The following is a 72,089-nucleotide window of genomic DNA, read 5'->3' as shown; positions in this document are numbered from 1 at the left end:
ATATTGAAGCTTTCCTTTTGTAACTTCAATATATTTTGAAATAGTCATTTTCACATTTCTTTTGGGTGGGTTGATATTGTTGTGAGCTTGATGAGTATAATAGAACACAGATACTAATAAAATATAATATTTAAATAAATAAATATTAAAATGAATTAAACAATATATAAATAAAATAAATTAACAAAATATAAAATAAAAAACTTTCTAAATTCTCCACTTTTTGTTTATTTTCATAGATTTTGCCTAATACGTGTCTTTCAAAATCCATAAAATGCCACTGTTTACGAAGGTGGATTACATGGATATTAAGAATGACAAGACACATGACTATACATGGAGTGTGGGAGTGACATTTGATTTTTTTACACCAAGAATGAATATCTATTTTATACAATTTATAATACTCCTTTTAGATATTCAATATATATATATACATGCTTAGTTAAAATCTTACTAGGAAAAAATCCATTGGAAAGAAAAATCCTTCAAAAATCCTAGTGAAGGAAAAATCTTAAAAAGAATACTGCATTCCAATATTATGCACCAATTTCTCAAAGATTGTGGTTGGTAATGATTTTGTAAATAAGTTTGCTAGGTTGTCCTTCGAATAAATTTGATGTACATCATTTTCTTCAAGATCATGAGTGTAGAAAAGATGTGATGAAATATGTTTTGTTCTAGTGAAATATCATTTTCTTCTAATAAAACTATTATTTATTTATAAAAACATATTGACATTGAATTATTTTGATATCCCTCTTTTAACAAATATCCACCAGGCGATTGTATTACATTCGTCTTGATTGTTTCAATCCATATAGCGAACTATTCCCAAGAACTTGATTTATATGTTTCAAGTATCTTAAATCTTTATGGGATTCTCATATAAATATTATTATCAAGAGATCTATATAAATATGTTGGAACTACATCCATAAGATGCATGTCCAAATTTTCATATACAGTTAGACCAATTAAATATTTTAATGTAATTGCATCCACTACTGGAGAATATGTTTCCTCATAATCAATACCAAGTCTTTTGAAAAACCTTGTGCAACTAGTCTTGCTTTATATATTGTGACCACATTATTTTCATTTAATTTTCTCACAAATACCCATTTGTATCCCACGGGTTTGAGACCTTCTGGTGTTTGGACTATTGGTTTAAAAACTTGACATTTTGACAGTGAGTTTGATTCTGACTCGATTGCTTCTTTCCACTGGAACCAATCTTTTCTATGTCGACATTCTTCAATAGATTTTGGTTCAGGATCCCCACTTTCAAATATAATATCATAAGCAATATTATACGCAAAAATGTTGTCAATAACTACATTAGTTTGATTCCATCTTTTTCTTGTCATGACATTGCAAGGAAATCGGAGGTCCAAGCGAAAGCGAGGATTGTCTCAATTTCAATTTTATCACAGAATACAAACTTTACAGAATAAAAATTATGCAATTCATCAAAAATATTTTACAGCATACAAGAAGAAAAGAATTAGGGTTAGAAAGTGTTTACCCTTGAAGAACCATTCTTCACGTAATCCTTCTTCTTCATGATCTTTCCTCGAAAAACACAGGACAACACCACAAGTGAGACCTATGTATTCTCTGTGGGGGATGAAAATTATCGGGAGGTATGAGCTTTGAGTTTTGGGAGAGGAAGAATAAAAAATCAAGAGGGGAATTTTCAAGGAGATCGAAAACAACACCACCAACCCTCATAGACCCTCTTTGTGAAGAAGATAAAAAACAAATCGATCAAACTAACTTCCCTACTTACCATGTAATAACTGAGAGAGAATTAAGGGGGAGAGAAATTATTTCCCTCCCTTTAAATTCAAAATTAAATTGAAATAAAATAAATTTAATTTAAATAATAATAATTACATATTAACTAACTTATTATATGATTCATCTCAAAATAAACTTTATATTATAACGTATCAAATACATTGTATTAATTATATCACATATAATTAATTTAATTTAATTATATCACATATAATTAATTTAATTTAATTATATCACATATAATTAATTTCCTCAATTAATTTGAACAATTCAAATTAATCCAAAATCAATTCTAAAAAAATCATTGTTGAGCTACAAAGGGGACTCTATGGACTTGTAGATTGAAGCTTCAATGGTATTTGTATAATTAATTAAACTTCTTTAATTAAATTATTCAACATCCATTAACCGTCGGTCACTCCACTAAAGATCGACGTAGTGGGAAGGTTATGAACCCATCGGATCGCTACATGGGTTTGATTGAAACCCAAAACATCATTTCGAATGATGGGGTCGAGCATCCATTGTCTTTTAAGAAAGCAATGAAATATGTTGAAAAAAATGAATGGGTTAAAGCCATGAACTAGAAACTGGAGTCTATGTACTTCAATAACGTCTGGAAGCTTGTTGATCCACCTGATGGGATAAAAGCTATTGGGTGTAAGTGGATCTATAAACGAAAGAGAGGTGTAGATGGAAAGGTGCAAACCTTTAAGGCTAGACTCGTGGTAAAGGGTTATACCCAAGTCGAGGGAGTTGATTATGAGCAAACTTTCTCACCTGTTGTCATGCTCAAGTCTATCCGGATTCTCCTGTCAATAGCCATATTTTATGATTATGAAATATGGAAAATGGACATCAAGACTGCCTTTCTTAATGGTAATCTTGAGGATATGACTCAACTAGAGGGGTTCATAGTCCCAGATCAAGAGTAAGAAGTTTGCAAGCTTAATAGGTCCATTTATGGGCTGAAACAAACATCTAGATCATGGAACATCAGATTTGACACTGCGGTCAAGTCGTTTGGCTTTGATCAAACGTTGACGAGTCTTGTGTTTACAATAAGATCATCAACAACTCAGTAGCTTTTCTGGTATTGTATGTGGATGGTATCCTGCTCATTGGGAATGATGTAGGGTATCTGACTGACATTAAGAAATGACTAGCTGCCCCGTTCTAAATAAAAGATTTGGTTGAGGCACAATATGTTCTAGGGATCCAGATCATTTGGGGTCATAAGAAAAAACGATTAGCCCTATCTCAGGCATTGTACATCGATCAAATGTTGATGAGATACAAGATGCAAGATTCCAAGAGGGGTTTGTTACCCTTCAGGCATGGAATCATTCTGTCTAAGGATCAATGTCCTAAGACACCTCAAGAAGTTGAGGAGATGAGATGGATTCCCTATGATTCTGCTGTAAGAAGCTTGATGTATGCAATGTTGTGTACTAGACCCGACATTTGCTATGTAGTAGGGATTGTCAGTCGGTATCAATCCAATCTAGGATTTGATCACTAGACGGCAGTCAAGACGATCCTCAAGTATCTTCGGAGAACGAGGGACTACATGCTTGTGTATGGAGATAAGGATCTAATCCTTACAGGATACACAGACTCTGACTTTCAGACAGATAGAGATTCTTGCAAATCAACATCAGGGTCAGTGTTTACTCTGAATGGAGGGGCCGTAGTCTTGCGAAGCATCAAGCAAGGATGCATCGTAGACTCCACTATGGAAGTCGAATACGTAGCAGTTTGTGAAGCAACTAAAGAGGTTGTTTGGCTGAGGAAGTTCCTTTCAGAATTGGAAGTTGCTCCAAATATGGATTTGTCTATCACTCTATATTGTGATAACAAGTGGCAAATTCGAATGAGCCTCGGAGTCATCGTCAGGGTAAGCACATAGAGCGAAAATACCACTTGATCAAGGAGATTGTGCATCGTGGTGATGTGATAGTCACAAAGATCTCATCGGAGTACAACATTATTGATCCCTTTACAAAGGCTCTCGTGGCTAAAGTTTTCGAAGGTCACCTGGAGAGTTTAGGTCTGCGGGACATGCGACACTTTGTCTAGGGGCAAGTGGGAGATGATACTGGGGTATGCCCTAGTTTATTATATATTGTACATATTTTTTAGTTAATGTACATTAGTCTTCTGAGACATTAGGACAAGTGGGATATTGTTGGAATTGGTGTCCTAATTCTCCCAGAGTCTTGTTATTTGTAATGATACACATTGTTTTATGAGTAAAATAATTGTTATTTCATTCTGACATTTACTCATATCCAATAAACAAAGCTATATGATTATCTTATGTAAACTTAAGCATGTATATGTGATATACAAGTGGATCATGCCTTAAATGATAACTTAAATAGGTCAATAGTACAAGGATTAAGGTGAGATACATGATCCTGGTGACACAACATAAGATATGGTCTATAGTATAAGATTGTTGGGATATGACCCGCTTTGTAGAGGTTTGCAAGTGTTGTAAAATACTACAAATGGTAGATCCTGACCATTCATGTGGAGATGTGTGAGTAGGGGTGTCCTATACAAAGAGTTTGTATAAGATCGGACCACGAGAAGATTAGACTCTGTATATAACACTATTGATACTTGACACTTACATCTCACCTAAATGACCATAGAAGACACTAAAGGAACTCTTATTCAAGAATACCTACGAGCGGAAGCAGATATTTCCAATTCATTGTGATATAATTACCGCATATACATTCAAAACATACTAATATGCATTCATAATGCTAAAGAGATCAAGAGATCATACCAGGTGAAGATTTATTCTTCACAGCGAGTCTAAAACCCAACAGTCTACCTCGAACAATCAACACTCGGACAGAAGGAAACGGAGAAGATAACACCACTCAAAGCCCTCAGTATTCTTGGAGTGAGAATCCAAAGTGTGGGCTTTGTTCGGATTTGGTAGAGGGAAGAAGGAAGAGAGACCGTACACAACGATCAAGCAAGTGGGAGATGAGGTCGTCTATCGCATAGACAAGATGCTTGATCGTTAGGTGAAGTATAACGATCGTGTAGGAAAAAGTAAGCGATTGTCTAAACGATGTGTAGGAAAATGTAAGCGATCGTATAAACGATCGTGTAGGAAAAGGGTGAGCGATCGTCCAAACGATCGCATTGGAAATACAAGTGATCATCTATACGATTGTTTAGTAAATGTCGGGAGCTAAACGATCGCTTAAGAAAAGGTAATCGATCGTTTAGTTAATAGCGTGCGACGGTGTAATTGGTAAGCGATCGCTTAGCAATATTGCATATGTAAGCGATCGTGCAGTCATTATCGTATAGGCACTGACTTTCTAAACGATGACACTATCTTTTTAACAATGTCTGCGCATCTGACTCCTACACACCGTCAGCTATTTATAATGCACTCATCCATTATTTAGAATAGAAGAGACGTCGTCCCATTTCCTTTATAATCGTTCAATGAATGTGATCTTATCATATTCATAACATATAAATTAATATCATATATTAATTATAATATTTTTCTCTACTAGATATAAATCATATTTATATCCAATTTCCTCTAAATTAATGTATCTCATACATAAATTTAATTATATCATATTTAATTAACTCGTTCAATTATATCATATATAATCGAACTCCCTCTTGTCAATTTGAACATTTCAAACTGACCCAAAAATGACTCTCAACTTGTATCCAAGTTATCAAAGGGACCTTATGGACCTATGGCTCGAAGCTCCAACGGTACGTGAATAGCTGACTAAACTCTTTAGTTATGATATCCACCATCCATTAACTGTCAGAAATTCCACTAAAGATCGACAGTTGAACTCTTCTTGCCATAGATATATTTTTATGTCCATTGGATATAACCAATCATCAGTACGATGATCCTTCATAGATGCTCGTAATTACAACAAGCGCCCCTATAATTACATTTTCCTCCTTAAGTACCACTGATCCCTCTAATGAACAATACAACATAGTCCTACTATGTGTGAACACCTCTCAGGCCATGAGAAGGTGCTTGTCGCCACATCGTTCAAGCCCCAAGATCAGTCCTTAAGAGAGCAATATATCTACTTACCCCTACTTTGGGGAAGAAGTGAACTCCATCTTGTGAAGCCGAGTTCCCAGCTCTTAAATCAGATGAATCCCCAAAATGGTAGGTTTGAGTCGGTGTTCTGGCCACTCACACCCATGAAAATCAAAGGACCACCCTCAATAGCAAGAGTTCCCAACTTATTCAGGATTGAGGTCATGTTACCTATGGTCATCCTAGTGAAGTGAAGTCTCAGTCATGAACGGAGTTATATGACAAGACATTAACACTTCGAGGTCAAGTCTTATACAAACTCTTTGTATAGGACGCCCCTGTTCGCATGTCCACTACACGAATGATTGGGATCAGACCATTTGTGATAAGTCACAACATTTGTAACAATTCCACAAAGCAGGTCGCGTCCGTAGTGTTATCAGGATAAGGTTTCCCTCCTATATCCATATGCTACAGACTATTTTTGTCGTCACTTAAGACATGATCACTTGTATGTCACTACATACATGCTTAAGTATGTCACTACATACATGCTTAAGTTACATAAAGAGAACCAGAGATATTAAGTTTATTGGTTTGTGGTAAAATAAAAAACATCTAAATGTACAAAGTCAAGTAGTGAAGTAAATATCATTTATATTATACATCACAAATGTTCGTACAAAGTTGTTTACAAACTATAAGACACGAGACTTTAGGGCACAAACTCAATCACCCACTTGTCCTAAAGCAAAGTGGGGAGTACAAGTAAACAGGCACAAAACAATAAACTAGGGCATAAAAACCCAGTGCAACAAAATCTCCTACTTAGCCTAGTCCAGCTGCGGGTGGTCCCGTAGACCCATGCTCTGAAGGTGATCCTCAAACACTGTAGCCGTGAGAGCCTTCGTAAATGGATCAACAACGTTTTACTCTGAGGCGATCTTCGTGACGATCACGTCTCCTCGATGCACTATCATGCGGATCGACCTTAACATGGCAACAGGTGAGAAAGTCTCTTCATAGTTGACTCCCTCCACCTAGGTATAACCCCTGTCTCTTATACACATCTAGATGTGTATAAGAGACAGGTATAACCCTTTGCCATAAGTCGAGCCTTGAAGGTTTGCACCTTCCCATCAGAACCCCGTTTGCGCTTGTAGATCCATTTACAACCTATAGGTCTTACCCCATCAGGCTGATCTACAAGATCCCATACCAAGTTGAAGTACATCGACTCCATCTCGAGATTCATGGCTTTGACCCATTCATCCCGGTCAACATCCTCCATTTCCTTTTTATAGGATAACGGATCCTCAACATCGCCATCTGCCACCATAGCTAGGATTTTCGTGAAATCCAGATAGCGATCAGTGGGTTTGTAACCCTCGAGGTTCCCTCAACTCTTGAGGTGGAACCGACCTACCAGATGAACTATCATCAACAATTCTGGTTGATGAAGCAGGTCCTTCAACAACTCTTGTTGAAGTTTCAGTAGTTTCTTTGGAAATCTCACTTAACACGACTTTACTACGTGGATTGTGCTCCCTGATATGATCCTTTTCCAAGGAAGTAGCGTTCGTGGAAATAAACACCTTGTTTTTCGGAAAGATCATAAAAGTAATCTCTTCGTGTACCTTTGGGGTAGCCTATAAAGAGGCACAACCTCGATCGTGATTTCAACTTCTTGGGATTTGCCTCAAGCACACATGCTGGGCAACCCTATATGCGGAAGTAACGCAAACTAGCTTTACGCCAGTTCCATAACTCCAGAGGTGTTCTTGCAACATTCTTAGAAGGAACACAGTTGAGAATGTATACCGTAGTCTCCATTGTGAAACCCCAAAATAAGTCGGTAAGGAAGCATAACTCATCATCGAACGAACTATATCCAACAAGGTTTTATTTCTTCTCTTTGCTACACCATTTTGCTGAGGTGTACCCGATGCCGAGAGTTGGGAAATGATTCCATGTTCTAATAAATAGTCCTGGAACTCAGAATCCAAAAACTCCCCACCTCGATCTGATCGAAGTGTTTTTATTCGTCTATCCAAAGCATTCTCAATTTCGGTCTTAAATAATTTGAACTTTTTAAAAGATTCAGACATTCGTTGCATCAGATAGACATACCCATATCTCGAGTAATCATCAATAAAACTGATAAAGTACTCATAGCCTCATCGAGCTCGCACATTCATAGGACTACAAATCCAGAATGTACTAATTCAAGATGCTCTTTGGCTCGATAACCTTTTCCAATAAAAGGTCGTTTACATTTTACCTTCAAGGCAAGATTCGCACACTGGTAAAGAATTTTCCTATAACTTGCTTAGAAGGTCATTCTTTACCAATCTCTCAATCCTACTGAGATTGATATGCCCTAATCGAAGGTGCCAAAATCGGACATTTTCTTTTGGAGAAACTCGTTGGCGTTTAGATTGAGTTACGACAGATTTAAACATCTCTATGTTATGGAGGGAACTTAAGGCTAAAGGTCTTAGCACATACAAGTTATTTTCCAGTTTAGTTGTACAAATTTCAACACCATCCTTACGAATAAACACTTTATTCAATTTAAAAGAAATAGTGTAATTGTATTATAACAGACACTTTACAGAAATAAGGTTCCTTTTTAGTTTAGGAACTACAAAGATATCTTTTAATATAAGAAACCTATTTTGTAAAGTAAATTGGATGTCTCCCACTGCCACAGTTGAGATGACATGCCTGGTGCCTACTCGAATCGTCATCTCACCAACCTCCAACTGTTGCCAGGATCTAATCTCCTGAAAAGAAGAACATACATGATTAGTGGCTCCCGAATCTACTATCCAAGCATAATCATCATTCTCAACTAAAAAAGTTTCTAATACAAGCAAATTATATTTACCTCTGTCTGCCTTGGCCTTAGCCTTGGCAGCCTTCTTTTCCTTCAGATAACGAGGACAATTCCTCTTCTAGTGTTCGTCCTGGTTACAGTTGAAATATTTTCCTTTTTCAACCGATGGTGGACACTTCTTCTGGGCGACAGGTGGCGGGTTAGTAGGCACATTCCCTTTCCCTTTACCACCCTTTTTCTTCTTCCCCTTTCTAGAGTTAGAAGTTGAAGGTGCAGACTTTGTTCCTGAGGTTGAACCTCGATAGAACCTTTTAGAGGACGAGAACATTTGCCTCACCTCCCTTTTTCTTCTTACTTTTCAACAATGATTGGTAAGTCTGCAACTCATTGAGGAGAGTGGTGAGGGAGAAGTCCACTTTGTTAAGAATCGTATTGCTAACAAAGTAGAGGAAGCTCTCTGGAAATGAATGCAGGATAATGCTAACCTGACTGCCCTCATCGATTTTAGACCCATTCTTCTCTGCCACATTAAAGTGGGCCATCATATTCAGCACGTGTTCATAAACAGAGGTGCCTTCATCCATTTTGGAGCTGAAGATGTGTTTCAGAGCCTCATGCTTAAGCTGTCCAGATGGCTGGCCGAATATTCCCCGTAGGGACTCCATGATCTTACGAGCTGAGACCATGGACTCATGTTTCTTGGCTTAACACGTCGCTAAGACTGGTCAGAATATAGGCTCGGGTCTTCTTGTGTGCCCGCGTCCAATGCTCGTACTCCGCCCAAACATTTCAAGTAGCGTCCTGAGGTCGAATAGGAGAACATTTCTCCGTAAGGACAAACTTTAGATCCTCGATGATGAGTATCGTCGTGAGCATATGTTTCCAACTTGAATAGTTTTGGCCATTCGTTTTTCGGCGCTAAGTAAATTGATAGTGGCTGATGCCATTAAAAACTATTGCTGAAAAAAATGAATAACCTTTTATAAGACTTTGCAAAAACCACGTTTTTTAATTAACCAATTAAATTTAGCAAAATAGATTCCAAGTAGCCTAAGTGAAAAGACTTCTATTTTGCAATGATGTCGCAGCGAGGCAGGACAAACGTCACCGATGGGGTGATTGGATGTCCCTTCACTAGGATGAGACATTCTCAATCATTAGGCAGAACCAACTCTTGGAACTAAACCAAATAGCCACCATTTGTTCGGTCCAGAATAGTTAACCCTTAATAATTCTACGTAAGTGTAACCCCTCGTTTTCCAGTCCCAGAGTCCCACCTTAATGCGCTCACCGTTGGGAAAAAATAGATTAGGACAAGAGACTAAGTAATCTTATCCTTTTACAGGAGATCAAATAAAGAAACGTGCAAAGAAGCCATCCTATAGGGGGGACACACCCAGGGTGCCACGAGGCGATGCGCAAAAACTTTATTCAATCCAACGAGAGAGATCGATGGATATGTTGTTGCACTTCCCGCTCCCACTTACTATGAACACTTTCTCCATCCACCTTGATATTGTCCTACCCAAACACCATCCGTTAGGGGGACACGCCAAAGGTGCCTTGAGGCCGAGGGTAGATCTCACGGTGTGGACTATGAGGGAGAAACATTAGAGGTGAAAATGAAGCATCAAATGCCCCAAGAACCTCCCACTGAATGTTCTACCTAACCTAGACAATCCGGCTACTAAGGATGATCTAAGTCATTTATTAAGTTTGCTCAAAAAACAACTTTTGTCTTTGAAATTAAAAAAAAAAAAAACAAAAGACAAAAGACAAAACAAACAAACAAACAAACAAAATCAAGTAGTCACATTAAGCTCTTTAATGGACTAGCCTTAATTTGCATGCATGCATCAAATCTATCTAAATTATCCAGGTAGGTTCCCAGGTAGGGGTGTTCAGTTGCCGTCATCTTAAATACCCCAACTTAGATAGAATCCGCCTTCGACAAAAGGTCTACATAGACAGACTTGCTACGTATTAATATTTTACTAATTATTGTAGTTCTAATTTCATTTTATAACCATTTATAGAATAAAAAACTAAAACACTCATCCCACATAACGAAGTATTTATAAGGCTTATAAATATAACGTTAAAAACATAAAACGTACATAAATATAACCCTTATATTATAATGCATGAGCATGCACTTATGTAAATTAAAATATGCTTCATTAAATCATAACACTTATAATAAAGAGAATAAGCATGACCTAAGGTGGGATTTATCTATATGTGCATACCATATAACATATTAAAGACATACATCGCATGTAATAAATAAAGGATTAATGGACCGAGATGAGCCTTTACAAAAATCGGAATGAAATAACCCTATCTATTACATTTTTTATCGAGCAAACTGGTTCACAGGCGAACTGGGTCTTGAACCGCCAGGAGGACTCCATCGTGTAGTAAACGCCATAGGTAGACGATCGTCCAACGCGCACTAGATGATAGAAGCAAAATTAAATGATCGCGTAGATGACAACGAGGCTGTGAAGCCTGATCGTCTATGCGATCGCTTAACGCAGTGATAGGTAAACGATTTAACTTGCGTTACTAAGCGATCGTTTAGTCAATTACTAAGCAATGAAGCTTGCTGGCAAAAATGATCGTCTATGTGATCACTTAATGTGGCGACAGGTAAATGATTTATCTTGCGTTACTAATTGATCGTTTAGTCAGTTACTAAGCGATGAAGCTTGCTGACTAAAATGATCGCCTATGCGATCATTTAACGCGACGACAGGTAAAAGATTTACCTTGCGTTACTAAGCGATCGTTTAGTTAGTTACTAAGCGATGAAGCTTGCTGACCTAAACGATCGTCTAGNTAGTCAGTTACTAAGCCATGAAGCTTGTTGACCAAAACGATCGTCTATGTGATCACTTAACGCGTCGACAGGTAAAAGATTTACCTTGCGTTACTAAGCGATCGTTTAGTTAGTTACTAAGCGATGAAGCTTGCTGACCTAAACGATCGTCTAGTGCTCATACCCCATCATCTAACCGATGCAATCAACAACGATCGCGTACCCTATCATCTGCATGATGCAATCAATAGCGATCGTGTACCCCATCGTCTAACTGATGCCAACAACAGTGATCGCGTTCCCCATCGTCTGCACGATGCGATCAATCCTTGATCGTGTCACACCCCGCCTCAGATTACCCTCTTAACCTGGATGGAGTGGTGACTGCAGCAGTTACCAACCTTCTTGCTGGCACTTACTGCCCTTGTTAAATTTGCTCAAACCTTGAATACGTACATTCCATTAATATACTGAACTAATTAACTCAGAACTTAACACATTTACATTACAGGATTTCATAGCACTGTTTTACATGAATATTACAACTTAGTGAGCCCCATCTAGAATACTAGTCCCTATCTGACAGACACATGTGTACTAACTAATACAGGTCTTCAATTATGCTTCCTTCAACCTGACTCTTTGAGTGGTAGAGCAGCAGCAGGGAAGTCTTTTGGGAACTGACCGCTACCTGAAAGGAAAACATTTGAAAACATGAGCTAGAAGCTCAGTGAGTGACTAGCATTTAAAGCATAACGTTCATACATAAATTTGATATTAAAACTGAAAGCTTTAACTGAAAACATAAACTTGGCAACTATTATTCATGTCATCATCAACATCATATAGCACTATTTTATGCTTTGCTGGACTATGCCTTAGTCTATTAGTCTAGAGTGGCCCTCTTGCTCACTCTTTATCATTCTTTACTGCACTACTACTTAACTAGGAACGAACCCTTTTGTTCTCTTCCTAAAAACATAATTTGCAACCTTAGTTGAGAGAGAACCTTTACTCAATTCCTCAACATCAATCCATAGTTAGTGTAGAGTGATCTCTACACTACCAATAACAACTTTTCTTACATTCATGTGATTCTAGTTTAAGTACCGTCATACCTTAGGTATTACTGCTCAAATACCTTCTCTGTGTACTTCAGTATCGAGCTGCTTGGATACCTTCTCCATGTTCTTAAGTATCGAGCTATTCAAATTCTAGGACAAAGCTTCAGTACCTTCTCATCTAGTGCTTCAGTACTAAGCTATTAAAACCTAGGACTAAGCTTCAGTACCTTCTCATTTAGTCCTTCAGTACTAAGCTTTTCAAATCTAAGACTGAGCTTCAGTACCTTCTCATCTAGTCCTTCAGTACTGAGCTACTCACACTAAACTTGCTTATTCTCATCTCTTAATGACTTAGTTGCCCAAAAGCTTTCTATACTAACGCATCCTCTTGTTCATTGAAAAGCGTAGCATAAATATAACATTAATGTGAGATGCATTGCCTGGTAACTATTTGAGAATAGTTGTCATAAATAGCTTTCAGTAAACATACATTACTGGACATTCATAAGCATTAACAATTTATTTAAAACATTTAAAGCATTTAGAGTCACTCACTGCTCGTCGGGGCTCTTAACGGTTTATATGCCTCTTCTAGCTCCTCTTGGCCACTTCTAGCGAGATTTGTGACATTCCAGCGAGATTTGTAACTTCCTAGTGAGATTTGTGACTTTCCAGCGAGATTTGTGACGTTCTTAACTCACTCTCGCTCTCGCTCATTTTCTTATCTCTTGCTTGCTCTCGCTCACATGGTGAGCTGCTTGCTTATTCTTCCCAAGCAACTGCCTGTTTATGTACCGATTCCCTGTTTCAACTTCAAAAACTCATAACTTGAAATCCAAAACTCTTTTTAAGAAACTTTATTCTACAAACTTGTTTAGAATTGAGTTAACTTTCTTTCCTTAAAATATCGGACCCAAATTCCTTTTATTTTGGCTTAGAGCTTCCAATCTTCACTTCGAGCCTTGATTAATCCGAGAATCTGCCCCTTCTGCAAATTCTTCACTTTTTGTTCTTCTCCCCATGAGACATTTCTCCAGAAAAACAACCTCAAAATCTAGGTTCTCTCAACTTTCAAATGGCACCGATCTCACTTAATTTGCTCAAGTCGTTTGCGAAAACCTAGCTTCTGAAGTTCCTCTTTCTTTTATACTTCCTGCCCCCTCCCCTGTTCAATGGTCAAACCGCCACCTCATCCAACACTTAGTGCTTCCGGCCCAATTCCAATTAATAGTGAGTTCTTCAATAATTTTTTTTTTCCTTCCTTCCTTCATAACCCCACGTTAGGCCTTCGCTCATAATATAATTTAGCGTACATCAAGTTTCAACGCCTTGCGTACATCGCATGCTCCATCGTCTAACGCCTAACGCCCAATGTCTATCGTCTAGCACCCAATGTCCATCGTCTAGTGCCCAACGTCTATCGTCTAGTACCCAACATTCATCGTCTAGTTGCCCAACGTCTATCTGCTAGGCACCAAACGTCCATTGTCTAGTGCCCAACGTCTATCAATCAGCACTTGTCATGCAGCTCAATTCGTCTAGCACATCTTCAGCTTTCGCGCAATTACTACACGATCGCCCCAGCACCCGTTCTACACTGATCTTCCTACCTCATCGTGTAGTGTCGTTTCACTTACTGAACGCATCATACCCAATTGTATAGTGCCGCTCATCTGCTTACACGATCGTCCAGACGCCTTTGCTCGCAACACACTTGAGGCTGCCGCAAGCCTTATCAACCCATCATGGCTTTAAACCCATGCGTTCATCCTTAATACCAACACATAAGTTTATCCTTGCCTTTAATACTTAACCTCTACAAGCCTTGGTTGCTACACACGCAACCCCATGCGTCCACACTTCTCCATCAACGCATGCCTACACTTGCTTCTATACTTAGCAATTTTCACTTGTTATATTATCTAAAACTCACCCTTGACTAAGTATTTCTAACACTTAGAATTTCTTCCTCCATCTGCCTACTTTCTTTACCTTCTTTTCATAATTTTACTTTAACATGTTTGTTACTCACTTATGTAGGAAAAATGGAGTACGAGTGTTGACAGATCGTCTCTTACTCGAAAACCACAAACACTTGCTCCAACTTCTTCACGAACGACTCAAAACTCAACCAACTTTGAATTACAGACTCGATAACGATTATCAAAGCCCAAAAACGCAGGGGCCTTTACAAACAACCGCAAATGTAAAAGAATTAAAACAAATCGAGGCTAACATCCACGAAAACATCCATAAATCCGCACATCCATGCAATTTAACGATTAAACAGTATAAAAATGCTCCCACAAAGAATGTATTTTGCAATTCTTTTTGCAGCAATTGAATTGAATATCAAAAAACGAAGTGCTCTGATACCAATTGAAGGAACTCTTATTAAGAGTACGTACGAGCGTAAGCAGATCTTTCCAATTCATTGTGATAAAAATTACCGCATATACCTTCAAAACATACTAATATGCATTCTAATGCTAAGAGGTCAAGAGATCATACTAAATGAAGATTTCTTCTTCACAGCGAGTCTAAATCCAACCGTCTTCTCGAACAATCAACACTCGGATAGAAGGAAACGAGAAAGGCAACACCACTCAAAGCCCTCAGTATTCTTGGAGTGAGAATCCAAAGTGTGGGCTTTGTTCGGATTTGGTAGAGGGAAGAAGGAAGAGAGACCGTACACAACGATCAAGCAAGTGGAAGATGAGGTCGTCTATCGCATAGACAAGATGCTTGATCGTTTAGGTGAAGTATACGATCGTGTAGGAAAAAGTAAGCGATCGTCTAAACGATGTGTAGGAAAATGTAAACGATCGTGTAGGAAAAGGGTGAGCGATCGTCCAAACGATCGTGTTGGAAATACTAAGTGATCATCTATACGATCGTTTAGTAAATGTCAGGAGCTAAACGATCGCTTAAGAAAAGGTAAACGATCGTTTAGTTAATAACGTACGACAGTGTAATCGGTAATCGATCGCTTAGCAAGATAAGATTTCCCTCCTATATCAATATACTACAGACTATTTTTGTTGTCACTTAAGACATGATCCAGTTGTATGTCACTACATACATGCTTAAGTTACATAAAGACAACCAGGGATATTAAGTTTATTAGTTTGTGGTAAAATTAAAAAAATCTAAATGTGCAAAGTCAAGTAGTGAAGTAAATATCATTTATATTATACATCACAAGTGTTCGAACAAAGTTGTTTACAAACTACAGGACACGAGACTTTAGGGCACAAACCCCAATAGATACGACCTCAATCCTGAGTGTTTTGGGAACTCTTGCCTTTGAGGGCGGTCCTTTGATTAGTATAGGTGAGAGTGGCCTGATTGCCAACTCAACATGCCTACTTTTTTGGGGACTTATCTGATTTAGGAACTGGGAACTCAATACACAAGATGGAATTCACTTCTTTCTCGCAGCAGGGATAAGTAGAAAGATTACTCCTTTAAGGGTTGATTTCGAGGCTGGAACATAGTGGCCACAACTTCTCTTTGGAAGAGAGGACTTAATCATATTAGTACTATGACTTATGTTCATTAGAGGGATCAGTGGTACTTAAGAAGTTAGATGTAACTACAAGGGCATAATGGTTATATGCCGAGCTGTACTTACGAGCGATCTATGAAGGGTTGTCGCACTGCTGATTGGTTAAGATGAACACATAATATATCTATGGTAAGGAGAGTTCAACTGTCAGTCTTTAGTGGAGTGTCTGGCAGTTAACAGATGGTGGATCCCGTGATTAAAGAGGTTGATTATTCATGTACCGTTGGAGCTTCGAGCTACAGTTCCATAAGGTCCCCTTGATAGCTCAATGGATTCAGTTGAGGATCAGTTCTTGGTGTTGATTTGAAATGTTCAAATTGACAATAGGTAATTTGATTATATATGATATGATCGGTATGGTGTATGAGATACATCGAGTGGATGACAAATGTAAATGAGATTTATATTAAGAGTCATGGAATAGAAAAGAGTTATGGTTTATATGTTTCATGAGATAAAATATTAAAACTATAGGTTATAAATATAATATGTTAAGTTAGTTATCATTTAGATTTATAATAATATTAATTATTAGATAATTAAATCTTATTCTCTAATAACCAATTGAGTATGAGGTTATTGATGGTTTCATGGTAACCGTGAGATAAAAGGAAAAATATTTTCCTAATTTTAGGAAGTTTTAGTAAAATTGATTTAAGTATTTCCAATCTCGAAAAAAGAAATTCTGATGAAAGTTGTCAAGTAAATAGGATTTACTAAGCAACAGCTTGGATAAGGTAAACGATCGTGGAGTGTTAGTAGGAAACAGACACTCAGTTAAGCGACGAGCTATACGATCGCATAGCTTTTGCTAGATGATCGCTTAGCTTTTGCTAAACAATTGGGCATCGACCTATACGATAGGTTTTTTCATCTTCCACTTGCTCAATCGTTTACACGATTGTTGTTTCCTCCATCTTCTTCCTCAAACCAAGTTCACACAGAGCCCACCCTCTAGATTTTCATACCGAGAATACCAAGATAGCCTTCTTGGTGATGTCATACTCAACTCGACACTGTCGAGGTTCTATGGAGACCGTTCGTGTTGTTCGGGGTGTTCGTGAGCTATGAAATTGCTGAGTTCGAGTGCACGGTGTTCGTGCTGTGTAGCGGTCGTGTTGAAGGAGCATTCGTGTGTTGCATTGTAGCTGTGGGCAAGCATTCGTGATCAAAGAGCTTGGCGACGAGTCTACAAAAGTGTGCAACTTTTGTCCTTGATCTTATGTATTACATGCTGTAATTTCTGTATTTAATGCATAACCATGTGTTTCTGTTTGAGATTGTAATTGTAAAGTTCATATACAATTGTAATTTGGAATGATCTTTCTGCTGCTCATGGAAATCCTCGTGTTCGATTTCCTTCACTTCTGACTCTTCAATGGATTTCCATTTGAATTATCAATAATTCTTCTCATCATTATAAACTTTGGATGACCTAATCTGTCATGCCAAATTTTAAATATTTATAGACTTATATACTTCAGTTTCATTGTTGCTTATGTTTCAATTACTCGTATATGAGTATAATATAATCTAGAAGATAAAGCAGACAACTCTTCTAATATACATTTTTTATATGAGACAGTAGATATGATATAAAGATACTCCATACTATTCTTTCTATCAGTTTCAATATGATAACCATTACAATATATATATCTAAAACTAAGTAGATTTCTCTTTGATTGACTAGAGAACAATGCATTGTCAATTGTAAATTTTGTTCCTCTAGGAAAAATAATATTTGCTTTTCCAAACCCTTCAATTAGGTTTTTCGAACCTGATATTGTATAGACTTTTGCTTCCAGCATTGTCAATTGGGAAAAATATTTTCTACTTGTAAGTATTATATGTGTAGTTGTACTGTCTACCAGATATAAATCTTCTTTACTCATTTTTTAGTCACACAACATATGAAAATGATCCATGTTTTTTCATTAAAATAAAATAATTACAATAAGAAAAACAACATTTGGAATATACAAAGGTTAGCATCTACTAAGCGAAGAAAAAAACATATAGATGAATAAAAAAAAACGATATTAAATCTAGATATTTCCAAAGTCAAAGGAAACACTTAATGTGCCATTAATTATGCCGAGTTTCTCTTTAGGAGATTCAAATAAGTCAGCCACATCCAAAGTTGTCATATGAGATGGGTCAAATATGTCATTTATCATGGTATGCAAAATTTGCTTCCATATTCCCTATTTTTCCTTTAGGGAGGCTTGATAGAGATCAACAAAGTATTTTGACTACAACAAGCACATGACCAATGCCTAATCATTCTGCATCGGAAGTATTTATTTACAACACTTTTTGAACTCTTATCTTGTGGAGCTTTTCCTTTGTTATCCATCATTTTGTGTGGTTCTTTTGAAATTTGAATGATTAGAACGACCACTATGAAAATAATAATTATTTCTTCATTTTCCATGGTCTTGACCTCGACTACTATTATTATTAAAATTCACACCATACGCTTCAGGAAATGATGTCGTTCCAGTTGGTTGAGATTCATGATTTTTCATCAATAACTCGTTATTTTATTCGGCCACGAGAAGACATGAAATTAGCTCAAAATACTGTTTAAAACCTTACTCTCGATATTGCTACTATAGGAGCATATTCGAAATGTAGAAAAATGTATTATCTAACATATTGATTTAAAATTTCGGAGCCTCAAGTGCATCCATTTACGACGAGCCTTAGAAAGAAAAATTGTTTCTAATGATCATATTTTTATGGCATCAAGCACTAATGACAAATAATTATTACCATTAATATCAAATGCTACAAATTCTAATTTTTTAATCTTTTCACAGTAACACTACTACAAAATATTATATTTATAGAAATTTAATATATATATATCAAATATGTAAAAAAAAAAATTAATTTATTAATTATAACGAAAAGAGAAAAACTAACATACCTTTAGGACCTACCTTTAGCAAGGAAAACAATAGGAACTCGTGTTGATAACGTGTTGTGAACTTAAGAAGCATAACAGTAACAAGAATACCAATAAAATATAATATTAAAATAAATTAAACATAATATATAAATTAACAAAATATAAAATAAAGGATTTCTCTAAATTCACCATTTTCTCCAATTTTCATGGACTTTGCCCAATGTGTGTCTTTCAAAACCCACAAAATGCCATTATTTATAGGCAATTTGGCAAGTAGGAGGTGAATTACATAGACACTAAGAGTGAGTATTGTTGGGATTGGTGTCTTAATTCTCCCGGAGTCTCGTAGTTTGTAAATAGTCTTGTACACATTGTTATTAATAAAATAAGTGTTATTTTATTTGCATTTACTCATATCCAATAAACTAAGATCTGTGGTTATTTCATGTGACTTAAGCATGTATGTGAGACATACAAGTAGATCGTGTCTTAAGTAATAACCTAAATGGTCTGTAGTATAAGGATAAAGGAGGGATACTTTATCCTAGTGACACTACGGATATGGCCTGCTTTGTAGATATTTACAAGTATTGTAAAGTGCTACAAATGGTCTAATCCTGACTATTCATGTGTAGACATGCGAGCGGGGGTGTCCTATACAAAGAGTTTTTATAAGACCGAACCACGAGATGATTAATCTCTTTATATAACATCGTTGATAATTAAGACTTACATTTAACTAAAATGACCATAGGTGACATGACCTTATTCCTGAGTGTTTTGGGAACTCCTGCTTATGAGGGCAGTTCTTTGATTAGTATGGGTGAAAGTGGCCAGATTGCCGACTCAATAAACCTACGTTTTTGGGGATTTATCTTATTAGGGAGCTGGGAACTCAGTTACACAAGACGGAATTTACTCCTTCCTAGAAGCAGGGGTAAGTAGATAAATGCTCCCTTAAGGGTTGATTCTAGGTCTTAAACATAGTGGCCACACCCTCTCTTTGGAAGAGAGAACTCAGTCATAGTAGGACTATGACTTATTGTTTATTAGAGAAATCAGTGCTACTTAAGGAGTTAGATGTAACTACAGGAGCAAAACGGTAAATTGGCTCAACTGTATATACGAGCGATTTGTGAAGGGTTATCGCAATGTGGATTGGTTATATGGGCACATAAATATATCTGTAGTGAGAAGAGTACAACTGTCGGTCTTTAGTGAAGTGCCCGACAGTTAACGGATGGTGGATCTCGTGACTAAAGAGTTTAGTCAGTTATTCACGTACCATCGGGGCTTCAAGCTACAAGTCCATAAGGTCCCCTTAGTAGCTCAATGGGTTCAAGTTGAGAATCAGATTTTGAGTTAGTTTGAAGTGTTCAAATTAACAAAAGGAAATTCAATTATATGTGATATAATTGGTGTGATGTATGAGATACATTAATTGGAGGAATTAATATAAATATGTTTTGTACTAAGTACCATAAAATAGAATGGTTTGTATGTTTCATATGATGAAATATTAAAACTATAGGATATAAATATAATATGATAAATTGGTTATCATATTTATTTATAATATGTTAATTATATGAGAATTATTTATTTTTTTCTCTAAAAACCGTTTAAGTGGGAGGTTATTGGAAGTTTTATGGTAATCGTGAGATAAAAAGGAAAATTATTTTCCAAAATTATAAGTTAATCCATTCGAAAAATTCTCACGGAAAAGGGCTATCAAGTGAAAATTGTTTTTACTAAGCGATGGTCGTTGAGAGTCTAAACGATCATTTAAGAGTTGACTATATGATCGTTACTCAACCGATCATTGCTACATGATCGAGTACATCATCTATGCGATAGACAGTATTCTTATCTCCCACTTACTCGATCGTCTACTCGATCGCATACCTCCTCTCTTCCTCAAGCCAAGATCATATAGAGCCCACAACTTCTGGATTCTCACATCGAGAATACCAAGGTAACACTTGTGGTGGTGTTCTAAACTCAGTTCGAGGATCGAATTGGACTCGATTGGGTTCGAGGAGCATCAAGACGTTCGTGCTGTTGGTATTTTGTTCATTGCGTTCGAGTGTTGGTGTGGAAGCATTGGAGACGGACCGAGGGATACTTGAAGAATGGTTCTTCAACATACTCTATCCCTCGAATCCTATTGTAGCATGCTGTAATTTCTAACGATGCATAATCTGTTTGTTTCCGGTTAGACTGTAATTGTTTGTGTTCAATCTAAATGGAGTTTGGAATGATCCACTTTCGCTACTCATGGAGATCTATGTTTGTGATTTCCTTCAAGCATTTACAAGACATATGACTATATACATGAAGTGTAGAGGGAGTGACATTTGGCTTTTTGATACTAAGAATGTGTATCTGTTTTACATACCATACCATTTGTGATATTTATAATAAATATTAATTTTGTTCCGTATTATAAAAAAAATATTTCTATCCATTTTATATAGCAATTTGTTGTAAATTTGATTTTAAAAAAAGAGAGAGAGAAATCTTTTTGGTCCATAGGTTTTGGATATAGGTTTCAAAATGTTACATTTAGTTTTTAAGTTTTGAGTTTGGTTTCTATTTAGTCTCTGAAAAGGTTACAATTTTACCCTTGAGATTTGAGTTTTATTTCAATTTGATCCTAAGGTTTCAAGATTTAAATTTTTAACTTCATTTTTTCATTAAATACTCACTCCCAGTCATTGACATCAATGTCTCTTAATTAATTTAAAATAATTAGGAAGTGAATTTTTAAATTTAATTAAAAACGTGATGAAAAACAGGGAAACTTAATTAATTATAACTATATTAATTATTTTAAACTTATTAACATGCACAGACATTAAAGATAGAAAATGAGTTTTTAGTGAAAAAACAAAGTGAAAAAGTGAAAATCTTAAAATCTAGGGACTAAATTGAAATTAAACTTAAATGTTATTGGTAAAATTGTAACATTTTGAAATCTAGTGACTAAATTGAAATTAAACCCAAAATTTAAGGATGAAATGTGTAACATTTTGAAATCTAAGAATCAAATAGAAACTAAATTCAAATCGTAGGGACGAAAATGATATTTTTTCAAAAAAAAAAAAAAAAAGTCATGCAGTGGGCTAATGTTTGAAGTGTTAGAAAAATGAATATGCAATTTACTCAAAGATGTAAATTTATTTATCTATATTGGTTGGATCAGTTAATAAATCTTCTCTAATTAATTAATTAGAGTTGAACACACGTGCATATTTATTAGTTTTAATAGATGTGTCTATTTATAATTTTTTTAAAAAAAGTACATTTAAAATTTATTTTTATGGTCCCTCAAAACATTGCATTGTAATCTTTCGTTTTTACCCACTTGAGCATAGTCAAAGACATATCATTCGTTTTGAATCTTTCCGTTTCTAGTTTTTTAAAATGAAATTTCTAATTTAAAATGTCATATCATTCTTTAAAATAATAATAATTACTTTAAAGACTTTAAATTTTATTTTAGAAAACACGTATATTAAAAAGATATGGTCTGAAAACTCTAGAATCAAATATACATATTCCTTAAAATTCAAGGACTAACAAATAAAATTCACCAGCAACAATCTTAAACAAACTATTATTTAAATTAAAGCTATTAAACTAGAGTAAATAAATTATTGTCAAAACGAGCATAGCAATTACTTCATTGTGAAGAAAAAGTAGATTCTTAAATGCTCAATCTTATTCAAATAAAATGAACGTTTTAGTTAAATTACTATTTTGATCTTTATACTTCGAAGTTTGTTCAATTTTAGTCATCGTACTTTCAATAACTCTTCAATTTAGTCCCCATTACTAATCTACAATTAATTTTCTTTTTAAAAATTGTTGTCTTATGCCTCATTTGGTAACTATTTTGTTTTTTATTTTTTGTTTTTAAAAGTAAGTTTATTCTCTCCCTATTTATTACAATGATTTGCATCTTTCTTAAGTACATAGTTGAATTCTTTGCCAAATTGCAAATTCCAAAAATATTTTTTTTTGTTTTCAAAATTTTGCTTGATTTTTTAAATAATTGGTAAAAGGTAGATAACAAAGAAAGATATTTGAAAGTGAAAGTAGTGTTTATAGGTTTACTTTTTTTAAAAAAAAAAAAAAAAAAACCAAATGGTTATCAAACAAAACCTGGTATTTTTTAATATAAAATTTGAAAACATATTCACATATTATATTTCTTTGCATGAAAATTATTGTTATTATTTAACTAATTTCAGTAAAAAAAACAACTTCGAGAAACTAAATTTAATATTATTATATGAATTAAAATTGAATAGTTAAAAATATATGGACTAAAATTGAACCAATTACAACAACAAAAATGATATTTAAGTTTTAATCATAATTAACCATAATATTTTTTTAAACTAAACTATAAACTATATATTAGTGCGACAACCAATGTTCACCAACGGTTGGTAGGCGCAGCCGTATAGTTTAGAATTTAGATCATAACAAATATTTATTTACAATATTATTAAAAAAAATATCCCCAAAAAGAGCTGTGCTTTTTGGACATAACATTTCCGCTTTCTAATCCTCACTCCACCAACTCCCTCAAATTCCCTCACGACCAGCGAGCGAAGCAAAATTCTTTGAAACCTCCTCAAAATCTTATCTTCATTCCAATCTTTGAAGCTTCAATCATGGATCCCAACTCCCAAATCCTCGAAAATTCTGAACCCAATTCATCGGACGACCAATCTCCGGCCGTTCCAGTTCGCTCGCCGCCCCTCGCCCTCGCTTCTCTCACTTTATCTCTGTCAACGGCCATTCCCTCCAATTTTCTCGTCCAACCCAAATTTTCTGGGTTGTTTTCTCGGCAACCAAACAAAGATGAAGTTCCCACTCAAGCTTCTTCTCTTTCTCGCTTACCCATTTCCTGTTCTTCTCTCTGTCCCCCAAAAATCTCTCTCAAATCCACCATTGCTGCCAACCCACTTCAAATCCCTCTCTCTTTAGGCCCTCGCCGCCCCTCAGAGCCTTCCAATGGTGCTGGAATTCGTCGAGCTACCATCGTTTGGTTCCGTAACGATCTACGCATCCACGATAACGAATGCCTAAACTCTGCTCATAACGATTCTATGTCTGTCTTGCCTGTTTACTGTTTCGATCCGAGAGATTACGGCAAATCGTCGTCTGGTTTCGATAAAACTGGACCGTTCCGAGCTGCATTTGTGATTGAATCTGTCTCGGATTTGCGGAAGAATCTCCAGGCGAGGGGTTCTAATCTCGTTGTTCGAATTGGGAAACCTGAAACTGTTCTTGTTGAATTGGCCAAGGAAATTGGAGCTGATGCAGTTCATGCTCACTACGAGGTTTCACACGATGAAATGGAGACGGAGGAGAGGATTGAAAGTGCGATGAAGGAGGAGAATGTTGAGGTTAAGTACTTTTGGGGAAGCACTTTGTATCACATCGATGATTTGCCGTTTAAAATGGAGGATATGCCGTCCAGTCATGGTGCCTTTAGAGAGAAAGTTCAAGGGTTAAGTGTGAGGAAGACGATTGAAGCTTTGGATAAGATGAAGGGGTTGCCTTCTCGTGGTGATGTGGAGCCTGGGGACATTCCTTCTTTATCTGATTTGGGTCTTAACCAACCTGTGGCTATGTCTAAGGTCTGTTCTTGTTCTTCATTGCTGCTTGAATTTCGTTTTGTTTTGTTTCTTTGGCTGAAGATGAGGATTGTTCTGCTGTTGTGTTCAATTTGGTAATCTTGTTACTGGCAGGAGAAGTTAATTTCAACTAATGCTTGATGATTGGATAAGTTTATCTAATTGCTAATTTCGACCCGGAAGCTCATGGTTTTGAACTTGTATTTGAGTTCCCTACCCTTCTGTTCTGAGATGTTTGGGTTGGTAAAATGAGAAGAACATAACATAAACTCATTTAATATCTGGTTTTTTTACTCAAAATGTTTCATTGTGATTGTCTTTCTGGGTTTTGGTTGGCATTTGGTTGCATGTTAGGATTGAGAGAGCTATCTCTCTCCTAAAGCCCCTCAATGGAAACTACCAAAATCCTTCACACCTTCTATCCCTAACACCGGTGCTAATTACCACTCTGCTCGTAGTAATATCATACTACACCCATATACTCCTAACTAGTACTCTCACAGATTGGCTTTCGACAGCAATTTTGGCTATGACTTCTTGTTTGATAGTAGCTTACAACATTTGAATTCTGCAAGAGGCATTGGATAATGAGTTACAAGAAAATTCTTTAGCTTTCTACTAGTTATTGGATGCAATGTCGATTATCTTGTCGGAGTCATAGTGGCAAAGGGGAACTAACATTGGGAAAAAAAAAATTCAACGTGATTGTTATGTGCGCAAGACCAACTCAAAATCTGCTGGTTGAATCAAGTGGAAATGGTGCTCTCTTGTAGATGTAATAGTGTTTCTGTATGCCTTTGCATATTATTGCCTTTTGTAGGACTATGAGTTGTTCAGGATTTTTGTGCTGCAAATTGATGTTCTAGATTGAAATTTGAAACCTTCTCAAGTTTTCATGAGTTGAAAAGATTTCTAGAATTTTTTCGTCCTTGCTGCAGGTGCATTTTGAAATAAATCATTTGGTTACAACATAAAACAGACGCTTTGTGACATTCAATATATATCTTGAGAGTATTCTCTACTTTTCTTGAAATATCACAACATTGTTAATTTCATCATACAGGAAGGATGGCTAGCTCCCAATACTTCTCAAGTGGGAGGGGAGACTGAAGCACTTCATAGGCTTCAAAAATATGCAGCTGAGTGCCGAGCCCAACCACCAAAGGCGACAAAGAACGGCGTCCAGAGTAGCATCTATGGTGCTACCTTTTCCAACAAAATTTCTCCATGGCTAACCATGGGTTGTATTTCACCTCGATCGGTGTTTGATGAATTAAATAAAACTGTTTCCAGGTGTATATCGACGCCCAACCTGTTTGTCTTCTTTTTCAGACTACATTGCCTATCCAGAGTTCTTAAAGAAACACATTAATCATTGAGAAAATCTTCTTACGTGGGGGAACCTTTTTTTTTTTTTTTTTTTGTTAACAGGAAGAATGATGGTGGCAATGGCACTGGAACAAACTGGCTGATGTTTGAGTTATTATGGAGGGATTTCTTCAGGTAATGCCAAAACATATGCATCTCAATTTGTTCTGGATTTTATGGATTAACTCACTGGATATTGTTTGTTCCAACTCAAGTTAGGAATCTAAGCGAGTCGGAGTCATTTTAAGAAAAATTATACACCCATGCCAGAACCAATAATATTTTCGAAGATAGAACGAACCAAAACATTCCGACAAAAAAAACCCATCCAAATTGAATTGAGTAACTATCTTTTTGTTTCTTATACTTGATAGAAATCAGACCAATTGACAAGAATGTTTGATTGAATTAACTTGATTTAGTGAGTTTTATTGGTTTTCGTAGTTTCAACTTGAACCCTAAGTAGAGTTGCTTTCTAAAACTTAATTAGATAAGGGGGTTGTTTATCCTCTTCTTTTCCCTCGGTTTCATCTTGATCTTTATACATGTTTGTATTAAAAGTATAGGCCTCAAAGTTTTTAGATTTTGAAAATTAAGCTTACAAATACTATTCTATCTATGAGATATTCTCAAAACTAAAAAAAGGTTCGTTTAACATTTGATCTAGACTTCAAGTGTTTCTTAAAAAAATGTGAAGTAATGTTTAACATAACAAAGAAACTTGTAGATGAAAGTAAGTTTAATTTCAAGAACCAAAAGTAAAAAATCAAATGATTACTAAATAAGAATGTGATTTAAAAAAGAATTGCTTTTGTTTTTTAAATTTGACTAAAAAATGTTTTGTTAATAAAGATGATATTCACAGTAAGGACATTGAAAGGAAATAAACGTAAATTTTAAAAATAGAAAAACTAAAAATGAAGTTGTTATCAAACAGAGTTTTAGGTGTGTCTGAATTCAAATGTTTCACTCAATTCTAAGTACACCATATTGATAATACTTGATAGGTTTATTGGTAAAGTCTAAATACCCTTATGCTTAGATCACTATATTAATGCACTCAATTCTTGGTCTACTGCAGATTCATTACCAAGAAATACAATTCAACAAAGAAACAGCCCAATCCTTCTCCAGCCACAGCTTGCACTGGCGCCCTTGCTTAGGGAGAGCTGGAAAGCAGGCATATCCTCATGTTGTAGGCATTTCTTGATCTTTGGAATTACCGTAAGTTGCCCTCGTAAACGTTGTTTATTTTTTGTACCAATTTCACGTCTACCGAGCCTCGTCTCGTTTGCTTAGAAGACCTCGCCTAGCTCTACAAATAAACCGGTCGAACATCTTAAATTTTGCCCCCAGAGAGAAAGAAGAAGAGAGAGAGAGGTATTCATTTTCCTACTATGTTTTCTGTTCTAAACACATAAAACCTCAGTTCTGCCTATTGCATGGTGTGAAATTGTAGGTTAATTTCTGTTGTATTCAACTGGTTGATTTCAATAGTTGGGATGGGCTGTTCATGTCAATTTTTGTTCTGATTCTTTTTACACTTTCCCATTAAACCGTGCCCTCTGTTTACTAGAGGAGAATGAATTCAGTACGTAGGTTGGAGATTTAAACTTCAGACCTTTTGGTTAACTATATTAGCTATATTTTTTAGATTTACAAAAATTAGCTTTGAATTGAAATTTATGTGTTACGATTAGTTTTGTTACTTAGAAATAAGAATCTACTATTAAAATAGGTAATATGAGAACTAGAGGTGGGACTAGCAAATTGAAACAAAAATTCTAAATTAGTTTTATTTTCCATCTTGTATGAACTAAAGTTTTCAATTTGATATTATATCAAACGTTTGTAATTAGAGTTAGAGTTCAACTACGAGTTAATTGACATGTACTCTTTCTTTAAAGTTGAAGGTTTGATCTTCTATTTAAAAGATTTTATGAAAGTAGATTTATGGTAATCAAAGAGCTGACATAGAAACAACGTGTTGGTTGAGATATCAAATAATTATATATTCTTTTTTGGTTCATGTTTAATGGTTTTTGAACTTTAAATAGTATCTAATAAGTTTCTATATTTGACAATCACATGGTTTTAATAGAGTTGACTTTAAAAATGTGTAATAGATATTGAATTATACTTGATAATCACATGGTTTTTTTGTCTTATTTAAAAAATTAAACTTATAAATACTGCTTTCACTTATTAATTTATTTGTTTTATTATTTACTTTTTATGAATGTTTGAAAATTCAACCCAAATTTTGAAAATTAAAAAAAAAAAAAACTAATGAAATTGGAATGAGAATTCAAATCCTAAAGTTAATAGGTTAAAACTATTATTTTATTAAATTTTAAAAATTAAATTGTTACAAATTTAAAAGTACATGTACGAAATCATTACTAACAAAAGTTTAAAGACTAAATTATTATTTCTTTCTAACCTTTATAATTCTTTAAAAAAAATGTTAAAAATCATTTTAGTTCCTAAACTTTCATAAAAGTAACAATTTAGTTCATGAACTTTTGTTTGTAATGATTAGTATTTAAACTTTCAATTTTGTAACAATTTAGTTCTTATAGTTTATACTTTCGAATTTATAACAATTTGGTTCCTATTACAAAAATTATTGTTAAGATTTAATGAGATTTTTTATATAAAGAATTCGATCAACTAATGACTCGATATTTTTATAAAATACAAAGTCTATATCATAAAATAATAAAACTTGACGTCAAAATTTGATGAGTTTTTTACGTGAGGGATTAAATTGTTACAAATTTCAAAACATGAAGATTAAATTGTTATATAATAAAGTTTAAGGACTAAATTGTTACAAACCTGAAAGTACATGGAGTAAATTGTTAACCGCTAAAGTTTAGGAATTAACTTGTTACTTTCACAAAAATTTAAGGATTAAAAGTGATTTTTTTTAATTAAAAAAAAAGTAATTTGAGAGAGGATTGTGAAATGGAAAAGAAAGAATATGAAATAAGATTTCCAAAGGCGAAGTCATTTGAATCTGTAAAAAAGAGTTTTACTCTTCTAAAATTACTCTGAGAATGGTTAATTTCAAACGTCCCTTTTACAGTTTTGTCAGCCACTGTTTGATTATTAAATAATATGTAAAGGACTTTAGAGAACAAAATTGGAATGTCGTATGTGTGAAGGAAAGAAACTTTCCAGGGATTTGTCCCACATCGAATAATTGTTTGAAATTGAAGAGATAAGGTGAGTATAAAAGCGGTGGTGTAAGGCATTGAATTGCATTCCTTTTTCGGCATTTTGGCTAAGATTAAATGTATTATCTGCTCACATCAGTTTATATTTAATACGTGGGCCATCGGCCGGTAAGATAGTAAATTTATTTTTCAAGGGGGAAGGTCCACCACAATAGCTTGAATGTAGGAAAGTTGGAGTGCAGGTCTTTGTTATATTGAATTTACCCAAAAAAGTTTGTTCTGTTTCGAGAAAGGAACACATAACTGCCTACGTTGTTTGGTAAATATGGGAATGCTCTAGTTGCCTTTAAATCATCTTCCCTAATTTTTTTTAACTTAACAATTTAAATAAATATATTATGATAATAACTTTTCATACTAATATATTTTGTTATACATATTTTCAAATTTTAATTGATTCATTTTTATCAGATTTTTTTTCTAAATTTTATCAAATAATTTAAGAATAAATAAAATTATACAATTTTAAATAAATTAATTATTCATATAATAAATAATTAAAATAATATAACTGGTTAGTTATAGTCCTTTTCTAATTTAAAATTAAAATTTAGAAAATTAAAATTTATCCAATACTATTTTAGTTTTTACAAGTCTAGAGTGGTCGTCATAGGGAGAATCTTTTCAGAGTGAGGTGGTAGTAGGTGTGATTGCCTCTGAAGATGGCCATTGGGCATGGTCATTAGAGCATGTCTAATGATAATTTTTGTTGGAGCTGTTAGTCAGTGAGAGAGAAAAAGGAAAAGACGAAGAACAAGTTCTTCGATGAACTTCAATATTATTGAATTTGATAGAATCGAATTATTTAACCAAATTCATGACGAGTTGGTGGGACAAACACCAAGACCCAGCTCCACTCAACCCAAAACACCCCTAACGTTTTCCAATATAATGAACATATTAAATAAGAGAGAATTTAGAATTCTCATATGTTTAGTTGAAGAAAGATCTTTTTCTAAATGTCAAGATGTTATTCTGTAATATTATTAATTCTAACAAGTCAATATAAGATTATTTTAGCGTAATTCTTATTATTTAACCATTGTTCAACAAACATTTATTTTCCCTTTTATTGTTTATTTTTGGATAACTAAAAAGATAATTTAAAAGAAGTTAGAAGTCTTTTTGGAAGAATGTTTTTAAGTAAAACACTTCTACTCTGTTTGAAAATAAAATAATTTAAATTTCAGATTTTAAAGAAATAGAAATATAAGTTTTTAAGTACGTTCGGAATCCAATAGTTTTATGCAAATCATATTTGTTTGAATGCTTGGAAAAAAGAAAAAGAAAATGGTTGTTTTACTAGTGTACTCTTAATTACAATTATGTATACTTTTTTTAAAAAAAATAAAAAATAAACATAAAATCTTAACATTTGTAGCCCTTTGGCTCCCTCTTTCTTTCCTCACTTCTTTTTAATTTGTTTTTTTCACAAAAAAAAAAAACAATTTAGACAGATTTTGTTTTATCAAAATAGAATTTCAAATCATACAAAGATTTCAAATTCTAATAAATCAAACATAGGAGTGCAATAGGAAATCAAAAAACCAATAAACCAATTCCGAGCGTAACTCAACTGACACAGTGTTTGTCTAAAAAAACAAATAGAAAGAACTCAAAGACAAAGTCAATCAAAATGAAGAGCAGAATCTACCCATTCAGGGTGATCTTCAAGCCACACAACAAAATGTCGATATATATGGGCACAAGAAGCTAGATCATGAGCAACTGAGTTATACTGATGATTTGCCCAAAGAAACTCAAGGATAGAACCACTCATATGGATCTACCGAATCGCATCAATGAAAGTTTGAACATCATTCACATATCTCACCTTCCCAATTAGAAGATTCCAAATGATTTTAGAGTCAGTTTTGACCCATACAGAGGGAAAATGTCAACCTCAAGAGCCTTGGATATACCATGAAACATGGTGATAGCCTCAACAAGTTTTACAGGACCTAACACCTAACAAGGACAAGTGACTCTCCAATGCAAGCATGACTTGTAAACTCATAAACTCAATTTACTAGTTAATTATGCTTAGGTCCTCTTAATTGTGTATTTAATGTCATTGTAAGTCTATGTTTATGATAATTGTAATGTTTGTAATAATATGATGTGTAAAAGCATGTATGTAATGTTGAGGGAGAAGAAAATTTCTAAGTGTTAAAGGATGTCCCTCGGACATTTTGAAGGTAGATAATATTCTAAGTATGAAGTGTGAGCTCTTGGGTGGATTGTAAAGTGGTTCACACTTAGAAGGAAAATGAAAGGTCCATGCGACAAAGTCATGTCAATGTATGTGGCCAACCCTTCCAAAACGCTATGCGACGAAGTATTTAAGGAAGGAAAACTATGCCAAATAACCCATGAAGTATGTGGAAAGTCATGAATGAAGTTAAGTTAGTTGTCGAGTTTGATGTTTAGCTGAGGCTAGTGAGAGAAGTATGCGACCAACTTCACCTAAGGTGGAGAAGGCTAGTATAGGCGGTATGCAAATAGCTAAGTTGCCTAGACAAGCACTCCAAAGGCTAAGGCAGAATGCTTGGATGGTCGCAAGAGAATCATAGGTCGTGGACAGATGCGACGATGGACCACTCAGTTGATATGAAGAGGTGTGTTGAGGAAGTAAAGATTAACTACATAAGGTGTGCTAAGAACACCTAAGACGAGGCGATGCTATAATCAATGATGGGGCACAAGTGATCGCAAGTTCTATGCGATGAAAATTAAGTTAAGCATTCGGCTTGATCACCAATTAGTAGGCTAAGTGGCAACCTTAGAGATTCTAAGTTAAGGATTAGCATGCCAGGTGGTGATTAGTTAAGATTATCTCACATGCAAGCTCAAGTATAAACATGGTTTGCAAAGAAGAAATTAGTTTTGCCAAATTTTGTTTACACCTAAGAAGAAGTGTGAGTACTTATGAAGCTTTAGTGCTAAGGGATTGTTGAACAAACTTGAAGGAACTTGAAGTTTTCTAGCCAAATCCAGAGGATTTAATGCTCAGATTCTAAGTAAGCATGTTAAGAAGTTTTGGAAGAAATTTAGTTAATTGATGGCTGGAATTAGAATTATAAGGTTTAAAAGATTGGGAATTTGAAATGATGTTATGGATGAATAAGTAAGCAGCTGCATAGGAAGAGCAAGAAAGTATCTGACTTGCCAAGATATGCAATAACACGCATAGGCGTGAAGTAAGGATGTGGAGGTTGATCGATGTATAGACAAAGAAGTGTGTCCTCGTGTCCATTAAGCACCCAATAAAAAGGGTAGCCAGTCTTTAGCCAAGAGAGAGGTAAAATGGCTAAGTATAAGTGATGCGGTGAACTCAGTCATGATGTGATAAGATTTGTGTATGCGATAATGATAAGTTAAGTACTATGTTAATCTCAAAAGGGAACTAATGGTATTAACCAAGGGATCTCTTCTTATTACAGGACAAACGCAAGTAGGAGAAACTTACAGACCCCTTGGATAAGTAGTTTAAGACAGTGAGTGACAAGTTTTTACAATGTTTTCCTATGCTAGTTTTTATGAATGAAATTCAATGCATAGGTAGTTCATAGGAAGTTTTATATCATGATTTTCTCAACGCATGCCTTAAAATGAGTATTGATCGCATGATCCATGTTTTTTAATGATGAAGTTATTTATGAGTTCAACATGTGTTTTCTATAAGCCTATGCCCATGTTTTGTAAGCATACTTGATGTTACAAGCCACACTATGCGATGATATACAATTTATGAAGTATAATCAGCTCAAATGAGTATTATGTTTTATGTTCATTAAATATTTTCAATGTTTGCGCCTTATATGAATCATCCTCCAATGTAGGTACCGAAAATATGGTAAGGTATCTAGATTTCAGTTATATTAGGGATCCTTGACACCGAAGGTATGGTAAGGTGGTCAGGACTCAATCCAGCTCTATGTGCACGTATGACTTATATTATTGAAGTTGATGGGACCAAGCAAAAGGGCTCTCTCTCAACTTAGGCTAGGAGATGATTGAGCAAAAGGGCTCTCACTCCGAACTGGGCTAGCATAGTAGGGATTGAACAAAGAGGCTCTCCCCCATGTTCAGACAGTAGAGTAGTGGCATTTTACAGTATGATACGAATAAACTTTATTTCAAGATTTTTATTTGATTTGATTTTATGTTTTTTAGTTATATTTTCTACACCCTGATTTTGAACATGTAAATGTTTATGAAAACATGTTTATGTTATTTATGAACGAAAGTATGATATCCTAAATAGTCACTCACTGAATATTTTAATCGCGTTTTTAAATGTTTTCCTCCTCAGGTAGTGGTCAACTTCCCGAAGCCGAGTAGATCTACCAGTAAGTCACTATTTAGGATTCTTTAGGAAGTTGAAGCTTAGGTGGTTCATCGTGTCTGTTTAATTTTGAGTTTGTCTATACATATCATAGGTTCATGGTAGGATTTTGAATTAAAAGTTGTAAATATAAACGTTTAATATTGTTATGGAAATTCTCTACATGGTAGCACCTGAGTTAATAAGTTAGTGTGGAAGTTATGCATATATTGAGTATAAGATATAAACTGTATATCAGATTAACAAGTGTTCAGGAAGGATTACAGGAGTATGTTGGGCAGTAGTTGTCATAAGAGGGCTGACAATTGTTTCTTTACATCTCTTCTCGGATTAAGAAAGTAATTTGGGAAGGGGTGTGATATGACTTCACCATTTTTATCACAAACAATGCTGCCAATATCCACATTCCCATTTAGATAGACGCATTGGAATTCATCTTGAATGAGCCAAACGGAGGGGTTAACCAAGGGATTCCTCTGTAGTGATCATAGGAGCCTGAGCCCTCCATGCAATATTTAGACATGGATGTCTATCAAAATCTTCCAACAAGGACACTGCCCATTGAATAAGAACGAACTGAGGAAAGATATGGTCATCGAACACCAGTAGATTGTGCATGTGCCAAATAAATAAGGTAATGAGGATGAAAAGGCAAATATCCAACAGGCTCAACAACTCATAGGCCCTACAAAAGAGAAAAACAACATCCGGTTAAAGAATATCAGTAAGAGGAAGACAAAGAGACCAATGGGCCCAAATATGTTGTTGGGTTTTATGTTCTAAAACTCGCAGTTTGTAGATGTTAAACATATTCTATTATCAATAAAAGATGTTATTCAACATTTCTTCAATAAAGTATTGAATCTATTAATTGCATTTATAAAGTCTAAATCCAATAAACTAAGATCCATGGCCCTTATATAAATACGTGAACTTTATGTAGAGACATAAAGATGGATCAAGTTCGAGTAAATAGTCAAAACGGTCTATAGTACATGATTAAGGTTGAGTACCTTATTCTGGTAACACTATTGGATGTGTCCTACTCTGTATCTGTTACAAGTTGTTGTAAAGATATTACAAACGAAATGATCCAGATTCGTTCATGTATTGACATGAAGAGTGAGGTCATCTTATGCAATGAGTTTGCATAAGACTAGACCAAAAAATAAGTCACTCTTACTTTATAATGCTATTTACTATTTAAGACTAACTATTTCGCGTAGATGATCTAGGTAGCTCGATCTTAATCCTGAGTTAACTATGAACTCCTGTTTATTCGGGATTATCCTTAGATTTGCATAGGTGAGGGTTGGCTTAACAGCGCCGACTCAATAAGCCTTCCATTTCAGGGATAAAACTGGGTAGATAGATGGGGAATTAGGGTGGAAGCCGAAATTCACGCCTACCCAATTTAGGGATAGGAGAAAGGTTATTCTCTTAAATACTGAATCCATATCTTGAATAAGGGGCCTAACCCTCTCACTGGCTCGAGAAGGATTTGGTTTAGTGATTGGATCATAAATCAATTGTTCGTTAGAGGAGCAGTTGGAACTTAAGGAACAAGTTATAATGTCGAGAATAAAACAACACATTGACCCAGTCGGTATTACGAACAACCTGTGAAGGGTCGACTTACTAGTTATGATTATATTGTGTGGACACAAATATATCTATAGTGAGGAGAGTATAACTATCGAGCTATAGTAGTGTGACTCGATAATTAACGAATATTGATTAATTTGGTCTAAAGAGTTTAGCCAATTAATCTTAATCGTTGGAGCTCATGATTTGTAGGTCTATAAAGTCCCTCTACTAGCTCGTAAAACATACACCTTGAATTATTAAGTTGAGTGAATTTGGAATGAAATCAATTTGAATTGTTCAAATTGAATTTCAATTTGAAATTAGGGTTTTGAGTTTGAATTAGTTCAAAATCAAATTAGGGTTTGCTTAATTATATTCGATATAATTAACGTTTAATTTGTTGAAATTAGACAAAATTAGAGAGTTCATAATATTTAAATATTTATTTAGATATTAATTACATGAATAGGATTCATGTTTAAAATTAGGTGTGTGATTAATTTAATATTTGATATAAATTATTCTTTAATTAATTAAATATGTTTAATTGATTTTTTCGATTTCAATTTAATTTGAGAAATTGAATTTTGATAATTTAAATTTAATTAATTATGAATTAATAAATTAAATTTTGGTTGATTTTTGAAACCAATTAAAATTTGAATTTGAAAAATGGAAAAATAACAAAGTGGGGTTTTCCCACTTTCACCTCCAAGCATGAGGTATTTTTCATGCACAATCATACCAAATTTCCACCTCAATTGTTGAAGGGGTTGCTGGCATTGAAATTTCAGAGATTGCTTACATGCTGCTGAAGTATAAAACACCTTCAATTTGTTGAGAGGAAGGTGATAGACTGAGAATTGAAGGCTGGGAAAAGCTTTCTGGTTCATCTTCTTCTTTCTCTTCAAACTCACAAAAACACTTATCAAATTCACTCAAATTTGAGTTCCACCACTCAAGTTCAAGACTGAGAATAGTAGAGAAGGTCTCTTGGTGGTTTACTACCGATTTGGAGATTGGTTTGAAGTGAATAGCAGCTTGGAATTGGAAGATTTCATTTAAGGTAAGTTCTATTTCAAACCCTCTTGTGAAAGTATGCTTTTAGAACTCAAATTAAATGTAATTAGAGTGCTTATTGATTTTGTTTGCTTCTGTTGCGTGCTTGTATATTCCTTCATATGTTTCATTCGTTTACACTCCCAAAAAGCATGAATGCTTGATTCAAAAGCCTTATGACATAAAAGACACCCTCCACTAGTGATAGTTGTACAATAAGCTAAAGAGTTGCATGTCGGAAGAAAGTTTAGACACGCACGCCATATAATAATTTTTGTTTTATGAGGGATAGAGAGAGCCCAACGATTTCTAGAATTTCTCCATATCACAAGTTAATGAAGACGATGCACCCACTGTTAAGGCTAAAACCAATTTGTACCTACTCTTTACAAAGTAAAATCTTTTTTCATCGTAGTGCCAAAAGAATTTATTCGTGCAAGGTAAAAAGCAAAGGGGTATGTTTTTTATGATTACAACATCATTCAAACATAATAACTCATAAATCAGTTCATAATTCCATTGCCCATTACAAATAAGATCATCCACCAAAGACACAGATAGGGGCCCACGCAAAGATAAAAGCTTGAAAATTGATTATTTAGGAACCCATTGATCAATTCATCGTCCCCAATTCTCCAATGCCCTCCTTTAAGAGTCAGCTCCTGCCCCTATAATATGATGCGCCAAGTATAGGAGGGACGATTACCTAGTCCTACAAGGAGAAAAGAAGAATTTGGAAAGTACTTAACCTTTAACGTCCGAGCCACAAGGGATTGTTCTCTTTCCATGATACGCCAGATGTTTTGCCAGCAATGTTTGATTGATTAGGTGGATGTCATGGAAACCCAATCCACCTTTCTCCTTAGGATAGGTCATGTGTTTCCAACTAACCCAATGAGTTTTGTTACCTTTATCAGAACCATTCCACTAAAAATTTTCCATAATTTGATTTAGCTCATTATAAACCTCCCAAAGACAGTTTAAATCAATACATAATGTATGGTAGAATAGCTTGGGCCACCCCTTTTATGAACACTTATTTGCTAGCTTTTGAGAACAGATGGCCATTCCACCCCAGCAGACCTTTATGCACTTTATTTTTAATATAAGACAATGATACATGCTTATTCTTAGATAATGACAAGGGGACACCTGAATACTTTTTATGGTTATGGACCATTTTGATTTGAGCTAATTGAAAATAGCAGTCTTCTTGGCAGCAAGAATATGAGAGTCAAAGGCAATAGCTGACTTATCGTAGTTGATAACCTGCCCTGAGGCTTTCTTATGAACATCTAGGATACGAGCGATCTCTTGAGATGCAAGGATTGTAGCCTTAATGAAAACAAGGTTATCATCTAAAGAAAAAAAAAATCTCAAACCAAATTCATCTAGTGATTTTGTTTGATTTTTCAATAAGATAATGAATTGTCATTTAGAAAGTTGATTCTTTTAGTTTGACTGAATCTTTTAATTTAAAAACCATAATAAACCGAAATAATAAACTTATCTTCTTGAACCACACATTAAATTTAGAGTTACCTTACAAATTTCTCTAATCTATTCTGAATCATATTTTCACCATGATTATTTTCATTTTTTTTTTTTTTCCTTAGACAAGCTTTGAAATCCTATCAAATTATTAAAGCACATTACATAAATTTGAATGCATCCATATGTAAACTTTACATAAAATACTATGGCTGATTTATAGAAACCTCAGGGATTTGTCCCACATCGATTATTTTGAGGAAGGTGGAGAGAGAAGGTGAGTATAAAATCGGTGGTGTAAGGCTTTGAAAAGCATACCTTTCTCGGCCTTTTGGCTAAGATCAAGTGTAGTATCTGTTCTTATCAGTTTAATATCTGATACGTGGGCCATCGGCCCACATGATATTAAATTTATTTTTCAAGGGTGAAGGTCCACCACAATAGCTTGCTATTGGGCCCTTCGAGCGTCGCCCATGCGTTGCACTATTGCTTGGGCCTGGCGCGCCCCTCCAAATTTAGTTTGTAAAATTTCTTATTTTATGTGATGTAAGTCAATTGAGGCTAAATACGATATGCCATTATTCAGTTTCTATTAGTTAACTGAGTTGAATTGTATTGGCTTGTGACTGTGGCAAGATTTGTTATTATTTTTAAATTAAAAGAATTGTTGAGAGTTTTTCTTCTACTCAAAATTAAGAATTGTAAATGAACATATTTAAGGCGTATTAGAAAAAGGAATTGACTAAAAAAACTTGAAATTTTATAGGTTGGTTTTTTCAATTAGATCTTTTTCTACTCATATTTAAGAAATGTAAATAAAAAAACAAATAAGTTTAATTATAAGAAAATTTGGATTTTTAGCCAATTCCATCGTTTTAGAATCAAGGGTTCTAAGCTTAGAACATTTAAAATTGAAATTAACAAAATTAAACTGACTAAATAGAATTTAAATTGATATTGGGTAAAAAAATCAAATTAATTTAAGGGAAAATGGAAATTTTGATGGTGAATATATTTTTTAAAATATGTGGTAAATTCAAGCTCTTTGGAGACATTGACCAAATTTCTGGTAAGGTTTCTTTCAATGAGTTTTTTTTTTTTAAAGAAAAAACTTAAACCAATTTCAACTTTCATTAAATTTAAACTCAGTGTAAGTGTTTTTATATAAAAATAAATAAATAAAATATTTGCCATTCTTAGTTTTGAGTTGAAAAATTCTCACAAATTTTCTGGAGTTGAATTTATAGGAAAATTTTCAATTATGGGAAATCCTAAGGAGTTCTTTTTCCAAATTAAAAATAAAACAAATCTATCACAAATATGAGCAGAAACTTTGCCAAAAACATGGAGACAAATAAAATAGAACACTAAAGTTTAAGTTTAAAAAATAGGTATGAAAATTGTGTCAAGTAAAGGTGAAATTGAAGACATCTTTGAAGACATTTGAAAGAGAGATAAAAATAGACAAAATGTTATTTTTATGATGTGGACCCCTTCACTAATAATTTAAAAAGTGGTTAGAATAAGGTTTTTTTTTTTTTTTTTAATGTTTGTTTTGAAAGACGATTTTAACCCTTTTCCATTTATATCCAAGTGAACAATTTTTAAGAAATACATGAAGGTTTAAAGACCTAGAACTGTATAAATTTTTTGGATGGTTAAAAGATTTTTTTTAAGGGATGGTGTTTGCCAACTTTTAAAGAAAGATTACATATTAAAACTCATGCAATTTTCTTTTGAAACAAAGCTCTTTCAAAAAATAAATTAAAATAAATAAATAAAAGCACTCTCAATAATCAAAAGAGGTCAAAAGAGAGCGATTTTTTTAAATTAACTTACGTAAAAGTAATCATTTCTTCCCTAAATTTTTAAAACTAACGTTTTGATTCATGTATTTTAGGATTAGTAACAATTTAGTCCTATTATAAGTTATCAACTTGTCTCTCCTTTCTTTGTTAATTAAGGCCTATTTTAGTAATCATTTCTTTTTTTTTTTTTGAAAATTAAACGTATAAATAATACTTCCACTTCCAAATGTTTTCCTTAGTTATATAGTTTTTACAAATGAATTAATAAACCAAGCCAAATTTTGAAAATTTAAAAAACTAGCTTTTAATTTTTAATTTAATTTTTATTTTTAGAATTTGGTTAAGAATTCAATCATTAAAAATGCAGATTAAGAAATAAAATCTAAATACAAAACAAAACGAAATGGCTAGTAAACTCCCGTGAAGATTTGAAGAGTTGGACAACTTCTTTTCATGAAATTAGTTTTCCAGTGTGTGGAGTTCCAACAGAAAAAATAATATATCATGGAGGATTAGAAGATCCAGTCTTCAAGTCTTGAAATTTGTCAGCATTTTGAGTAATTCGGCATGGGAAAGTTGGTTGGCGGAGTGAAAATAAAACTCATTTCCACCTACTCTTTTCAAACCAAGAGAGCAAAGTCTGCATTGGCGTTTTGACCCAAATTCTTCGAGAAATTCGGATCAAATCTCAAAAGCCTCTCTGTAAATTTGTACTTAACTGAAAATCCCCTTTTTTGGAACTACGAATTTTTTAGATTCAAAATGTGAGGATGAAATGAGGAAAAACTCTGCTTGCTTGTGGTAGGAGTTAGTAATTTCCTCTCCACTTGCCTAGTTCTTAAACCCCTTTCCGATCGAATTTTATCTCGATATTCTCTCAGATGTATGCAAGATCATTGCGGAGACGAGGGTGGCGCAATTTCACTCACTTGGAAACAAAAGTCGGGCAAGAAATTTGTTAAAACTCTTCAAAACTTTGTCATCAGATGTCAAACCTAGTCTGAGACAAATTGTGGACGAAGCAGTAAAAAATCCTAGTGAAGAAAAAAGACTGGCAAGTTGACAAGAAAATTTACTGAAAAGATTAGATTATTGTCAATCTTAAAGTATAGGGACCAAATAACTACTAAAAAACAACAATTAGCCAATTTTCTTCCAAAAGTACCTAAACAATGTCTCATCATTCAAAAGTGAGACAAATATAGATATAGTATAGAGCTGCCTACAGACAGGAGTCTGCTACAGACTAACCAGAGTCCATCCACCAAATTATCTCGGATGAACCTGAAATAATTCTTTTAAAATTAAAAAAAGGGATCTTCATTAAGGTTACTAAAAGTTTCATTAAGGATATGACCTTCATTGAAGTAATTATTAGGGTTGCAAACTGGCTCTTCCCCAAACACTACTAAACAGTTTCAACTTCCACAGAAGAATATGCCAATATCAATTCATCCAACCAAATACAGATTACAATATCATCACTTTGCTAAGACGACAACAACACTCTCAGAGTAAGAAAAGTATTTTCAAAACCAACCAAAAGAAAGGAGCTACGTGAGCAAAATTTATAGATATTAAAACTTCAGAAATAAACAAGAGTTGCATCATCTCATAACTCATAGAAACCTTGCTATATTCTATATAGAAAACTTCAAGCAGGTATGGAAATATGATTTCAACAACGTTTAATATGAGAAAGACCGCTACAACTAATCCTACTGAAAACAATGCTTCCAAAATATAAGGATTTTAACCTCAATCTTCCTCCTCGCCCTCGTTCTCGGCAATGTTGAAGTATCTTAATTCATAGACGTTGCGGTCCTTGTTCGAAGCAATAACTCGAAGCCAATCTCTAACGTTGTGTTTCTTCAAATACTTCTTAGTCAAGTATTTGAGATACCTGGGATTCAACAGAGAAGACAATCAACAAAGTCAACTGGGAGTTTACAGGCGTGCTTTCCAACAAAACAATCATAATTTTAAAGAGCAAGATCGCCTTCTTCTTTCAAAACTCACACATGTATTTCTAAGTTCATCCATAACATGGAACCATAAAAGGAGAAGAATGGATACATAAAGTGTTACAACTACAAGAGGTGGCTGATTGAGAAATTAATAAGCAGACAAGTAACATCCTTAACGAGTCCCTCTATTACAATAAATCAGATATGTATTCCAAATAAAATTCCCCGAATAAAGACGTAGCGTTAACACACCCAACAACACGAGATACCCAAAGCTTATGGATTTAAGAACTTCACAAAATGAGAAAATAAAAATGACCCAGAAATCAGAGAGCACACGAAATCAACAACCCGGAGAGGAAGAACTAGTATGAGATAAATGAGTACTTCTTGATGAAGAAACTTCTCCGTTTACACTATATCATGGCTGAAAACTCAGATCAATTGGTGGAATATATCCCAATAATGTTCATGAATTCCACAATCCAATACAATATGCAACAAATTTCCAACAAAACAAAGAAAACAAAGATCAATCCGGAGCATTCCAATGCGTATTCCCAACCAAATCAACAAGCGCACGAACAAAACTCATCCAGAAAATAGAAGTACTACCAGATACAAAACAATGGCTACCTCTTGGAGAAATTGCTATCGGAGTTGACGGTGATCTTGTTCTTGTCCCGAGTGACGGTAACGGAGTCGCCAAGTGCCCCAGCTTTGCCGCCGACCTTGATCCTCTCGAGAAGAAACTTCTCCAACGAGGCGATGTCCATGATCTTGTCCTCAACTGGCTTCGCACAATCGATGACGAAGGTCACGCCCTTCTTCTTCCCCTTCGGGCCACCGGATGCGGCTGCTCCACGGCTCATTTTTGCTTCCGCTCTGCAACTTGTTGCTCTAACTTCCTGCAGAGATGTATAGAACAATCGGCGCTGATTTTAGGGTTTTGAGTTGATGTTTCAAAGCACGAAGGATATATGCTTTCTTTAAGCAGAAATGACCCATTTAATTTCGAATTTGTTAAAGTATCCTCTTTTTTCAATGACCCATTTTAATTTTAAATTGTATAACTAATACATCCAGATATATATGAATAGAAATGTCCACGGAGCGGGGCGCAATGGGGTCGGGGATGCCATTCCCCATCCCGCTCCCCATTGCATTCCACATCCTGTGAAAATTTCCCGATACTTTTTTTTTTGTAAAAAAACTAATTAATTTAAATAACTAATGTGAGCAAAATTTAATTAAATAATTAACTTTATCATTAAATTGTTTATTATAAATAGTTTTATATGACAATTTGAATTTAAAGATAAATTACTCAAATTTTGGCCTAAAAAAGCTAATTAATTTTTTTAGTAGAAATAAATAAATATAAATCAAATTATTCACGTATATAATTTATATTTAAACATTCAATCTAAACACATTCATTATGTCTCCCAATAAATACTCAAATTTGAAATTTAAATGTAATAATTATATAATAATAATAACAACATAACATTAAATAACTATATTAAAAAATAAGTAAAAGCTAATCGAGGCGGGGACGAGAAACGGGGTGGGGTCGGGGCCGGGGAATGCATTCCCTGTCCCCGTCCCCGTTTAGCTCATGGGAAATTTTTTTTCCTTCATTCTCCACGGGGAATCCTCGTCCCCGTGGGGAAATTGAGCATCTACATATATGAATTTACACAAGTGGTAGAATTGTTTTTATTTTTGTTTTCAAATCTATATTCTATTAAGGTTATATATTGAAACTAATTGAATTACGTATAAATTGGCTTGTTTTTATTGTTGATGTTAATTTGTTGTCTTATCCACCAACCGAGTTAGGTAATGATGTAAATCTCCGTCTATTACTTAAAACTTTAATTGGTTATTAAAGTGTATCGAAGACGATTAGAAAAAGTTTGATTTCTATCATTTGCATGTTCTCTAATATTGTTTTGTCATTCGAAAAGTTAGCAATAAAAAATAATTGATCTCGACTTGTTTTTATATAATGATGCACATGCTTTCATTGTTGTTTTGGATTATTTTTATTTTACTTTTCGTATTTATTAGTGTTTAGGTTAGCTTGCACACCTATGAATTGTTTTCATTGAATAATTGTTTGACCCTATTGCATTTGGTTGTCAATAAAAATTGTAGGATAACAAATCTTTAGTAGATGGTCATCATCACTTTAACAATTTATCTCTGAGTACTCTATTATTTGTTGTTTTTTTCAAGTTTGACAACTGTGACGGTGGGAGATAAAGTCATCAACTTTTTGCTATGGTAATTAAATCATCATTCTCTAAACTTTGTTAGGATCGACATCTTATTATTATTATCATTTTGTATCCTAAACACATTAATAGTAAATCAACTCGACTCAAAGTAGAGCAAATGAGATGTATGATTGAGCGACGTGTACCTTGGATCAAATGTTACCAAGGACTTTCCCAGTGTAAACTTTGATTATCAATGTAAAATGAGGAAAAACATTTATGGGCGTGTTTGGAGGTGGGAGTTAAGTGAGTGGGGTGAAATTACAGATTACACACCTGATTTGGTTCAAAGAGTTAACTCATAATGCACTTCATAAATTATTAGCATCAATGTTAATGACTCATTAACTCTTAATAGGCCCACAACTAAATAAATTGTTGAGATTAAACAACTCCATTCCTCATTTCAAACGCTTATAATGATTTGTCTACACAAATTAAAAATGTACAATAGCAAATATCTATTCAAGTAAAATAAATTACAACGTCCATTCATCCACATCGTACATTAAAAATGATTGGACTATGCTTATAATATAACAATTTTAAGAATTAGGTGTATGTCCATTATGTAAAAATATATATACACGATATAATTTTAATATTTCTTCAAAAATGGGACTACTTGTTGTTTGTTGTTAAATTACATTAGTTAAAGAAAGAGAAAATAATGAAGAAAGGTTTATTGTTACTCCTAAATTTCAAACATTATATTAGTTATCATTATGAGCTTTCAATTTCAATACATTCGACCGTAGGTTTAGTCAAATATTACAATAACCATCATTTTTCACAAATTTATTTACTAATTAAGTGGGTGTTTGAAATAACTATTCAAGTGTTTAGTTTTAAAAATAAAATATTTAAAAAATGATATTTTTTATCACCATTTAAAATAGCTTTTAAAATATATTCAAAGTTGATTTTAAACTATTTTTATCACAAGATTTTGATTTTTTTTTTTTTTTTTTGTATATATATATATATATATATAACTTTCATTGAAAGCATATGAGAACATTTCTTTTAACAAATTTTTAAGCGAAAGATGGGGTAAAGTTGTCACATTTTTTTTTAGTTAAAAGTTAAATGTTTATGTTAAAAATCATACAATCGAACAAATTTTGGGGTGGAGATGCATTTTTTCACAACGAAAGAAAAAGGGTTAAAAAAGTTTCAAAACGACGTAGTATAGTTGGTACTTGGAAGAGAGCTCTCTGCATATGGGTCCTGAAGGAGATTGCGAATTGAAAGATGGAAGAAGAACTAAACGGCGTCGTTCCATGTTCTTCCCTCGCCGTCGAATCCACCATTCGTGTCGGAACGGTAAACTTCACGAACAATTTCTCAACCTATAATTCGATTTTCTTTCATTTCTCCCTCTGAATCGCCTTTCCCTCTTCATCTTCAGGCCGGCGCTCTATGGGGTTTGTGTATGGGGCCGTACAATTCTCGTAAAAATGGTAATCTGAAGCTCAAATTTCGAAAATATATCTCATCAGTTGTTTCTTCTATTGCAATTCATCTTCTATACTTAATTCGCTTTCTCACTTATACAGGCCTCAGTGGCGTCGGCCATGCTGCTTTTGTGGTACCATATACTTGCTATTTTGCTTTGATTTTCTATTATTTGATTATGTTGTTGCATTGTGGCGTTTATCCGATTTGAAATTGATTCTTTGTGAACTATTTTGCAGGCAAAGTCTGTTGGAAAATACGGCTTTCAATGTGGTAATGGTCGATTGTTTTAGTCTTTTGGCCGTTATAGATTGTTGAACTGTGTTTATGGCTGATTTTTTTGCTTGGTTTTGTTCTAGTCGAAGAAATAGCTAAATATTTTGGGTTTTAGGACTTGTTGCTGGAACTTTTACTCTGACTCACTGTGGGATTCAAAGATATAGAAGGAAGAATGATTGGGTTAGTCACATTTATGAAATGATTCATTTTCACATTTATCATATGTTTGAATGTATTCCACTGTGAAGGTTGCCTAGCTGCATTCCCAGAACTTGACCTCCCTTATTTCGTTGTGCATTAGATGATTAACCCAAAAAATGCATCCCTGCTTTTGAGTGAATAGTATCTCAAGAAAAGACAATTGTTAATGGGTGTGGTAGAATCATTATACTTCAAATTGTTCCAATCTAAAGCCACATCATTGGAAAGGCTCACGTGTTTATCTTAGAACCTATAGGTTCTTATCCAAAATAATCTTAGAACCTACAGGTTCTTATCCCAAAAAATCTTAGAACCTACAGGCTACCAATTAATATATGTCTATACCCTTATAATTTATTAGATAACTATGAGTTCCACCCCAAAATCAAATGATAATGAGAGGAGTAACTCATGTATCTTATAAATATTGTGATGTTTTTTCATCCTTTTGATATGGGATCCTCAACATGCCTATCAAGATGGTGTTTCTTTGAGTTTACCATTGATGGGTCAAATCCTAATTCTTGGATTGAAATCATTTCCAAAACCAATAGCAGTGGAAGGAGTAACTCATATATCTTATAAAGATTGTGAAATCTCTTTATCTTTTCGATGTGGGATCCTTAACATGATAAGCTTTGTATTGTTATACTTGCACCCTAATCATGGTACGAGTCTCATCTTTCCAGTTACTTTCGAAATATATAAAGATTGTGAAATCTCTTTATCTTTTCGATGTGGCATCACAGTCTGCTCAGATGAGCCCGACTCATCGTCACCCGGGATTCCCCCCCCCCCCCTTTTTACCAAGCTTCCAATGCTCGTAACATCTTCTACTCCAACGTTTCCCCTAACGCTTCCATTCTGGCTACCATTGACTGCTCTGTTATTTGCTACATTTCCATAAACCGTTGGTCCATCCTAGTCTCCGTCCTTACCTGCAATAAGGTTAGTTGTTCCTCTAGAGTAGACATTCTTGCTTCCCTTTTCTTCACCATTCCCCAAGGAGCAATGACTCTGGTACCAAAATGATAGAACTCGACTTATGTATTTACTATTTTGGCTAAATTGCCAAGGAAGTCGAGACTTTCCTCTTGTACACCTGCTCACTGAGCATCCACAAGATTACAATCAAGATGCCTTAGCTCACCACCCCTCCTTCCCTTCTTAAATACCCGAATTGGTAACTAACCCAATTTTCTGTGGGCCCACAAGATCCACATTCTCTAACTAATTTTATTCCTTCACCCATTACCCTTTGTTTCTTCATTTACATTTGCTTCCTTTCCCATACCTCTCTTATTTCGTTTCCTCTCATATCTCTTAATGATTGGGGGTCTATCAAATCTCTCCATTTTAACCAGGTTTTGAGTGAAGGTCACCTAGCTTTAGCAGTTTTCACTACCTGACTACCTTTTTGTGGGAAAAATGGGTGAGTGGAAATATAAAGGTATCCAAAAGTATTCACAACACTACCACGGGTTTGGATCCACTCATTTTAAAATGATTTACTTTTCTAAAATATAATTTAATTCCTTGAACCATAAAGGGACAATCTAGTGTTTATAGAATTTATCATGTTAGAAGTGTCTTAAAGTTTTCTTTATTAGTTTTATAGTTACATTGATAGAAATGCTATCAGGATGTTATTAGAGTAATAAGGATATATTAGTAAATTTGTTAGGGGGTTTGTTATTCTTGTTGGTTATAAGATACGGGAGAGGGAAATGAAGAAGATAGACATTATTGTGGTGAGTGAATTAGCGTTTGAGAGAGATCTCAAGAGGGTAGCGTCCAAGTTCCTCTAATTACTTGGTTTATTTTATAAGTTTCTTTACCTTTTTACTACAATACATTGTGGTTCTGTTTCGCTTCCTATCATACATGTCTTTATTTTGGTTAAAAAGATCTAAGATCAATAAAATGCACATTTTAAAACTTGATGTAGAAATCCCGTGTGTTATATGTGATTGGCTTTCACACAATTCTGTTGCTGCAATTGTCGGCAGGAGAAAGAACTGACCTTTTAACTTGGAATTGTTAGTGTAACTCTCGGTAGATGAAATCTCAACTGTATCTGGAATTTGAGAACCATTCATGTAGACTTGTATTTACATTGAGAATTTATTGTTGCTTAATGTATCTTCTTAAAAAAGAATCAATTGCTGCTTAATATATTGAGACTTGTTCTAACAAAATGTATTGAAACTTGCGTGACATACTGAAACTATTTCCTGTTCTACAAAAATATTCTGGGACTTGCAGTTTTCTTTGGTGTGTTGAGAGGGTTTGATCCCAGCTAGGTTTTATGTTTTGTTGTGGGCATTTGCATCTTTAGATTTTTTAAATTATTCGTTAGGCCTGTACTTTTTTGGACTGGAGCCTTTTCTTGTAGGTTAGTTCTGGTTGGCATATTTGCTTGCCTTTTTTCCCCCTCTTGTATACATTTTCTCTCAATGAAAGTTTGAGTTTCCTGATTAAAAAAACTTAGTTATTGCATATCTTATAGTCAATACCTCTTGCTTGGCTTACAACTATTAGGATATCAGATATGCATTGTCTTTATGTTTACTGAACAGTTTTTTTTCTTGTTTCCATCTTCGATACATTTCATATTTCCTCCCTCATTCGATTGATTATTACAATGCCAGAAATACCAACTTGTCCAACGACCAAGTTAACAGCAACTTTAGGAAATATATTTTTACAGCTCCTTTTTTCCATTTGGCAGTTGAATGGTTTGATTGCGGGTGCGGTCGCAGGAGCAGTGATTGCTACAAGGACTAGAAGTTGGTCGCAGGTAGTTGGGATGACTGCTCTTGTCTCTGCCTTCAGTGCTGCTGCTGAATATTCGAGATCACTTTAGAATACCTCTTGTAGGAACAAAACCGTGAGGTACCCAGCATTTAATCCATTTTCAGAACTTCCACTTGTGAATGACATGCTACATACTATTACAAAATATTCTTCTATATGATAATGTAATCTAACTGTCCAGGATAAATTCAGCAAGTGTCCTCTCATTATTCAACAAAAATTGTTTGGTGTGTCCCCAAAGGTTGGTCCGTATCCGTCGAAGGAGGGACCGAACCTCGTTATGTCGACTGGATTTGATCTTCGCAATTGCGGCTAACTTCTGGGGAGTTAAAGCCGGAAATGATGGAAAGTAACTCCTTTTGATGTATAACAGCTCTAAGTGACTGCTATATCAGAAGATGAAACATCATATGCAAAGTAGCTGATGTTCCCTTTCTTTCTTTAGTTTTACTTCTATCATTCTGTCTCAATTAACTCCTCTTTCTGAGAATCAGATCTATAATTTCTATAAGCTTCGAGTTTGATTGTGTTTTTTCTGAAGTAAACTCATAAGTTTTCATTGATTCGTTGAGAAGTTACCTGATGGAAAATACCTATCAAGTTTTTCTTCCAAAATTACTCTAGAATGTTTATTTCAGATATATTTTTGGAAACCAGATAATTTGTTTGTTTGTTTTTTTTAAAAATTATACCCTCCAATTTGCAGGTGTATCAATTAGACTCGGAAAAAGGCCAAATGGGTAAGGGATCATGGATTTAATATCATTCGGGTTTCCACCCAAATATTGTAGGGTCGGTCGGGTATTTCGTGAGATTAGTTGAGGTGTGTGTAAGTTTCACGGATATTAAAAAAAAAAAACTAATAATAACAACAATTTAAATTCAAACTTTTCCAAGTGACTCAATTTAGACACATGATAGTAATTTATAACTATATTTATCTGATTTTATTTAAATCAACTCAAAATTACTTAAATAATATANTTTAGTTCTTTCATGTGGCCAACATGGCCTTCCTCCCTAATCCTCACTTTCACAATTGTACTAAAAAAATAGATTCTTAGACTTCATATACTCTTTCACTTAAGATTGAAGTTCAAATATGTGTACTCAACTTGTTCTAAAAAATAGATTAATTAGAGAATATGAAATTTACCAATATTGATGAAAATCATTACCAAAGTCCGAAATATCAACGTCAAAGGAAATAACGAGGTCTCGATTTTATGAAAATATCGATAGAAATTTTGGAAAATTTTATGAAAATTGATGGAAATTGTTATAATTAGTTAACGAAATTTTGATTATGAGCGAATTAGACTATATTTAATCATTTTTAATCATCATTTTTATAAAGTAATACAACATTTAGATATAGTTGTAAAATATGTGTAAATGTTGCAAAAAAATTCTTTTAAAAAATAATAATTACAAAATAATATCAAATATTGAAAATTAGTTACAAAATTAAAGAACATGAAATATTTGCATGTAAAATAACTGGAAATTGTTTATTATAAAATGGTGTTGATACAAAAATGAAAAATCATAGCATTAAGTTAACATATAAGGATATGATACTCATGACATTAAATATAAGAGGGATGTAAAAGCATAACATTAAACATAACGCAATGTAATGGAAAAGAAAGAAGAAAAAGAAAACTCTATAAATAAATAAAACTTGAGAGAAAAATGAGAGGAATATTAGAGAACTCACGTCAATTCGAGTTTGAGGTGAAATTATGTTAAAATTCAATGGAAAAAAATTGAATGAAAAAACGTGGTTCATTCAAAATTTAAAAAAATGGTAAAAGAGAAAAAAACTTCCATTGAGCTAGCATATCTAATTGCTAATAAAAAAACACATATTTTTATGGAAATATCAAAATATCGATGGGAACTTTGAGATTGAAGAAAGTCGAAATTTCTTGCCAACTGGAATTTCAAGCCTAAATTTCGACCAAAATTTTAAACTAAAGCAAATATCAATTTAAACCTATGAATATTAGATGTTGCATCAGTTTAAATCCTAAACTAATAATTGTATCAATTTAAACCTTGAACTTCGGGGATTGTATCAATTTAAACTCTGAACCTTCATAATTGTATCAACTTAAACCCTCAATTATGTTTTATTTGGATATACTTATAAATGTTCAAAGTTTAAATGGATATATTTATGAAAATTCGGAATTTAAATTGATATACTTATGAAAGTTTAAGGTTTTAATTATTAGTCTAGAGTTTAAATTAATACAAATTTTAAAATTCAGGGTTTAAATTAATACTATGCTCAAAGTTTAAGATTTAAATTGATACAATTTTTAGTTTAGGGATATAAATTGATATCTGCCCTTTATACTAGGATCACTACTACCCACTTAATTGTAGCATTTTTTTTCTTTAATATCAAATAGTCTTACACATATGTATTAATGTTTTTTAACATGAAAGTCTAATAAAATGTATAAACTTCCAAGGCTTTAATAAGATTCCGCGTGCAATATTTAGGAGAATAAATTAATTTCCTTATAATTTTCTTTCATCATTTTCAAAATCACAATCGATTAAATTCGATTCATCATTTTTTAATTGAAGTTATATATCTGGATCATATAGAACTATGAATAAAATTGACCCCCAATCCATCACCATATGTTGAGAATAAGACCAATTTATTTATTATTTTTTTTAAAAAAGAGAATAAGACCAAACTTAAAAAAAAAAAAAAAAAAAGAAAAGAAAAGAAAAGAAGAGAAGAGAAAAAGAACTATATATTTTGACCATGTAAATGACTCTTAGAAAATACTATAGTGGTAAGTAATGAACTATGCAAGTGCTTTAATACTTACCGAAGAAAAGAAGAAAAGAGAGGCAAAGCAATACAGATGTAAGCGCGGATTTTCCCACATCGGATAATTGCAAGAAGTTGGGAGAAGTTGAGTATAAAAGCGGTGGTGCAAGTCTGTCGAAAGCATATCTGTTCTTATCATCGGCCCACATGATATTAAATTTATTTTTCAAGGGGAAAGGTCCACCACAATTGCTTGCTCTATTGGGCCCTTCGAGCGTCGCCCATGTGTTGCACTACTGGTTGGGCCTCGGCCCACCCCTCCAATCTTAAGAGCCCAAATTTTGACATTCATGTTAAGAATATAAGTGGCAAAAAAAAAAAAAAAGAACTGGGATTGTTTCTTGCTCTCTTTTTATAAAAAAGATTTTCGGCTTTAATATTGGAAGCTTTCTTAAATTTAAAATTAAAATTATCTTGGATTTGTAGTTGTGTTTTAGTTCTAATTTCATCTTCTTGTTTTATCAAAATTTATAGAGTCTTGATAGATTGTGTGTTACTTTGGAAATTGTTCAAAACCGTCAAATACTAGTGTAGTTTAGAACTAATTTCAAATAGTTTATTAATTAATTCTATAATTATTGGAAGTTAAAAAACTATTATTTAGGTAATGAATTATAAAAAAAAAAAAAAAAAAAAATCTAAGAACACACTTAAAATTTCAGGGGAACTACATGCATGAACACCTCAATGAAATCACAGGAAACTTATAACAACAACTACATCATACTACGAACTATAAAGTTATGTTCCTTGCAAATATAGTATATAACAGTACACTAGACTATTCTCTTAACTTTTTGCCTTAAGGATCGTATAAATTATCTTAGTCAAGCTTAGCACATCTCCACGAATAGTCTTTGGCTAAAAGGATAGTAAAAAATAAATGGTTAAGGATACTCTTCACCTTGGCAAACAACCACATCACTAAGAATATATAAAACACCGATGACAAATACGATTTCACATTTGTAACCTACTCCTCAAAGCAAGTCAAGTTGTGAAAGAATGCATCAGAATATTACCTCCAAACCAAAAGCAATTATACCAAATCATAGTATCTAAGATGCAAAGACTTCATTCACAAACAATAGAAAAAGACTCAAAATATAAGGATCTCCAAATAGAATAATTAAGGGGCCGTTTGGTAACCATTTGATTTTTTGTTTTTGTTTATCTATTTCATTCACATTTCTTACAATAATTTGCATTTTTCTTAAGTATAAATGGTTGAATTCTTAATTAAATTTAAAAAACAAAACAACTTTTTCAAAGTTAATTTTTTTAGTTCCCAAATTTTGGTTTAGTTTTTTAAACAATTGGTGAAAAGTAATAACAAAGTAAAAAATTTGGAGATGAGAGTAATATCTATAAGCTCAATTTTCAAACACAAAAACAAAAAACAAAATGATGGACTTAAATAAGTACCATTCTTAATTTAGATATCAGACATCAAATTTCTAACAAGTTATGATTTTTTTAAAAAAAAAATTAAAGTAACCATATGAAAAAAAAAAACACGAGAACTTGAAAAAGACCAAAATTAATGGAAAACACGTATTGTTGTACTGAAAATTTAGATTAATCGGATAACATTAAAAAAAAAAAAACCCTACCAATATTAAAGAAAATCACTACTATTCACTTAATTGTAACATTTTTTCTTTAAGGTTGCAAATTCTCATACTTACAAGAATTATGCATCAATAATTTTAAAACAAAAAGCCTAATGAAATCTCTAAATTGATTAGCTTTTAAAATTTCAACGCTTTAATTGATTTCACTTGCAAGAGTATAAATTAATCTTACAACTTTTTTATGACTTTCAAAATCCCAATAAATTAATAATTAATTGTGACCCATTACTTTTCTTTTAGTTCAATAACCGATGAAGCCACATAGGAGCTAAGGGCACATGTCCCCTCTCAATTTACCCGTCTTTTGTATTTTTAATATAAATTATAAAATAATATATATTGATATATATATAAAGTTCACGTTGAGTGACAAAAATGGTGTTGGCTTATTGGTGTATAGTGTTGTTTGGAAGACAGTAGATAAGAGTTTGACTCTCAGAGAGTGTTTGAGGCAATGACTATCCTAAGACTATAATAACTACCTCTTACTATAGTAAATATTATTTCCAAACCCTCTTTTAACTATACGTCGATACTATTTTAAAATTCTTCATTTGCTACAGTAATTACTATTTGCTACAATTTTTACTATTCTACCTTCATAATTTGTTTTATTCTTTGCTATAGTCTTTACTATTTCTTTCTCAAACTAAAATAATTTTCCCATCAAACACATATTATAACCTAAACTAAGATAATTTACATCCCAAATACAAACTATTATAATCCAATTGACTATAATAACCAACTTTTTACCCTAAACGTCCCTTATTGTTTGCAACATTTTATTTCAGATTTTTATGAGTTTTTACCCAGATTTTTTTTTATCTCTAGGGCTTTTAACTAACCCAACTTAGGTAAAGAATAACAAAGGAAAGTAGGTTAAGCAATGTGACATCTAGAATATAATAATGTTTTTTTTTTTTTTTTTTTTTTTTTTTTTTTTTTTTTAATAAACAATGTGACATTTAGAATATAATAATGTATCATGCTTTAACAAATAATCAAATAATATTTTTTTATTAGCAACAAGAGTGGAAAGTTATAGACTGTTTTCCTTCTTTTCGAAATTTACTTTTCAATCTCAAGAACATAAGATTAAAAAGTATCGTTTATTTTTTTTTTCACATTATATTTTATATATTTTTGTTTGCTTTCATGTTACTTTTACATTAATATTTACTTGTATAGGTTTTTAAAATTAATTTCATAGTTCGAGTAAGAGAATTATTTGATGTTACTCGTATAGATATACAAACTTGACAAGTAAGTTTTAAAATCTTCTTAAACTTTAAGTTTTTATGCCTTTAAATTTATAGAAAATAATGTAATATTCTTATTATTAATACTTTTGTAAAGTTAATTCAAATTTAATATGGAGAGATATTATAAAAGAAAAATAATAATAGAGACGGTAGAGGTATCATCTTCAAGAAAGAAAAATGTTTTGGATTCTGATCGATCTTATACAGAAATCAATCTAGAAAAACTACCGCACATCCTACTCTAAGAAGCAAAATTTATGATTATAATTATAACATTCGAGATCAAATTCATATAACATATTTACTAAAAGGTAATTGTGAGCCTCAAAATCATACTTTTCCACTTAAAATTTTTGATAAGAAGTCAAGACGATTTAATATAGCTTGGATAAGTGAATATTTTAATTAGTCATAATATAGCATTTCAAAAGATGTTGCATTTTGTTTATGTTGCTATCTATTCAAACCAAAAGTAAGTAGTGAGTCGTGATTGATTTTAATATATGAAAACTCATAGAGAGCAATCGTAATGTAATAAATTAATTAGTATATGAAGTTATGAATACTTTTTTTTTTTTTTTTTTACATTCATTTATATATATATATATATTTTTGTTAGACTTGTACATATAGTACCTTTATATAAAATTTCTGGCTCCGCCATTGTCTTTAACATATATGAGAGTTTGAGAATTCAAACATCTATTTCCTTAGTCGAAATTATATATCTCATTTAATGGATTTATACATAAATTGACACTCAATCCAATACTTTACTTTGAGAATAAGGGTCTCTTTGGATTGACTAGACAAAAAAAAATTATATATTTGATTTAAACTCTTTTGATAAAACTAATTAAAATACACTTCAAAAGCTATTTAGATGGTTGCGAAATATTTTAATTTGTTTTAAAATGACATATTTTCAAAATTGAACAATTCCTAAAGTTAATCCAAATGCAAAAAAAAAAAAAAAAAAAAAAAAAAATCTTACTATGTGTGCAAGTGTTCAATTACTATTACTAAGGAAAAGAAAGAAAAGGAAAGGCAAAATAATGATACAAGGTGAAAGTGTTGTAAAATTGAGGATTAAAACAAGGCACAACGGAAACACAGATATTGGAAAATTATAATAATATATATTAATATAATCTATTAATATATAAGCAAATAAAATAATATAATAAAACAACTAAAATTGAAATATAATTGAAGCTATGAAATGAATTTATTTTTTCTCTTTCAATTTCTTACAACATTCTCACCAATCCATACTCCCACAAAACCCACAAATGAAATTATATTTGTGGAATGATTTGGATATTAATGATGTGCATTCATAAAACATATAGCATTTTTATTACTCCCCATCATATATATGAAATATGCCCCGTTAAAACCTTACTAGGAAAAAACCAAGAAAAAAATCCTAATGAAGGGAAAGAGTACATATTTCATATAATTTATACTCCTAAAAGAATACAATATGTTTGTTCCCCCTCATAGGAACATCAATTGAGATCTCTCAATCGCCGCATTCTAATATTGTGCACAAATTTTTCAAAAGTTGTGGTTGATAATGATTTTGTAAATAAGTATACGAAGTTATCCTTCGAACAAATTTATTATATAGTGATGTCACCATTTTCTTCAAGATTATGAAAATGTAGAAGAGCTTCGGTGAAATGTGCTTTGTTCTATCTCCTTAAATATATCATCCTTTGATTTGGGCTATATATGCTTTAGATATTGTTGGAAGATTTTTAATAGAAGAGAAGCCACATGTTCCACAAATGTGCTAAGTCATTGATCATAGCGATACACATTCTCAAGTAGCCTCATGAATTGTAAGAATTTCAGCATGATTTGAGGAAGTAGCCATTATGGTCTGTTTCATTAATCATCATGATATAAAAAATCTTCACCATATACTAAGTAACTTGTTTAAGATCTAGCTTGTATGAGTTAGATAACTAACTTGCATCTTCATAACCAACTAGATCATAATTAGATTTGTTAGAATAAAATAAATAAATGCAAACTAATTCTCAAATAAAATATATCACATGTTTAACTTTACTCCAATATTATCTTTTTGGGGGAATATTCTATATATGTAAAATTACTGAAGAATACTACAAATTGCAGTGTATAAACTCTATATAAGTGCACTTATTTCTCAAAATTTATGGTTTTTCAGGACCTAATATTCTTCACCATCTTTTTGAGATCAAATGATATATTCTTTTCACATCGAGTGAATGAACCACCATAAGAGTATTCAATGATGTACATAATCGACAAAAGATCTTTTATGTATAAAATGATGCAATTCCATTTGCTCTATGCTTTATTTACAAATTAAAGTAAAATTTATCATCTCAATTTATTTCTTAAGAAACTTTATCGCCTTTGAAATCTCTTCAGGAGTTTCTGCTCAAATCATCAACACATAGTAAATCTCAGGTTGTGATTTCTTCGTAAAAGAATGTGGACAAATAGGTTTATTTTTGTACCCTCATACCAACAAATATTGAATAAGATGGACTGCATCCATAAGATGTATATTAACTTTTTATACACAATCAGGTAGATTGGATATCTCATGGTATTGTATATAGACTATTAGAGAATATGTTTTCTCATAATCAATACCAGTCTATTGCGAGAATTATTGTGGGATCTGTTTCGTTTTGTGATTTCACTTTATTTGTTTTTCTTACAACTATTCCACTTATATCCTACATGTTTGACATTCTCTGATGTCTGGACTACTAGTCCTCGCGATTTGAAAAAATAGTTTATTTCTACTGGATTGTTTCTTTCCACATAAGTCAATCTTTTCTATGTCGATATTTTTCAAACTCACTTTCATAAATAATATCGTGAGTAACATTATATGCAAAAAAGATGTCAATTTATATAGTTCCATCTTTTCATGTCATGACATAAGTTATCAAGATCTCATTATCATCATCATTTACTAGAAATCCTTATGAGTACTCATATTTAGGATTTTTTCTAGATCATCCTCATTCCTAATTGAGTCTTTTTTATTATTGACTACTTCTTTTTCGAGGATTTGTATCTTTGGAATGAAATGGTCTATCATGCTTCTGGCGTGTCCTAGACTCATTAGTGACAACTTACTGCATTTAATGGAATATTTGAAGTTTGTATATATGGCTTAGTCACTTTCTTAGCATTTATAAATGCATCTAGTAACCGATTTGCTATATTTTACAAATAAATTATTATCTGAAATTTAGGTTTACATTGATTTGTACGGATATCTAAATGAGACAATAATGATGCATTCCATGTGATTTCTTTTTCTAACTTCTTAATTCCTCCCCCTAATGTTGGAAAAAGTGTCTCATTAGAATGATAATCATTAATTAACAAATCGTGTAGTAAATATAACACTCGCCAAGATTTAAAATATTTAATAATTGATAGGGAATCAAATTTAATATATATTCAGTTCGTTGTGGTGGGGCAATTGAAACATATATTGCACATAAAAAAATCTCAGATAGAAAATATTTGACTTATGGCCATAAGCTAATTGTAATGACACGTACTTATGATAAGCCACTGGCTAATTCGTACAAGTGACATAACATGCAAAATAGCATGCCCCCATACAGATGTAGGAAGCTTAGCTCTCAAAAGCAATTGTCGTTTAGCTATTATCTGCAAACATTTTATGGATGATTTTACTAAACCATTTTGTATATGAACATAGGGTACATGATGTCCAACACCTATCCCAATTGACATACAATAATTATCAAATGCTTGGGGATGTAAATTCACAAGCATTATCAAGACGAATGGTCTTAATTGTATAATTAGAAAATCGAGCTCTTAACTGTTGGGAATATCCTAAAACTCGCAGTTCGTAATTTTGGAAACACATTCTATTTATCAATAAAAGTATTGTTGAAGACCTTATTTAATAAAAGTGTTATTGAAATTGCATTATGTTATAGAAACTAATAAATGAATCCATGGCTATAGTATAAATACTTTAGCTTCATGGAGAGAAATAATAGATGATCAAGTTATAGTATATAGCCAAAAAGGCCTATAAGAATATGGATGAGATTGAGTACCTCATCTTAGGATACTACGATGCGGCCTACTTTGTATACTGATACAAACAATGTGATCCCGGAATCATTCATGTGGAGATAATGCGAGTGGGGGCATCCTATGCAAAAGTTGTTCTCATAAGACTGGACCACGAAATAGTCACTTTTCTTTATAACAATCGTTTACTAATAAAACTGACTATTTCAAATTCAATGACCTAGGGTAGCTCGATCTTAATCCTGAGCTAACTATGAGCTCTTATTTATTCGAGATTATCCTCTGATCTGCGTAGATGAGAGTAGTTCAATAACACTGCTTAACAAGCCTTCCATTTTGGGGATAAGATCGGATAAATAGTTGGGGACATAGTCCTGCAAGATGGAATTCACTTCTACCCATTTAGGGTTAGCATATAGGTTGTTCTCTTAAGTACTGATTTCTGGTCTTGAACAAAATGGCTCTATCCTTTCATGGTAGAGAGAGACAAGGTTTATGTGAAACCCGGATTTCCATTATTCCTACTTAAAAAGGTGTTAAAAGGAATTAACTAAGTGAACGTTAAATTCTATATTGAAGTGAAGGAAATTTCTAAGTGTTGAATAGATTTTCCTTGAGTAGTGTTGAGTTAAGCTTTAATTGATGAAATTTGGCTAAGTGTAAGGTCAGAAGAACCCATGCGTTAAGAGTTGGGAGACATTAACGCATAAGTTGAAAAGGAAACCATGCGTTTGTAAGGTTGGACGCATTGCCAAGAGTAATGACGCGTTGGATGATGGATGCGTTGGATGTGTTTCATATGTTGGACGCGGTGGAATGCGTCCATACGGTTGAAGAAAGGCAGCCGAGGGTGATGCATTAGCATGGCACGGGGGCAGGAAAGGGCACGAGGGCATGTGAGGGTCGCGTTGACCCCAATGGACGCGTTGGACCAATCGAATGTCCTATGCGTCGATGCCTTGCGGCCGAGGGTTCTATGCGTTGATACTGCCGAGCGTCCCATGCATTGGTGCCAAGCGCCCATGCCAAGCGAGCTATGCGTCGATGCGTCGATGACGAGCGAGCTATGCATTGATGTTAAGCAATCGTCCTATACGTCGAGGCCGTGCGACCATGCTATGCATTGGAAGTTGACGATGGCATGCACGATGGATACGTTGGACATGGGCTATGCGATGAGCTAGGTTGGACCCATGGTGGTTGGCTCTTGCGATGGTTAAGGCTTGCGATGACTGAGTAAGTTGGGTTGCGATGGTGCTGTATTGAAAACCAAGGGGAACCAAGGGTTGCTATGCGTTGATTGCATACTATGCGTTGATGACCCACTATTCGTTGGTGATTACACTATGCGTTGATTATAGACTATGCGTTGATGGCCAACTATGCGATGATGGCATACTATGCATTGAACATCCAAGGGTTTGTGGATGCATATGAAGGATGAGCTCATATAGAGGACGTCATCCAGACATGTGGCTAATTAGGAGGAAATCTTAAGCCTTAAGCAAATTAGGTGGATACATAAAAAGACATGTAAAAGTTGAGGGCTGTGCGTTGGTGAAAGGAGAAGAAGACACTTTGGCTTACGCTATTGTAAGAATGCGTTGATGGTGTGAGGAAAATACACTTGGACATGCGGCCAAGTAGGAGGTGTCGGCCGTGGAGCAATCTTGGACGCCTATAAATAGAGCCAAGGACTTCAGATGAGAACTCAAATTCTCTTCAAAGGACATAAAGAAGAGTGTGTGAGGACTAATTGGGAGAATACTATGCGTTGATGGAAGAACGCATGTGTTGGTAGCAAGACCATGCGTTGGTCAAGAAGTTCTAAGAGGGAAAATGCTGTCGGGTAGAAAAGACAGGAAGTAATATCAATTTGGAATGAGAAGTTCTCCCATAATACTCGTGCATTTGATGTGTTTCTAAAGCCATATGAAAGCTAAAAGAGTCTAGTTTTCAGGGTAGGGCTGCTGGAGAAGAATCTTCAAGGAATAGGGCTGGAGAATGAGGACAAGACAGAGGGGTCGAGCTGTCGGGTCAACTGAACCAGTCTCGATATTTTGATATTTTCGGCCAAACCACGAGGAGTTATAAGCTAAGATTTTACGATAAGCTTCCTGAGACATTTTAGAACATTTTTGCAGAAGGAAGTATCTTAAAATAAGATCTGGAACTATGAGTAATCTAAGCTGATATTTGAATCTGGAATTTAGGGTTCAAAAGGGAAACCAAGGAAACCTAAGGAACTTTGGAAAGGAAAGTTCCTAACCAACCAAGGTGAGTGGTTATTGTATTGTTGATATAATTTCTATATATAGGTAAATATATATAGGGGATAATGTTAAATTGGCATGATCAGGGATATATGTTTATCTGATTACTATGCTTGTTAAGATATTGCTTGTACATTTGATTTGGAAACTGAAATTATACCCAGGATGTATAGTTAGCATGCTTGAAAAGGTACTTGATGGAAAAATATAATCGGCTTCGATCGAAGGGAAATGATAGTCGGTGACGACCGGCGAGAAATATAGTCAAGTTACCTAAGCATAGCTAGCGGAAAAATAGTCGATGTGCATATTGGCGGGATAATAGGGTACAGGGAAAGTTTCCACAGGAATTGTTGTTGTCTTAGTATATGTGTGAAAGTACTGGGAAAAATGTAGGATCATGCCAGGGATAACCAGTGGTAAAGCTGGGAATGTTCATATTATATAATAACCAGCGGTCAAGCTGGGGTTGATTGTTTTTAACCAGCAGTTGAGCTGGGGTTAATCCAACGGTATGGCTGGAGAAATAATTGTGAACTTGTGGTAATGTACTTGTTGACTATGAATTGATTTCCAAAAAGTATATTTCTAAAATCAAAGTTATTTGTTTAACTAAAGGCACCACTCACTGGGCTTTATAGCTCATCATTTCCAAATGTTTTTCTTTCCCCCCAGGTAGCAGAAAGGTGAGGAGTTCCAGGGTGCTACTAAGGTCAAGGTCTGCCACAAGCCACAGTTACACTTCCGGAGGGTACAGTTGTTGTTATAAACTTTATAGTTAAGTCTTGGAGTTGTATAAATGTTCATTGTTGTAATAAAATAGGCCTACTTAATCAGTTGATTGTTGAATTTATTAATTGGTATCAGAGTTATTTCCGTAAGAGTTATTAGGCAGTAAGTGTCAACAAAAGGGTTGATAACTACTGCAGTCACACCCTTTCTCAGGCTCAGAGGGTAGTTTGAGGCGGGGTGTGACAGTTTATTAGTTGAATTATAAACCAATTTTTCAGTAGAGGATCAGTAGGAACTTAAGGAGTAAGATGTATTTATATGGGTAAAACGATAATTTTGACGTAACTGTAAATACACGACTTGTGAAGGATCGACTTATTGATTATGGTTAAATCAAGTGGACAGAAATCTATCTATCATGAGGAGAGTGCAACCATCGAGCTATAGTGGTAGGTCTCAGTGGTTAACGAATATTGATTAATTCGGGTTAAAGAGTTTAACTAGTTAATCTCAAATCGTTGGAGCTCATGATTTGTAGGTCCATAAGGTCCCTCTATTAGCTCATAAAAGATTAAACCTTGGATTACAATATTGAGCGAATTTGAAATGTTCCAATTCGAAATTAGGGTTTAGAATTTGAAATGTTCAAATTTCAATTTAGGGTTTGGATAATTATATTCGATATAATTGACGTTTAATTTTATTGAAATCAAAAGTAATTGGAGAGTTCAAAATATTTAAATAATGATTTAAATATTGAATACATGAATAGAGATTTATGTTTAAATTAGGTGTTTTATTAATTTAATATTTGATATTAAATTATTATTTAATTAATTAAATTAAAATTAATTTCAAATTTAAAAGGGAATTCAATTTTTTTGAAATTGAATTTAAATTATATTTAATTTAATTTTAAATTAAATATAATTAATTAATTTTAAATTAGGTTTTTTAAGTTTGAGTGGAAAATCCAAGATTGAGTTTTTTTAGTGGATTTTTCTACATTTCAACACTTGGGCCACTCACTTAGTGCTAATTGAAGTGTCCATTAACTGGATGAGTGAGTGCTTACATGATTTAACTTGATAAATACTCCAAATTTCAGAGTATTGCATGGATGCATTCTAAATTTTGAAAACTTTTCAGCAAAAACAGTTTTTGTTCTCAAGCTCTCTCAAACCTACTCAATCTCTCTCAATTTTGAGTTTCCACCATTCAATCTCAGACTAAGAATACTAGAGAAGATTCTCTTGGTGGTCTACTGAAGAATTCAAAAGTCAATTTCGTGGATTAAGCAAGGAACAAGTACAAATCTTCAAAGGTATATATAATTAAACCCTATTTCTGTTAAAATTTATTTTTCAACATGCTTTGTTCTCAAATTAAGTGTAATTAGAGTGCTTAATGATTCCGTTAGCTTTCATTTAATGCATCTTTACTCTATCATTTGGTATCATAGCATGATTTAAGCACTCAATCAACGTTAATTTGAGTTTGGTAGGTGAAATTCTAGCAATGCATGCTTGGGTGACTAATATGGTTTTAGTTCAACTTTGACATTAGATTTCTCTTTGATTATATTGTTAAATTTGTAATTGACTCTTGGTTGATGAGCTTAAGTGTGTGCGAGTCTATAATTTTATTAGAGTTCAATAGATTTGAAAATAGGCTGTAATTAAAGATTGAAGCAAGCCAACTGAACTGGAAAAAATGAAAGAGAAGCCACTGCCAGACAGCGTTGCGATGCTGCCTATACAGCGTTGCAATGTTGTTCTTCATGAAGTGAGGCATCGCATCGCTGCTATCCCAGCCCAGAAACACGTATGCACGTGAATTGGTTCACGGGAGCGGTCTAGTTTGACCGATTTGGTGGCATGGGGTCTGGTTCAACCATTGTTGGAACGGTTCGGCTATTTTGGAGCTTTGGAGGGCCGGTTTGGGTGGATCGGGTTGGTTCGAGTCGGTTCGAGCAGTCTAGAGGCTTCCTCAAGTTGTTTTTGGATTAATTATGTAATAAATTAGTTTATTGCTTGCTTAAGATGCCAAAGTTGATCCACATCATTGTTGTTTAAATATTTTATGCATGTGATGTATGTTATATTTAAATTAAACATGTATGTGCATATTGTATGCCATGTAGTTTTAAATCCCACCTTAGGAAAGCATGTTTCATGTATTAATATATATTATAAATTGGTTATAATATATATAGTATGCATGATTAGGGTTTCATAAGATTAATATAGTTGTTATATTAATGTGTGGAATGTTTAAGTATACGTTATAGCATGTCTATAATTTTTATAAGAGTTGTAAAATGATTTAGACATTAAAAATCTATAACAAAGATAAAGTGCATGCTCATTTAGGATTAATAACAACTAGTTAAAATAGGTTGTTATCTTATAAAATACGGTTACAAACCCAATCGGTCGATAATCCAATCTAAGGCTAGAGGTACTTAAGTTGACGGTTTACGTAACACCTCATACCTGGGGATTTTAGCCGAATTATTGAGCGTTGTTAACCGGTTTTATGAGCATGCGTGAGCGGTGTGAGGTAATAAAATGGTTTTATTACTTAGACATCATAAGTTAAATCCAAATATAAATATTATAGTTGGATAAACTATATAGACTTAGGGTGTTTTTTAGCCGAAATATACCTAAGTACAAGAGATACCCAAACAATTAGAACACTTTAGTGGAAGATTAATAATATATATGATATATTATTTTTAGCTCTCAAGTCCCTAAGAGTTCACACCGTGAAATCCATGCTCAGCTTCGTATTGTTTTAACGAGCAGCGGGTCGATATCAAGGTGAATAGGGGAAGTAGTTAATTATTTGAGCAAATAATCTTTCAAATGTAAGGTTTTTGGCTTGATAATAAGCACACACATGACTATCTACTGGATGCATTTATTAATACTATAAAATATCTAAATGGTCCACTTTGGGGTTAATAAGTCTACATATATCACCATGAATTCATTATAAAATGCAAGTGATTCAGTCTTCACTTTAGTCACTTTAGTTGGTGATGTTCTAATAATTAATTTGCCTTGATAATAAGCTTCATATGATAATTCATTAGATTGAAAAATCTTCTAGCTCTTCATTGGATGTCCATGTGAATTTTCAATAATTTTTCTTATCATTATTGACCTAATCGATTATGTCAATCATAAAATATATTTGGGTTGATGAACTTCAGCTTCATGGTTGCATAATTTTCAATTTTTCTAATATACGTTTTTTTTTTCTCTCTAAGCAAACATATATTCATTTTTCCAAAAACTTCTCTCAAGTCCGTAGGACTTAAGATTATATTGACCCTTCGTTTTCTTTCATCACTGTCAATTTTGAGAAATACTTTTTGGTTTTAAGTATAGTGAGCATTGTTATACTATCTGCCAAACATACATCTCCTTATTCATCCTGGAGTTATCCAATAAATGAGAAATATTCATGTTTCTTCATAAAAATAACTACAACAATAAGTAATAAGTCGTAATGATAAACAAAATTGAAAATGTAAAATTAGATTTTAACAAGTAAATACAAGAGAAAACATAACAAAATATTAAATATTTTCATAACATTTGTGGCTTCTATAATGATGTTTCTTTTCTCTTTGGAAGATTCAAATGAATTTGCAACATCTAAATATTTTTTTATTATCAAGATTAATTCATCTCTTCAGGACATTTGCAAAGTTTACCTCCACACATATTGTTTCAATTTTCATTTATCGAGACATTTTAATTTCTAGAAGAAATTAAATGTATAGTAGGTATAAGACATATGTCTCTACTGTATCATATTTAAAAGTGTGGAACTTTCCTTTGATCATCATATTATGTGTGGTTTTCTTGAAAATTGAGTAATCTATAACGCCATGAATATCCATGACTTCAATCTCAACCACAATATTAAATATTATATTAATTACTTCAGGAAATGATATTTCCTGGAAATTTATAATTTTTTTTCATCCATAATTATTAAAATCCACAATATTCATTTCATGGAATGTTGTTGCTTTAGTTAACTAAGGCTTATGATTTTTTAATCAATAACTCATTATTTTGTTCAGCCTTGAGAAGACATGAAATAAGTTCGAAATACTTTTAAAATATTTCTCTCGATATTGCTACTTCAAGAGCATATTCAAGACATGAATTCTGGAAAATATTTTTGTTAACATATTTATATAAGCAATTTTCTCTCCGCATAATTACAATTTTGAGCTAACTTTAAATAACGCGGAGTTGTAACCACTTACTGATTTAAAACTTTGGAGCCTTAAGTGCATCTATTCATAACGAGCTTTAGGAAGAGTACTTGTTTTTTTATGATCATATCTTTATGTCATCTAGGTGTATTTCGGCATAAACCACTCATGACAAATAATTATTACTTAAAATCAAATGCTACAAATTTTAATTTTGTAAAATTTGTCATGGTAGATCACAAAATATTGTATTTATATTAGAAATTTAATATATATCAAATATGTAAAAAACATTTAATTTATTAATTATAATAAAGAGGGGAAAACCGACATACATCTAGGACCTACCTTTAGCGAGAGAAATGATAGAAGCTCGTGCTGATAATGTGTTATAGAATTGAGGAGCAAAATGAGGCACAACGAGAACAAGGATATTGAGAAATTATAATATAATAATATAATGATATAAATAGAATATAATATAAGAAATATAATATATTAAATACATAAGCAAAGAAAATAAAATAATAAAACGACTAAAATTGAAATATAATTGAAATTATGAAATGAAATTATTTTTTCTCTTTCAATTTATGTACACGAATTGGACTTTAATATAAGATAATAATACCTGGTTATTCTTAGATAATGACAAAGGGACACCTGAATACTTTTTATGATTATAGACTATTTTGATTTGAGCTAATTGAAAATAGCAATCTTCTTGGCAACAAGAGAACGTGAGCCAAAAGCAATAGCTGACTTTATCGTAGTTGATAACCTATCTTGAAGCTTTCTTATAAACATCCAAGATACGAGTGATCTCTTGAGATTCAAGGATTGTAGTCTTAATGAAAACAAGATTATCATCTCGAGGAAAAAAATAACTCAAACCAAGTTGATCTAGTGATTTTGTTTGATTTTTCAATAAGATAATGAATTGTCATTTAGAAAGTTGATTCTTTTAATTTGACTGAATCTTTTAATTTAAAAATCATAATAAACCGAAATTATATATAACCATTGAATGTACGTGCGTGGACGATGAGTAAACTTATCTTCTTGAACCACACATTAAATTTAGAGTTACCTTACAAATTTCTCTCATCTATTCTGAATCATATTTTCACCATGATTACTTTCAAATCTTTTTTTTTTTTTCCTCCTGAGACAAGCTTTGAAATCCTATCAAATTATTAAGCACATTACACAAATTTGAATGCATCCATATGTAAACTTTACATAAAATACTATGGCTGATTTATAGAAACCAATTATAGAATAAATTTGTTGGTATAGAAAATTGATTTGTTTGTTGTTTACATTAGCACAATATTATGGCCAAAAAATAAAATAATCAAACCAACAACAAAAAGAGTCGATATAATAATCGGTTTGATACTGGCCAAGTAAAAAAGAAAAGCAGAGCTTCTGAAAAACAATACGAGGTGTACGTGCAGCTTTATTCCCACATCGATTATTTTGACGAAGGTGGAGGGAGAAGGTGAGTATAAAAGCGGTGGTGTAAGGCTTTGATAAGCATACCTTTCTCGGCCTTTTGGCTAAGATCAAGTGTAGTATCTGTTCTTATCAGTTTAATATCTGATACGTGGGCCATCGGCCCACATGATATTAAATTTATTTTTCAAGGGGGAAGGTCCACCACAATAGCTTGCTATTGGGCCCTTCGAGCGTCGCCCATGCGTTGCACTATTGCTTGGGCCTGGCGCACCCCTCCAAATTTAGTTCTCTAAATTACTTATTTGATGAGATGTTAGTCAATGGTGGCTGCTAATTAAATGCCATTATTCAATTTCTATTATCACCCAGTTAACTGAGTTAAATCGTTTTTGACTTTTAGTATCTCTTAAATCTATATTGCAGTTGAATGACATCTGTTGAAACGACTTCTAGGCTCATCTTCTTTCAAAGCAAACCTACTTTTAATAAACTATTCTCTGTGTTAGATTTGTTGGATTGAAAAAGTTGTTGAACTTCAAAAGAACAAAAAGGATTAAAAGTGACTTCATCATATTTAAGGGGAAAAAAAGCTTGTGAAACACCAAAATGCAAAGTTCTCAAAGGGTACAATTACAAATTATCATATGTATACCGTCTCCACTTCACATTCGAGAAATCCCGATGTCATTTTTACTGATTTGGTGCAGTTTCGAGTCCAGAGGCAGCCAATTTGTTAACCAAAGCAAGTGCGTTACTCGTAATATAACCAACCTTCAACACACGGTTCCTTATCAAATTCACTAATTTTCCCCTTTCTCCTTCAAATCCTTCAACACAAGTATCTTCATCCGTCAGCGCAGCGCTAACCCACGTCGTCAGATCCCCTATCTGTGCATCAAAATTGCTCCTACTCAGTCTTCTAAGAACCCCAAGTGACCGATGGAGCTCATCAATGGCGGCTTCAAAGACCTCCACACAGTCCGAAACTGCAGCCCTGTTTCTCCCCTTCATCCGCTTGTTGTTCTTCAACCTCCCCAACAATCCTGCCACGGTTTTCGCCTCTGTTATCGTCACTGACACCCCCGCTCGCGCCCATTTTGCAGGGCTTCGCTTGGCGGTGCTTGAAAATGGCGTCAGGGATTGGATGCAGAGATCTTGGTGTCGTGTTACGCTGCAGGCTTCTCGGACATAGCTCGTTTTGGTGGAGTGGGTTAGCCTTGGGAGAATGGAGATGAGGGCCAAAAAGGTTGCGATTGATGCTCTCGTATTGGGTGCACGCAACATGTTCGATGAAATGTCTGAAAGAAGTGGAAAAAAAGGTATGTGGAAATGGGAGATGAATTTCTATGAAATCAGCTTATACTGCTGTGGTTTATGAATCAGATTGAAATTAATGTGGTGATTAATGAGATTATGGGTGGACTATATAGTGGGGAAAAGGGTATTTGGGGTGGCTTGAAAAGTTCATTTTAAATAACTTTTTGCAGGTATTTGCTATACATTAGGCGTGGGGATGGTGAATGCATTGAAGAAGGGGAGGAGAAGTAGTGATGAAGTGAAATAAGTTGAGAAGGTGAAGAACATGTGAATGGCAGGTGAGTTCTCATGAACTTTGGGATAAAGAAAATCTTGGAAAATTTGGTATCTGTTTTACCAGAATTTACTATACGTCTTTGACTAGTTGATCTTGAGATTTCTGTACATGGATTGGACTTCTAACCAAAAAGAAGTTCTTGGGGAAAATTATTTACTTGACTACGGGAAAACAGAAAATTCTCTCTTATCATATTACATAATTGTACTTATTTGTAATTAGCTTGAGTGATAAGGATAATGGGCGTTCCACTAGTTTCAATTGGACCTATTACAAGATCCAGGGCCAAGAAGATTTGGCAAGCATTCATTTTTCATCTAGAAATTTTGATAGGTTTGGTTCAACCTTCATTTCATTATGAGCTAATTCGAGCGAGGAAGGTCCAAGCTTTGGATGTCAACATTTGCCAGCTTGAAGTTGAGAATGGAGTTGCCATTAGTAAGAGTTTGGCAAGCACTCAGCACCCATATATTATTTTAGTTTCATAAACTCTGTATTTTCATTTTTTTTTTTTCCGGTTTCAACGTGCTTTTTAATCATCGGTTTCAAGATTAGATAATTAACTACCAAACTTATCAATAGGGGTGTTTGTGAATTGGGTCAGGTTGAAGGATGTTTTAGATCTAACCCAATTGTTGGGGTCGTAAGTTTCTTCAACCAAAATAATCATTGTTAGAAAATGAATCCAATCCAACTTTATCATGAAATATTTGGGTTGAGTCGGTTCAGTTTTTCGGATCATTTATTTAAATTTTTATTCTTAAGAAAAGTAAATTGTTAATATGTAATAATTTGATTTAATTGTTTTCATATATTAAATTAATATCAACAATTCAATTTAATTTATATAATGACAATTTTTTGTTTGAAGTGCTAAGAAACTATTTAAAAAAGTTATTGGAGAATAAATTATCTTAAAAAAACAATGAAATTAAAATAAATATATCTATACATAATTGTATCATAAGTAAAAAAAAATGCATCAGCTTGGTTTGGGTTATTTTAACTGAACCTATGAACCAACCAAAGTAATAAAATTTTCATTATTCGATTCAAATCCAAACCAAATCGCATGGATTGGGTTGACTTGATCGATTTTTACCAATCATAGGATTTTTTGAACACTACTAATACCTACTTTTTATAGCTGATTTTTGGGCATTGGAAGGACTGAAGGTTTCTTTTGTGGGGTGGCTATAGATACCCATTACCCACTAATTCTGCTTCTAAAAAATCAGATTATGATGAATGAACATTGAGTTCTCATGTTTGAGAATATTCCCCCACAGAATTCCAAAATAATATCCTTTGTTATTTCCAAGTTTTCCTGCAGTTTCTACGATGAATTATGACTGAGCCATTTAATCGAGTCTTGATTAAGTTTGGTTGTGGGTTGGTTCAATCAAGAACAAGAATTTCAAATCTTACTTCTAGATCTTTGATCATAAGAGGTAATTCAGCTCTAATCTTGTCTCTTGATCAATATGAACTTTACATAAAATAATTTAATTTATTTAATTTAAGGGTTCTAACTTCAACAAAAACTTTAATCATCTAGCGGAGAATTAGGGTTGTCTTATCATTTCATGAATTTCGAGACAAACAAAATCTAGGAAACTTTGGTATCTGTTTTACCATAATTTACAATACATTTTTGACTTGTAGATCATGAGAGTTCTGTACATGGATTGGACTTCTAACTAAAAAGTAGTTCAGTAGGGGGAAATTTATTTACTTGACTATGGGAAAACCAAAAGATATACCCTATTATTACATAATTATATTTATTTGTAATTGACCATAGGGAGGTGTTAGTACTAAAACATGTCTCCTTGATTGAAATTTAAGAGCTTAACCAGCCAATAGGTTTGGACCAAGTTGAAGCTAGAGAGAAGCTCAATTATAGAACACTTATCTCACGCCAATTAATTAGTGAACAAGTATAAGCTACAGTATGGAGTATTGACCGTTGAGATCAAATCATAATAATTTATGTCTTTTTTACTAAGCTATGATTAACTCGTTTGTTTGTAAGTTTTATGCATGATACTTCAATATGTGGAGGAAGACCCCCCCCCAAAAAAAAGTAAAAATTGTATGGAAAATTACAAAAAGGAAAAGAGGTTGTTGATCATAAAATTAAGCCTCCCATTAACCCGAAACTTTATTTCAGTAGATGTGTAATGTAGCCATTGTTGGCGTTGACGCCAGGGACAACCCTACAACAATTTATGCCTTCGGGGCCGTAAATGTGTCACGCCGTGAGGATGTAGAGCCCCTAGGACATCCATAGACAATAAAAATAGGGAATGTATGGACAACAAATCTTTTGTTTGAATAAATAGTTTGAATTATGTTGTGAATTTGAGGATCACAATGTGGAGATAATATAATATAATATTAAAATAAATTAAGCATAATATATAAATTAACAAAATATAAAATAAGAAATTTCTCTAAATTCTCCACTTTCTCCCATTTTTATGGACTTTGCTCGTGTGAATCTTTCAAAATCTACCAAATGTCGCAATTTGGTAGGTAGGAGGGAATTACATGGACACTAATAGTGTTTAATCTTGAGACATGTGGACAACACATGGGGTAATGGATAAATGACACATAGTCAATGGACACTAATAATAGGAATTTACATTACACCTCATTTAACACATTTATAATACTCTCCTTTAGATGTCCATTATAAGAAATATGTCTCGTTAAAACCTTATTGGAAAAAATCCATGGAAAAAATCCTACTGAAGAAAAAAGAGTATATATTTCATATAATCTGATACTCTTAAAAAGAATATAATATATTTATTCTCTCTCATGGAAACATCACTTGAGATCTCTGAGTCGCCGCATTCCAATACTATGCACCAGTTTTTCAAAGATTGTGGTAGGTAATGTCTTTGTAAATAAGCCTGCAAAGTTATCTTTCAAACAAATTTATTGTACAATGATGTCGTCATTTTTTTTCAAGATCATGAGTGTAGAAAAGCTTCGGTGGAATATGTTTTGTTCTATCTCCTTTGATTTGGGATATGCATGTTGTGTTGTCTTCGTATAATATCGTTGTAATATTTTTACTAGAAGATAAATCACATATTCAACGAATGTGCTGAGTCATTGATCTTAGCCATACACATTCTCGACTAGTCTCGTGCATTGCAAGAATTTCAGTATGATTTAATGGAGTGGCTATTATAGTTTGTTTCACTAATCGCCATGATATAACAGTTCCTCCACATGTGAACAGGTAACCTCTTTGATATCTAGCTTTATGTGGATCAGATAAATAT

The 72,089-nt window shown here is 33.4% G+C and overlaps 4 protein-coding genes, 2 non-coding genes and 1 pseudogene across 6 annotated transcripts; 5 read left to right on the top strand and 2 right to left on the bottom strand.

Annotated features, from left to right (window-relative positions):
• The first annotated feature begins 23,606 nt into the window (after positions 1 to 23,606).
• Positions 23,607 to 27,614, top strand: LOC120086579 (blue-light photoreceptor PHR2). The gene is made up of 4 exons (XM_039043306.1): positions 23,607 to 24,729; positions 25,790 to 26,019; positions 26,158 to 26,229; positions 27,176 to 27,614. Exons 1-4 carry the CDS (start codon positions 23,758 to 23,760, stop codon positions 27,255 to 27,257), a joined length of 1,356 nt encoding a protein of 451 aa, XP_038899234.1. The 5' UTR covers positions 23,607 to 23,757; the 3' UTR covers positions 27,258 to 27,614.
• A 1,748-nt stretch (positions 27,615 to 29,362) lies between these two features.
• Positions 29,363 to 29,488, top strand: LOC120087422 (annotated as a pseudogene).
• An 8,647-nt stretch (positions 29,489 to 38,135) lies between these two features.
• Positions 38,136 to 38,331, top strand: LOC120087389. Its single transcript, XR_005484525.1, has one exon. It is a non-coding gene; the product is annotated as a U2 spliceosomal RNA (small nuclear RNA).
• A 2,824-nt stretch (positions 38,332 to 41,155) lies between these two features.
• Positions 41,156 to 42,555, bottom strand: LOC120085075 (60S ribosomal protein L22-2-like). The gene is made up of 2 exons (XM_039040925.1): positions 42,233 to 42,555; positions 41,156 to 41,532 (listed from the first exon to the last, which is right to left on the bottom strand). Exons 1-2 carry the CDS (start codon positions 42,466 to 42,468, stop codon positions 41,388 to 41,390), a joined length of 381 nt encoding a protein of 126 aa, XP_038896853.1. The 5' UTR covers positions 42,469 to 42,555; the 3' UTR covers positions 41,156 to 41,387.
• A 2,497-nt stretch (positions 42,556 to 45,052) lies between these two features.
• On the top strand, positions 45,053 to 49,236 carry LOC120085025 (outer envelope pore protein 16-4, chloroplastic). Its single transcript, XM_039040844.1, has 7 exons — positions 45,053 to 45,207; positions 45,293 to 45,344; positions 45,441 to 45,472; positions 45,579 to 45,612; positions 45,731 to 45,798; positions 48,551 to 48,714; positions 48,818 to 49,236. The coding sequence occupies exons 1-6, from the start codon at positions 45,136 to 45,138 to the stop codon at positions 48,683 to 48,685; spliced, it is 393 nt and encodes a 130-aa protein (XP_038896772.1). The 5' UTR covers positions 45,053 to 45,135; the 3' UTR covers positions 48,686 to 48,714; positions 48,818 to 49,236.
• Positions 49,237 to 67,273: 18,037 nt separating this feature from the next.
• Positions 67,274 to 67,469, top strand: LOC120087377. The gene has a single exon (XR_005484514.1). It is a non-coding gene; the product is annotated as a U2 spliceosomal RNA (small nuclear RNA).
• Positions 67,470 to 67,743: 274 nt separating this feature from the next.
• On the bottom strand, positions 67,744 to 68,632 carry LOC120084976 (pectinesterase inhibitor 6-like). The gene has a single exon (XM_039040787.1). It carries the CDS (start codon positions 68,475 to 68,477, stop codon positions 67,884 to 67,886), a length of 594 nt encoding a protein of 197 aa, XP_038896715.1. The 5' UTR covers positions 68,478 to 68,632; the 3' UTR covers positions 67,744 to 67,883.
• Between the last annotated feature and the right edge of the window lie 3,457 nt (positions 68,633 to 72,089).

Source organism: Benincasa hispida, chromosome 9 (assembly GCF_009727055.1).
Source record: "Benincasa hispida cultivar B227 chromosome 9, ASM972705v1, whole genome shotgun sequence".
In the NCBI taxonomy this organism is placed as follows: Eukaryota; Viridiplantae; Streptophyta; class Magnoliopsida; order Cucurbitales; family Cucurbitaceae; genus Benincasa; species Benincasa hispida.
This window is presented reverse-complemented; position numbering and strand designations above follow the sequence as displayed.

Excerpts from the sequence above, each read along its gene's own strand:
- LOC120086579 (XM_039043306.1), top strand. The coding sequence starts at position 23,758 with ATGGATCCCAACTCCCAAATCCTCGAAAATTCTGAACCCAATTCATCG. Across the intron at positions 26,020-26,157 it reads TTAAATAAAACTGTTTCCAG|GAAGAATGATGGTGGCAATG; the intron begins GTGTATATCGAC and ends TTTTGTTAACAG. Across the intron at positions 26,230-27,175 it reads TTATGGAGGGATTTCTTCAG|ATTCATTACCAAGAAATACA; the intron begins GTAATGCCAAAA and ends GGTCTACTGCAG.
- LOC120085075 (XM_039040925.1), bottom strand. The coding sequence starts at position 42,468 with ATGAGCCGTGGAGCAGCCGCATCCGGTGGCCCGAAGGGGAAGAAGAAG. Across the intron at positions 41,533-42,232 it reads GATAGCAATTTCTCCAAGAG|GTATCTCAAATACTTGACTA; the intron begins GTAGCCATTGTT and ends GTTGAATCCCAG.
- LOC120085025 (XM_039040844.1), top strand. The coding sequence starts at position 45,136 with ATGGAAGAAGAACTAAACGGCGTCGTTCCATGTTCTTCCCTCGCCGTC. Across the intron at positions 45,208-45,292 it reads CCACCATTCGTGTCGGAACG|GCCGGCGCTCTATGGGGTTT; the intron begins GTAAACTTCACG and ends CTTCATCTTCAG. Across the intron at positions 45,613-45,730 it reads AAAATACGGCTTTCAATGTG|GACTTGTTGCTGGAACTTTT; the intron begins GTAATGGTCGAT and ends TTTGGGTTTTAG.
- LOC120084976 (XM_039040787.1), bottom strand. The coding sequence starts at position 68,477 with ATGTTGCGTGCACCCAATACGAGAGCATCAATCGCAACCTTTTTGGCC.